Source organism: Oryctolagus cuniculus, chromosome 14 (genome assembly GCF_964237555.1).
Source record: "Oryctolagus cuniculus chromosome 14, mOryCun1.1, whole genome shotgun sequence".
NCBI classification, from domain to species: Eukaryota; Metazoa; Chordata; class Mammalia; order Lagomorpha; family Leporidae; genus Oryctolagus; species Oryctolagus cuniculus.
In genome coordinates this window covers 83932906-84004994 of record NC_091445.1, presented here as the reverse complement: position 1 = coordinate 84004994, position 72089 = coordinate 83932906, and the positions used below count along the sequence as shown (strand labels likewise).

Below are 72089 nucleotides of genomic sequence, written 5' to 3'. Positions count from 1 at the left end.
ATTGTGAACAGAAACTGATCACTTGGGCTAGTGAGATGGCATTGGTACATGCCACCTTGATGGGATTGAATAGGAATCCCCTGGCACATTTCTAACTCTACCATTAGGGGCAAGTCCAATTGAGCATGTGCCGAACTGTACATCTCTTCCCTCTCTTATTCCCACTTTTATATTTTGCAGGGATCACTTTTCAGTTAAAGTTAAACACCTAAGAATAATTGTGTATTAATTAAATAGTTCCACCAATAGTATTAAGTAGAACAAAAAAATACTAAAAGGATAACGTATTAAGTTGTTCATCAACAGTCAGGACAAGGGCTGATCAAGTCACTGTTTCTCATAGTGTCCATTTCACTTCAACAGGTTTCCTTTTTGGTGCTTGTTTAGTTGTCACTGATCAGGGAGAACATGTGATATTTGTCCCTTTGGGACTGGCTTATTTCACTCAGCATGATGTTTTCCAGATTCCTCTATTTTGTTACAAATGATTTCATAATTTTTTACTGCTGAATAGTATTCTATAGAGTATATATCCTATAATTTCTTTATCCAGTCTACTGTTGATGGGCATTTAGGTTGATTCCAGGTCTTAGCTATTGTGAATTGAGCTGCAATAAACATTGAGGTGCAGTCAGTTCATTTATTTGCCATTTTAATTACTTTTGGTATTCTACTTCATATGTAAGTATTATATATAAACATGATTTTTTAAAGTGGGAATATTAGCATCACATAACATGGACTCATGATGGAATTATATACTAGGTGCTGGCACTGTGTCATAGCAGGTAAAGCCGTTGCCTGAAGTACCAGCATCCCATATGGGCACCAGTTCAAGTCCCAACTGTTCCACTTCCAATCCATCTCTCTGCTATGGCCTGGGAAAACAGTAAAAGATGGCTCAAGTCCTTGGGTCCTTGTACCCTCGTGGGAGACCAGGAGGAAGCTCCAGGTCCTAGCTTTGAACTGGCCCAGCTCCAGCTTTTGTGGCCATTTAGGAAGTAAATATCTATATCAAATAAGATAACTTGCATTTTTTCTATACATATGAGAAATTGTGAAGTTTGTCTTTATCTTGGATTATTTCATTCAGCATAATGATCTTCAGTACAATCTATTTTGTTACAAATGTCAGGATTTAATGTTTTTATGTCTGAGTATTATTCCATCATGTATATATACCATATTTTCTTTATCCAGTCATCAGATGAGGGACAATCTAGGTCGATTCTGTATCATTCCTATTGTGAGGTGGAGTGCAATAAATGTGAGAGTGCAGGTATCTCTTTCGTAGGCTGACTTCATTTTCTTGGCTCTATTCCTGAAGTGGGAGGGCTGGGTCACAAGGTAGATCTACTTTTAGTTTTCTGAGGAATCTCCATATTGTTTTCATAACGGCTATACTGATCTGCATTCCTATCAACAACCTCATTAGCACTTGTCATTTTTTGACTTTCAGGAATGTATCAATTCTGACTGGAGACAAATGATACCTCATCCTGGCTTTTATTCACATATCCCTGATGGCTAGTAACTCTGAGAAGTTTTTCATGTGTCTGTTGACCATCTATTTTTCTTTACTTTTTTTTTTTTTTTTTTTGACAGCCAGAGTGGACAGTGAGAGAGAGAGAAACAGAGATAAAGGTCTTCCTTTAGTGTTGGTTTACCCCCCAATGGCCGCTGCGGCCAGCGCACCTTGCTGATCCGAAGCCAGGAGCCAGGTGCTTCTCCTGGTCTCCCATGCGGGTGCAGGGCCCAAGCACCTGGGCCATCCTCCACTGCACTCCCGGGCCACAGCAGAGAGCTGGCCTGGAAGAGGGGCAACCGGGACAGAATCCGGCGCCCCGACCGGGACTAGAACCCGGTGTGCTGGCACCGCAAAGTGGAGGATTAGCCTAGTGAGCCGTGGCGCCGGCCCTGTGTGCCGGCACCGCAAAGTGGAGGATTAGCCTAGTGAGCCGTGGCGCCGGCCCTGTATTTCTTTTCTTAAAAATGTCTATGCATATCATTTGCCCATATCTGAACAGGACTATTGTGTTGTTCTTGAATTTGAGATTTTCATATGTTCTGGATATTAATCCTTTGTCAGATGTACAGATTGGAAATGTTTTCTCCAGTCTGCTGGTTGTCTCTTCATTTTGTTAACTATTTCCTTTGCTAGTGAAGACGCTTCTATCTTTGACCTACTTTTCTGTTTTGCTTTCATTGTCTGTGTGAATGCCTTTGAGTGTGTCCCAATGTTTTCCTCTAGTAGTCTGATAGCTTCAGATCTTAGTTCTTTGATCTATTTTGAATTGATTTTTGTATAAAGTATAAGGTATAGGTCTTGTTTCAAACTTTTGTAAATGGAAGTATAATTTGTTCAATACCATTTATTGAAGAGACTGTCCTTTCTTCAAAAAAAAAAGATTTTAGCGCATTTGTTAAAGATAAATTGGTTGTGGAGGCACAGATTTTTTTTCTGGGGCATTTGCCCTATTCCATTGATCTATGTGACTAATTTTATGACACTACCATGCTGTTTTGGTTATAATAGCCCTGTAGTATATCTTGATACTTGATATTGTGATGCAAGTGTCTTTCTTTTTATTGTTCAAGATTGTTTGTGACATTTGGGGCCTTCCATGTATCCTTATGAATTTTAGGATTGTGCAATCAATCTAGTTTGTGAAGAATGTTATTGGTATTTTCATAAGAATTCCACTGGATCTCTTTATTGCTTTTAGTAATATAAACATCTTGGTAATATTAATTCTTTTAAACCATGAACATGAAACTTTAAAAAAAATTATATTCATCCATCAGTTCACTCCCCAAATGGCTCCAAGGGCCAGAGCTGGGTTGATGCAAAGCCAGGAGTCGAACTTCTTTCAGGTCTCCCACACGGATTCAGGGGCCCAAGAATTTGGACCACCTTCCACTGCTTTCCTAAGCCATAAGCAAAGAGCTAGATTCTGATGTGCCATCTTATATTCCTTTCACTGTTTTTTTTAATTTAAGATTTTTTTTTTAATTTATATAATTTCCAAAGTACAGCTTATGGTTTACAATGGCTTCCCCCCCTATAACTTCCCTCCCACCCCCTGCTCTCTCTCTCCCCTTCCATTCACATCAAGATTCATTTTCAATTATCTTTATATACAGATCAGTTTAGTATACATTAAGTAAAGCTTTCAACAGTTTACACCCACACAGAAACACAAAGTGAAAAATACTGTTTGAGTACTAGTTATAGCATTAAATCACAATGTACAGCACATTTAGGACAGAGATCCTACATGAGGAGTAAGTGCACAGTGACTCCTGTTGCTGACTTAACACCTTGACACTCTTGTTTATGGCGTCAGTAATCTCCCTAGGCTCTTGTCATGAGTTTTTTTTTTTTTTTTTTTTGTAATTTTCATTATAGAGATCTTTCACATTCTTGGTTACATGTATCCCAAGGTATTTCATTTTTTGTAGTTATTGTGAATGAGATTATTTCCAATATGTTCTTTCTCAGCAAGATCATTGTTGGTATATAAAAATGCTACTCATGGCTGGCACCGCGGCTCAACAGGCTAATCCTCCGCCTAGTGGCGCTGGCACACCGGGTTCCAGTACCAGTTGGGGAGCCGGATTCTGTCCCAGTTGCCCCTCTTCCAGGCCAGCTCTCTGCTATGGCCCGGGAGTGCAGTGGAGGATGGCCCAAGTCCCTGGGCCCTGCACCCGCATGGGAGACCAGGAGAAGCACCTGGCTCCTGCCTTCAGATCAGCGCGGTGCGCCAGCCGCAGTGCACTGGCCGCGGCAGCCATTGGAGGGTGAACCAACGGCAAAGGAAGACCTTTCTCTCTCTCTCTCTCTCTCTCACTGTCCACTCTGCCTGTCAAAAAAAAATGCTACTCATTATTGTATGCAATATTGTATCCTGAAACTGTTGAATTCTTTCATCAGTTCTAGTAGTCTCAGTGGAATTTTTTGGTTCCCATATATATGGAATCATGTCATCTGTAAACAGGGATAATTTGACTTCTTTTCTGATGTGTATATCATTTTTTTTCTCTTGCCTAATGGCTGTAAACCTTCTAGACTATAAGGAATAAAAGGAATACCAGTGGGGAGCCAGTGCTATGGCATAGAAGGTAAAATTGCCACCTGCAGAGCTGGCATCACATATAGGGGCCGGTTCAAGTCCTGGCTGCTTCACTTCCAATCCAGCTCTCTGATATGGACTATGGCCTGGAAAAGCAATAGAAGATGGCCCTACTCCTTGGGCCCCTGCACCCACCCCCATGAGAGACTGGGAAGAGGCTCCTGGCTCCTGCCTTCAGATCAGCAGAGCTCCAGCCATTGTGGCCAACTAGGGAGTGAACCAGAAGATGTAAGACCTCTTTCTCTCTCTGCCTCTCCTTCTCTCTGTGTGGAACTCTGACTTTCAAATAAATAAATAAAACTTAAAAAAGGTGGGGGGGGAAGACTGGGTATCCTTTTCTTGTTCCAGATTTTAATGGAAATACTCCCAACTTTTCCCCATTCAAGTTGATGTTGGCTGTAGGCTTGTCTTTATTGTGTCAGCTATATTCCTTCTATACCTATTTTGTTCATCATGAAACGATGCTGTATTTTATGAAATGCTTCCTTTCTTCTAATGAGATAATTAAATGATTTTTATCCTTCATTCTGTTGATGTGATGCATCACATTTATTGATTTCTGTATGCTGAGCCATGTCTTTAATCCTGGGATAAATCCCATTTGCCCAGGGTGGGTAAACTTCTTGGTAGTGTGATTTATATATGCTCTATTATCCAATGACTCTAACAGGGTCTGAAGCAGTATTTAATGATGAAATACATTGAAATTATGCAGTAAAATATGAATATTCACACTAAGTGGGACACTATTTTATTGTATGAATTGTGTTCAGGATAGGTTTTTGCTACCTAGTGAGTTGTGAAATATTTGTTTTTCAATGTTCATAGGGAGACATATGGTTAAGGGATTGTGAACCCATAACCAATACTATCATCACCTTGCTTCAGTCTTCCTTTGAGGCCAAATAACTCCAAAATCTTAAATATGTCTTTCAAATATTTGTTTGCCACTACCTTTAATTAGCCCCATGGTTATCTTTCTCAGACAATCTCATAAACAATGGAATCCAGAACACTGTATATTATTATGCAATTGAGGTCTGAATGGAAAATTACTTTTGGCTTTCCAGACCTGTGGTGAATGGAATCACAGTCAACTTTGCATAGCTTCAAGGATAACACATAATTTACTTCTGCATCACTCTTCCTAAACTTCATCATTAATGTCTGATCTTAACTCCAGTCTCTCTACAAAAATCATTTTGTTCTTACAACCCATGAAAATGGACCAATGATTCTTTTATTAGTACAACAAAATGAGTTGCCCCATAGAACAGGCTGCCTCAGTGTGTGATGAGTTTCCTTTTATTAAAAGTAGTGAGGCAGAAGCTAGACAATGTAATGAGTATGCTTATCATACTGAACAAATAGACCATAGAAGAAGTTCATGTAATTCTGTGTGAGTGTGTTCTACATTTTGTAAACCTACTCTCACAGAGCCCTAAATAATCCTTGTTTCACATGCTCAAAGGTATTAGTAACATTTGGGCAAGTGAAAACCTGTGGATCTGTAAGTTTCTAATGTCTCAGGACTGTTCTTCCCAGAGGGGTATACAAGCAGAAACCCTTTCAGTTTAAATCAGTTAAAATACTTGTTAGGGCCTTGATACATCTCTCATGAACTTCTTTACAGCACATTGGTGGAAAAACTCATGTGTATATAACTGCAGAACAAGAACAACGACAGAGGCATAAGATAATATGGTGAATTCCATAGACAGGAATATATAAAGACTTTCAATAAAGAACAGAAAATTAAGATGGGAGTCACTCTGATTTAGGATTCATGAGTGTTGGTATGACCTGGAATATCTAAGGGCAAAACTAAGAATTAAAAAGAGATTTTTACTGTAGGAAAAATCATTTTATATACCCTTTCCTCCATTGAATGTTCTTAGAACTCAGTCCACAATTCTTTTTTTGTAAAATTTTTAAAAACTTTTATATAGTAAATATAAATTTCCAAAGTGCAGTTTATGGGTTATGATGGCTTCCCCCCCATAACTTCCCTCGCACCCCCAACCCTCCCATCTACCACTCCCTCTCCCTTTCCATTCACATCAAGATTCATTCTCAACCATCTTTATATACAGAAGATTGATTTAGCATATCTTAAGTAAAGATTTAATCAGTTTGCATCCACACAGAACACAAAGTACAAAATACTGTTTCAGCATTAGTCATAGCATTAACTCACACTGAACAACACATTAAGGACATGAGGAGTAAGTACATAGTGACTCCTGTTGTTGACTTAACAATTTGACACTCTTGTTTCTGGTGTCAGTTATCTCTCTAGGCTCTTGTCATGAGTTTCCAAGGTTATGGAAGCCTTTTGAGTTCGCCGACTTCAATTTTATTTATTTCTTTTTTTTAACTTTTATTTAGTAAATATAATTTCCAAAGTACAGTTTATGGATTACAATGACTTCCCCCCCATAACTTCCCTCCCACCTACACCCCTCCCATCTCCTGCTCCCTCTCCCATTCCATTCACATCAAGATTCATTCTCAACCATCTTTATATACAGAAGATCAATTCAGTATATATTAAGTAAAGATTTCATCAGTATGCAAACACACAGATCATAAAGCATAAAATACTGTTTGAGTACTAGTTATAGCATTAATTCACATTGGACAACACATTAAGGACAGAGATCCCACATGAGGAGTAAGTACACAGTGACTCCTGTTGTTGACTTAACAATTAGACACTCTTGTTTATGGCGTCAGAAATCTCCCTAGGCTCTAGTCATGAGTTGCCAAGGCTATGGAAGCCTCTTGAGTTCGCTGACTTCGATCTTATTTAGATAAGGTCATAGTCAAAGTGGAAGTTCTCTCCTCCCTTCAGAGAAAGGTACCTCCTTCTTTGATGGCCCGTTCTTTCCACTGGGATCTCACTCGCAGAGATCTTTCATTCATTTAGGTCATTTTTTTTTTTTTTTTGCCAGAGTGTCTTGGCTTTCCATGCCTAAAATACTCTCATGGGCTCTTCAGCCAGATCGGAATGCCTTAAGGGCTGATTCTGAGGCCAGAGTGCTATTTAGGACATCTGCCATTCTAAGAGTCTGCTGTGTATCCCACTTCCCATGTTGGATAGTTCTCTCCCTTTTTGATTCTATCAGTTAGTATTAGCAGACACTAGTCTTGTTTATGTGATCCCTTTGACTCTTAGTCCTATCAGTGTGATCAATTGTGAACAGAAATTGATCACTTGCACTAGTGAGATGGCATTGGTACATGCCACCTTGATGGGATTCTATTGGAATCCCCTGGCACATTTCTAACTCCACCATTTTGGGCAAGTCCAATTCAGCATGTCCCAAATTGTACATCTCCTCCCTCTCTTATTCCCACTCATATTTAACAGGGATCACTTTTCAGTTAAATTTCTTATTAGATGTTAATTATTCTTCAAAACTTGATCCTAGGAAAAATTCTGACTACAGTATTTCATTTGCATTAGAATCTTCTAAGGATTAAAGAGACATTAGCACAGTAGCAGATTCATTAGAAAACTTTAAATAAATGGTAGTAGTTATTGTCAACAAATACTATGTTTCTGAGAGTATTTTCAAAAGATAAGAGTTATAATACAATAAGATATTTATATACTATCTATGTATTATAAATGCAAGCTTCACAAGAACATCTAAGAAATTTGTCTTTGAAACACACAAAATTCACTGTTGTGACATATATGGTGAAAATCTGTGAAGCTGCATAGGAAGAACACACTCCCAGTTATCAATATTAGTTTTCTCTGGTGAAAAGAAAGGTAAAACTAAACTTATAAAAATTTAAATTAAAATATAAGGGGAAGGCACTCTGATGCAGCTGGATACGCTGCTGCTGGAGACATGCTCATCCCTTCTCGGAGTGCTTGGATTCGTCCAGCTTCCACTCCCAGTGCAGCTTCCTGCTAAAGAACACTGAGGCAGTAAGCAATCGTTTCTGCACTTGGGTCCTTGTGTTCCATCTGGGAGACTGGATGGAGTTTCTGGCTCTTACTTTGTCCTGGCCCAACTGCATCCCAAATGGTGAACCAGCAGATGGAACTGATACCTTCTCGCTCTCTCTCTGTCACTGTCTCTCTCTTTCTCTCTCTGCCTTTCAAATAATGAAATAAACTTTAAAAATTAAATAAGATGCACCTAAAAAATGGCAGAAAATTTTCAATGTATAGAAAAGTATAAAGAATTAAAATAAATCCATAAGCTCCCTCTTACTTTTAAACAATTATTGCCAATACTTCAGTTACTTCTCTTTTAACCAGTTGGATTTTATCTTATAGAGTTGAATTCATTCTACCAAGAATTTAGTAACCTACCTTAAGCACATTTTTCATGTAATAAATGTATAAAGATCTTTTTCTTTTGGAATTATTTATCTATTTTCTTAAATTATAAAACTAGTATGTCCTTGTAGGAAAAGAAAAACTTGGAATACATAAAACAATAAATTTCATAATCTTCCCTCCCCTTCACCCTTGCAACATCACCCACCTGAATTAAACAATGTCAACCTACTCATATGTCTGTGTATATATACCACACACACACACACGCAAATATTCTTTGCATCTTTCTCTTTGCTCAATGAAATGTGAATGTATAGGGGTTGTTCTTTTTACAAAAACATATAATGTAATTTTTTATTTATTCAATTAATTAAGCATCATGATAATATGTGTATAAGACAGATAACAACTCTGTATTCATAGAGGGAGTGCTCCCTTCACACCAGGATAAGGTCAACACAATGCATATCTAACTCTTTGTTGTCAACAGCTACCTAGTATTCATTAGTGTTTGCATAGTATTTTCCAACACTAACAAGAGATGACCAATAGATAATAAATATTATATAGAAGTATAGAATAGATAATCTTTTAAGTTTAGACTACTTTGTACAAGAATCATGCTCCTGATAGTCATGTATTATTAAGACAATTTTGCTACACAATCACCAGTTCTAAAAATTGCAATATCACTTTTTCATTTTTAAAATTGTAAATCAAAAAAGTAAAACCTTATAGAGCTATTGTAATATAATTCATGTTTGCCAACTAATAAATTCGGTCATCTTTTAATGATTATTTAGCTATTTGGAAATCTGCTTCCATGTGAAGGACTTTTACCCATTTTTAATTATACCTTTTTAAAATTACATTAGGGATAGCTCTTCCATCTGACTACAAGCATCTTTCTTTATCTGTCATTTGCATTTTTACCTTCTTATGACATCTTCTACCACACATTTTTTAAAATATTATGGTTTTTGAAAGAGGTTTAATACATTATCCCTCTTAGTAGTTTTTTTTTGTCTGTTCTACTTAATATGACTGGTTTAATTCTGTAATTAATACACAGTTATTCTTAAGTGTTGAAATTTAACTGAAATGTGATCCCTGTTAAACATAAGAGTGGGGATAAGAGAGGGAAGAGATGTACAATTTGGGACATGCTCAAGCTGACTTGCCCGAGTTAGAAACATACCAGGGGACTCCAATTTAATCCCATCAAGGTGGCATGTACCAATGCCATCTCACTAGTCCAAGTGGTCAATTTCAGTTCACAATTGATCATAATGAAAGGACTAAGAGTCAAAGGGAGCACATAAACAAGTCTAGTACCTGCTAATACTAACCGATGGAATAAATAAAGGGGAGAGTGATCCAACATGGGAAGTGAGATACTCAGCAGACTCGTAGAATGGCGGATGTCCTAAACAGCACTCTGGCTTCTGAATCAGCCCTAAAGAAAATTCAAAGATAATTTTCTTTTAATGCAAAAAAACAAAATTCATGCATAATATTTATAAAAGAATTTCCATGAACTTATTTAATTATTCTCATGCTTATATTGTGAAATTTTTTCACCTCTGCTTTATGGCTTTTGAGTTTTTCCAATCAGAAAGTTAGAAAAATATACTCTTCAATTGTCTTCTATTTCCATTGTTTCAGATTTTTTTAATATTTGATCTGCCTCGAATATGTTTTTATAAATGATCTGCAATAAAAATTCAAATGTCTTTTCTTCTGAATGGATATCCAAGGATGTTACAACCAACTATTAAATAAATTTCTACTGTAGGAAGAGAAAACCATTATCTTATGTTAAGCTCCCAAATATTCTCTAGTCTGTTTCCAAACTCTTTTTTCCTCTCCAACAACCTATTATTCCAGTCTTATTATACAAAATTATACTATTTTAGTACAGTGGCTTCACCATGTATGTCAACATTCTGTAAAGCAAATCCAAATTGGCCATTCTGTTTATAAGTTGTTCTTGTCTTGTCTATTTGTTATCCAACTTAAAATTGTAAAACAGTTTTAATTCATTCCAAAAGTTAACTCTAATTTTATTTTGATTGTAATTGCACTAAATTGTATGTAAGTTTGGAAACACTGACGATTTTATAAAATGGCTTCATTCAATTTCATGTTTTCTGTTCTTGAGTGACATTTCATAATATATTTCATATAGAAATGTTGCCTTGTTTTTTACATTATTCCTAATGTATTTTTCCTCCTTGACTATTATTTTGCAGTTTTAAAGGAAATGGAGCATTATGTATTTGTCTTATATCCAGTTACCATCATTGATCTATTATTAATTACAATAATTTACGAGTGTCAAGTGTTTCTTTTTTTAATTGCATTTGAGTCATACAAGTTCCATGTATTTCAGATACACAGATTTAGGGACACAGGGATACTTCCCACTCTTCTGTCTCTCCCACCCATGCTCCAACCTTTCTTCCTCCTCTCTCTCCCATTCCTACTCTTACTTCTTACAAAGATCTACTTTCAGTTTACTTAACAAGCTTAAAGCTATCCCCACACCAAGTAAAAGAGTTAACGCATGTTATGAAGAAAACACTGTTCCCCAGCAGAAGCGACAAGGCTGCACACAATCATCCATCTCAATGTCCACGTGTTTCTAAGGCGCTACTAATCATGCCTTTCAGCATGATACATGAACTTGTGTGAGAACTTACTGCAATGATTATTATTTCAAAACAACATTCATGGTAAAAGCATTGTACTATTACTGATTTAGTGGAAATTAGTATTGTGTCTTTTTTTTTTTTTTTTTTTGGACAGGCAGAGAGAGAGACAGAGAGACAGAGAGAAAGGTCTTCCTTTGCCGTTGGTTCACCCTCCAATGGCCGCTACAGCCGGCGCACTGTGCTGATCCAAAGCCAGGAGGCAGGTGCTTCCTCCTGGTCTCCCATGCGGGTGCAGGGCCCAAGCACTTGGGCCATCCTCCACTGCACTCCCGGGCCACAGCAGAGAGCTGGCCTGGAAGAGGGGCAACTGGGACAGAATCCGGTGCCCTGACCAGGACTAGAACCCGGTGTGCCAGCGCCGCAGGCGGAGGATTAGCCTAGTGAGCCATGGAGCCGGCCAGTATTGTGTCTTTTAAATACAGTTTATTTTCAGTGTTGTGAAAAAAATATTAAACCATTTTATTTATTTTCCCTTATTGTTATTTAATCTAAGTTTAAATTTAAACCAAAAATCTTTCCCAAAGTTTATCACATCTCCTTTCTTCAAATATTTAAGTAAATTAGGTTTTCTTTTTAAAGTTATTAATGTAATGAATCATTTTTGGTTTTGTTAAACCACAAATTTATTCCTGGAATAATTCATGTATTATTCTTTCAATACTTTCTAGTATTCTACTCACACTCATAGAATTTTTCTGGGGACAGGCGTTTTATGTAGCAAGTTAAGTTGTCACCTGCCACACTGGCATCCCATATGCACACCGCTTTGTGTCCCTACTGCTCCACTTCTAATCCAGCTTCCTAGTAACACTTCTGGGAAAGCAGCAGAAGACAGTCCAAGTACCTGCGACCCTGCCACACAGTTGGAGTTCTAGACTACTGGCTTCAGCCTCGCCCAGCACTGGCCACTGTGGCCATTTGAAGAGTGAACTAGCAAAAAAAAGATTGACTGATCGATAGATTGATTGATCTGTCTCTAACTCTGTCTTTCAAATAAAAAATAAATCTTAAAAGTTTTACTGTATGTGTATCTGAAACTGATTTGCAGTTTTATTTTGCCATTATTTTTGTTAAGACTTTATACTATAATTATATTTGTTTGATAAAGCTAAAAGGGTAGATATTCACCTTTTTTATATTCTGAGTAATTGTTTAGTTAATTCATGCTATAAATACTTTACATTTTAAATTAAATGAGCTTAATGTCTGTGTAATGATAAATTTTGCTTTACCCCCTATTCTGATTAATTAAAACTAGACACCCTAAAATAGAGAAAAGTACTATAATAAGTACTATATAAGTGAAAAACACTAACCTGTCAATAGTACATTTTAAAGAGCATATAAAAGACAAATTTTAGGAGCCAGTGCTTTGGTGTAGTGAGTAAAACCACTGCTGTAGTGTTGTGAGTAAAGCCATATGGGCGCTGGTTTGAGTCCTGGCTGCTCCACTTCCCATCCAGCTCTGCGCTAATAACCTGGGAAGGTACAGAAAATGGTCCAAGTCCTTGGGCCGCTGCACCCACATGGGAGACCCAGATGAAGCTCCTGGCTCCTGACTTGGGATCAGCCCAGATCCAGCCATTGTAGCCATCTTGGGAGTGAACCAGCAGATGGGAAGATCAATCGATCTCTCTCTCTCTCTCTCTGTAACACTTTCACATAAATAATAAATAAATCTTTATTAAAAGTTTTAAAATGACAATTTTAAAGAAATTTCCACTAGCTTCTGAATTTGTTTTATAAGTTCTACAGTTTGCAGTGAGGAACCTCTATGGTGGCCCACTTGTTTAATTTGCCCCCTTTGAATGTTGGTTCATTTCTAACCAACAGAATACAACAAACTAATGAGATGAACCTTCTGAAAATCAGTTAAAGAGGCACTGTCTCAAAGGCTCTCTTCCTCCTTCTCCAGTGGAGGGCAGCAAGCTGCCCTACTGAGACCCAGAGAGAATTGACACCTGCCAGTCTCCATGTGAAGTGGATGCAGCAGGCTTTCCAGTGGTAAGTGAGCAGATTCCTCTGATACATACAGAATATTTATGTTCTGATTCCTCTGAGATTATAAAACTTTACATTTAATGCTGAGAACATTTTGATGAATTTCAAGTGATCAGTGGGTTGACTAATTGTTTTTTTTTATTCATAGTAGTATTACAACTACTTGTACCCAACAGGTTTTTTACTGTGTCATTTTCTGGGTATGACGCCTTAGAAGAACAATTCCTTTTCCTAACAGCTGAGAAGCCAAAAGTGAACCAAGTTGCAGGGAAGGACAGCACTAAGATGCCAACACCAGAGTTGCAGTCCAGTGGCCACCACTTGAGGAATACTCAGTCCACGAAGGAGTTTTGGAGAGAGGCTCAGAACAAAAGGCCCTTTCTTCTCTACCTCTTCTCCCAAACACCTTCCATCCATAGACAGACAACTACACGGCGCACTCACACTGTGTAACCCACCAGTGTACTGCAGAACCCGCGGTACATCTAAAGTATATCCTGACTACGACAAAAGCACTGCCTACGTGTTAACCCAAGGCAGTGTCAGTGGAACCACATTTCAATCGTTTTGTTCTTTAATGAGTAGGAGAATTTTAACAAGGTTGAGACACTACTTGATACTAGCCAGGATGTGATCTCTTATCAGAGCCTCAGTCTGATTTCAGTAAGCAAGACAATAAAAGGCTGAGAAATAGCCTGTCCTCTCAAAGTACACACAGTGCTTTTAAGAAAGCAGAGTCTATAGAAAACATAGCACCAGGAGTTAAATCACTCACCTCCCATCTTCATTGTTTAGTCCAGTCATTTCTTCTAAAACAACATGAAATACTAAAATTTGGATGTTTGAAACTTGAATGATAAAAATCCTGCATCTTTTTCAAGGGAATGGGAATTTTAGGCTACTACATATTAGAAATAAAAAAAATTTCATTTCCTTGGTCTAAATTGAAACCTAGCACTGCTTTCATTTTATCACATGCTAAACCCAATTTCTAATCTATCAAAGTAGCAATGAGTCACCTATATTAAGTGGGAGCAAATAAGCACAGGCCAAGAGAAAGAGGCAAGTATGAAGAAGGTTGTTTTTTTTTTTTTTTTCAAGTGTTACAAAAACTTTCAGTTGCACTATGGAGTGATTAGAGAACCTTCTGTGAGATTTCAGAGAAGATGTGTTGTACAATAGAAAGACCCTATTCTGGCTTTGCTATATTCTCTTGGAAAAGGTAACAGGAAAGAAATGCTTATTTTTAAAGATTTTATTTTATTTATTTGAGAGGTAGAGTTACAGACATCAAGAAGGAGAGACAGAAAGGTCTTCCACCCTCTGGTTCACTCCCCCAATGGCCGCAATGGCTGGAGCTGAGCCAATCTGAAGCCAGGAGGTTCCTCTGGGTCTTCCATGCAGGTGCAGGGGCCCAAGGACTTGGGCCATCTTCTACTGCTTTCCCAGGCCACAGCAGAGAGCTGGATCGGAAGTAGAGCAGCCAGGACATGAACAGGCACCCATATGTGATGCCAGCTCCACAGATTGAGGCTTAGCCTACTGTGCTACAGCACCGGCCCCAAGAAATGCACATTTAAAACTCAGTTCAGGGGTTGCCGCTGTGGCACAGGGGGTGAGGTTCAAGCCCCGGCTGCTCCACTTCTGATCCAGCTCTCTGCTATGGCTTGGGAAAGCAGTGGAAGATGGCCCAAGTCCTTGGGCCCCTGCACCCATGTGGGAGAGCTAGAAGAGACTTCTGGCTCCTGGCTTCAGATTGAAGCAGCTCCAACCATTGTGGTCATCTGGGGAGTGGACCAGCAGATATTAGACCTCTCTCCCCCTTCTCTCTCTGCTTCAGCCTCTCTGCAACTCTGCCTTTCAAATAAAATAAATAAATCATTAAAAAAAAACTCCTTTCCCCAGAATGTGCCCCCCACCAATGTTAGCAGTTTAATTAAATCTATCACAAAGCTGAATTTCTTGGCTTATACAGAGGGCAGACCAGAAGAGCGCAAGTTTAAGGCTCCAGGTCGAATTTGATGCTACTTAGACTTGCTCAAATCAGTTTTTGCTTACATTCATTCCAGTGTTTGAAGGACAATCTTACCACAAGTTGTGTGAAAGCAAAATCTGAAACTTAGGGCTTCCCTCCGAGTAGGAATAATTTCATTCTCCCAAATGTGAGGGTGTTTTTTTTTCCCTTTATCTTGTACAGAAACAAAATCCAGCCCTTACAATTTGGTGAACAGCAAATACGATGCCTCTTAGAAAACACAGTAATTGCAAAGGATGAGAATTTCCATGTGGGTCTAGGCCTGAGCAGACAGTTCCCGTACTGGCACAGACTTCCAGCTGGCTGCCTCTTCCTATCCCATTACTGCTGCTGGGGCCACTCTGTCTGCTGTCCAGACATTTCCAATGTCAGAAACAGATGCCAGCAAGCAGCCAATTAATAAATATGGGCTAAACACTCCCAGTATTCAGCACTTTACTAGGCACTAAAGAAAACAGAGAGAGCATTAAACATCAAGAACCTTCATCACTTGGTAAGAAGGGGAATGTTCTTAACAATGTGGAATAAATTAGGGCAGATGAAGTGATCAAAAACCTAGGACTACTGTTTGACTTTGTGATCTTGGACAAACAAGTCAACTCTGGGTCTACATCTCCGTAGGTAGAAATCACAGGACATGAGCTAAATTATTTCTCCAATAGATTTAATGACTCTAGGAATATGGTTGCAAATTATATGTTCCAGAAAGAGAACCATATAACATACTGTTTAATCATGCAAACTCTGTAGTTAAGACTAGCTCAAATCCTGGCCTTTTCATTCACTGTGAGAAGTTGAACAAGTACCTTGATCTTGCTAACCTTAAGGTTCTTCATCCATTAAATAGGGATATTAATACTGACACCACTATATAAAGAGGCTTTAATGAAGTAATGCATTAGTAATGCATTGTGTGAGTCAGTTATTGCTTTGAGACAAACCACCTAAATTCAAGTTGGCTCAAAACAGTAAGAATTTTATCATTGTTTGAGTCTGTTTGACACCTGGGTGCTTCTGTTGGTCTCACCCTTGCATATTCAATCAACTGGGGATGCAACTGCCTGCTTTTTTGCATGTTTAGAGGTCAGCCAATATACAACAGCCTTGGACAGTCTTAGCAGGAATAACTAGCTCCTCCCCAACATGGACTTCATCCTCCATCAGGAAGCCCAGGCTTAGTCACAAGGTGGATGGGTTCCAAGGAGAGAACATAAGCATAGATGCCCCCTTTAAGGCCTTACTGAGAAATGACACTCTATCAACTCCATTACATTTCATTGGCCAAAGCAAAACAGAAATTAGGCATAGGTTCAAGGGATGGGGAAATAAACCTCCCCTTGATGGTTGAAAAGGGGTAGAAACATGAGAAGAGCTAAGAAAAAAGCTGATCAAAAAATTGAGTTCATTTTTGCAACTAATCTACCACATTCAATCAAGAACTTCAAATGGTGCTTAAATAATCAGCAACAAGTATCACAGTGTCAGTAATAATTCAAAAGGCAAATCATAGAATATAAATTAAAAAGCGATGGAGTTGTCGTAAATGGAGTGGGAAGTGAACCACATGGTACACAAAGGATTGAGTGAGAAATACAGAAGACTAGACAGCATAGGGGAACTTAGGGGATGTTGGATGCATGTCAGAAAGGAAGGGTAGACCCTGATGGAATCTATTTGCTTGAGTGATCTTTAAACATCTCTATGAAATTAGAGTTTGAACTTTCTGTCCTTCCAACTACCTATGCTCACAAGGCAAAGCATTTGGAAAACAAGGCTGTAAACAGTCTGTTCCCTGATCAATCTAGGCCAAATCAGAGCGAATAATTAAGGATAACAGCCTGGACTGGACTTGTAGCTAAGCCAAGTGATGCTTGCTCTGATGAGATGGTGAAATAGCAGGCCTGGGTGAAGCAAGGTGGTCAGCTCCAGGACCTCCTGGAAGAGATGTCCATGACTTTAACCGGAGGTCTCCATGCCTCTCCTCCAGTCACAGGCTGGTCGTAGGAACCAACCAAGCTGTGCACACTTTTTTCTATAAAAGGTTAGCCATTGTTGGTGATATGAAGACAAAATGGCCAAGGACATAAAAATTTCTTCAACTAGATCTATTATGTAATCAATACTTCTTTTTTTTTTTAACTTTTATTTAATGAATATAAATTTCCAAAGTACAGCTTATGGAGTACAATGGCTCCCCCCCATAATGTCCCTCCAACCCGCAACCCTCCCATTTCCCACTCCCTCTCCCCTTCCATTCACATCAAGATTCATTTTCAATTCTCTTTATATACAGAAGATCAGTTTAGCATACATTAAGTAAAGATTTCAACAGTTTGCTCCCACACAGAAACATAAAGTGAAAAATACTGTTTGAGTACTAGTTATACCATTAAATCTCAATGTACAGCACACTAAGGACAAAGATCCTACATGAGTGCACATGCACAGTGACTCCTGTTGTTGACTTAACAAATTGACACTCTTGTTTATGGCATCAGTAATCACCCTAGGCTCTTGTCATGAGCTGCCAAGGCTATGGAAGCCCCCTGAGTTCACTGACTCTGATCATTTTTAGACAAGGCCATGGTCAAAGTGGAAGTTCTCTCCTCCCTTCAGAGAAAGGTACCTCCTTCTTTGATGACCCATTCTTTCCACTGGGATCTCATGGAGATCTATCATTTAGGGTTTTTTTTTTTCCCCTAGAGTGTCTTGTCTTTCCATGCCTGAAATACTCTCATGGGCATTTCAGCCGGATCCGCATGCCTTAAGGGCCGATTATGAGGCCAGAGTGCTGTTAGGACATCTGCCATTCTATGGGTCATTCCCTTAGAATGTTGGATCATTCTCTCCCTTTTTGATTCTATCAGCTAGTATTTGCAGACACTATTCTTGTTTATGTGATCCCTTTGGTTCTTAGTCCTATCATTATGATCAATTGTGAACAGAAATTGATCACTGGACTAGTGAGATGGCATTGGTACATGCCACCTTGATGGGATTGAATTCGAATCCCCTGGTATGTTTCTAACTCTACTATTTGAGTTAAGTCAGCTTGAGCATGTCCCGAATTGCGCATCTCTTCCCTCTCTTATTCCCACTCTTATATTTAACAGTGATCACTTTTCAGTTAAGTTTCAGCACTTAAGAAGAATTGTGTATTGATTACAGTATTCAATACTTCTTATATTGAACACACTGGTACAATAGTTGCTCCTAATGTGAACATGACATAATCTCAAAGAGTTTGTCTTCTTACTATAAGGTGTAGAAAAAGTGAAGAATCTTTTGGATATTAACAATCCTTTACTATGAACAACATATAACATGATTTTGTAGCCAAAAAAGCTTATTTCATCAAAATCAGTATGTATCAGGCCAAATTTCCAACATTACTTCTGTTTATGTGCAATCTCGCATAGTGGACTGAAAATCATGGCTTACAGTTGAGAATCCTGGGCTTACATCCTCACTCTAATATCAAATAGGTCATAGAAAATTCCTTTAACTTCTTTAGACCTCACTTTTTTCCATCTGTAATTTAGAGGTGAATAAGAACACCTAAAAGTTATTTTAAGTATTAAATATGATAACATTTGTTTTTAAAAAAGTTATTTTATTACCTAAATATTGTCATTAAAATGCTTTTTACTTAGGTACCCAGAGCATGCTAAGCACTAATAATTCAGAGATAAATAAAATACGGACTTTGTGCTCAAGGAACTTACATGCTATTTTGGGAAATGATAATAACTCACTCAAAAGCAGGGTAGAGCATGGTAATGAATTGCTATGAAAGTCCAAAAGAGGGAGAGGTTAATTAACAGAGCAGGCAGATGAATGACTCAAAATGGAAAACAAAACAAGTGGAACAGAAGAACAGGGCCTTAAAGAATGAATAGAATTTGCTAGACAAATGAGCTGAGATACAGGCATTCCAGCAAGAACTGAAGCTGAAACGGGAGCAAAGGCACCCGGGAGTTGGGAAGTTGGCCCCTCTAGCTAGTGGGGGCTGGTGGCAGGGGGTCCTCAGAAGGAGAATGTGCCCTGTCATGACAGATTTCCCTGCCATGAACTCGGGGTTGTGTGTGTGTGTGTGTGTGTGTGTGTGTGTGTGTTTTGGGTCATGTGAGTCCATCAAAACATTCTGAGTAGAGAGGAAGTCGTAAACCTCTATTTCAGGAAGAGCAATTATGAGACAAAATAAAGAGCAAATTGAAGAAGCATAATTGGAAATTTGAATAAAGAATTTTTTCTCACTAATCTGGATGGTGGATGTAATGACTGAATGGACTTAAGGATGGATTGGTGAAATATCCCGAAGGAAAGAAAGCAAACATCATTAACGGATTGAATGTGCAGTGAAAAGAATCAAAAACTTTTCAGAATGTCCTGTCCTGGGAAGACATAGATATGTAGTGCTCTTCGCAAGACACAGTCCCTGGAAACAAGGATGAGGTTTGGAAAAGGGTAGAGAAGGAGCTCAATCTGTGGCAAGTTGACTTCGACAAGCCAACAGGATATCCACGTGGCAATGTCTAGAAGTCTGGGGTTTGGATGCTAAGTGAACAATTTACTTTACCTTTGTTTCCTCCACTGGAAAGTGGTGGGGACATCACTTGCCACTCACTCCGAGGGCTGGGAAGAGGATTCATGAGGCAGCGTTCACATTTTTTCCATGCCAACATCCATGAGAGCTTGGCAAGGTGTTAGGATGAAGTCCCATTATGTTCAGCTGAGAACAGAGCCACTTTGATGTGAAAGTCAATCGAGGGAGGAAAACACAAACCTGCTGGGCCACTTTATGGAACATATTTGTACTTTAGGCAGCCGCCACATGCACAGCCTTTAAGTGGGTCGGCACTAACCTGTTTCAAGCTGAAAGCAATGAAAGTAAAGCTGCCTGGCCATTGTCTGCCTTTTATCTTTGTATTGCTCAGCCCAAATGTGAGCTTAGAAGTTGATAAAATAGATCCCTTGCAACACTTTCCACTGAAACCCATTACATAATTTCTCACTCCGTCAGTAACATTGATTGCTGAAATAAAGTGCTGTTAGCTATCTCTATCCTAAGAGTAACCAACACCACTTAATTGACAACGCTGAGGTCTAAGGGAACATTTTGGCCACATGCTTAAAACCAGTGCAAGCAAGCAATACACATCTGAGATAACCCTGCTAAAAACATAGGCTTAGGGACAGAATTATGTTTATTCATAAAATATAATAGTTCAAAGCTCTTTATTTACAACTTTTATTTCCTTTTCCTATATTTCACAAGAGGCAGAGAAACAAAGCATAGCAAGAAAGATATATGATATGACAGAACATGTTTCTTGACAAATCAGATGGACTTTGATCCTAATCGTCACCTACTTAACTGTGTACTCCTGGTTCTGGCCTTTCTGGGACTCGGTGCCTTATTCATAGTGTATAGTATTCTCAGCTTGAACTCTTGCCAGTCGCTACAGTTCTACCTGTGAAATGGGGATAATATCACTGACCATAAGCTATAAATTAGTTGGAAGAGAAAACATTTGTCTAAATCATTAGTCTTAAGTCTGATACATGTTTACTGCTAAATAAGAGGCAATTGTTATGCTGCTGCAGCTGCTAATGTGATAATTTGATGCAGATGGTCCATTGTAGAGCCTCAAGTATAAATTTAAATATGGAGAGTATGACTATGGATATCACCACAAGCAGCCCTTGTATAATACTGGTTCAGTATATTTGAGGAATTTTAAATAGGAAAATAAATCACCCCAAAGATAGCCATGAATGGCTAAAAGGACGATCTTATCTACTTCACCTTGATATTGCATGATGAAGCCTAATAAGTTGTTTAGACAAGAATTGGGGTATTTTAAAATACCTTATGATAGGTCAGATAATCCCACCTAAGCTATAGTTTTCCTGCTGCTAATGGTGTGGGCCCATAAGGCAGGCCCAGGGGCACTGACCACAGCTGGCTTTGTCATAAAAAAGTCAGGGTTGTCTTTAAGTCTCCCAGAAAAAACTGGCAAAAAATACGGGGTTTAAATACATGCCTTCCAACTCCCAGTCCAGTGGTTTCATGAACTGATACACCCTCAGTGAGAGAGTAACTTTGTTTATGAAATTTTCCTCTATTTCCATGAAAATCGCTTTGCCTTATTACTAGTTCATGAGTTGCCATGTTGGCACCTAACACCCCTAAGGACAAGGTCATTCAGGGATAGAGGGAGAAACTAAGCAAAATGTGAGACTACCGCTTTCCTTCCTTCCTGGGATTACCCAAACTCAGGGTTAACCAGGGACAGAATCAGGGCGAAAATACAGTTCCCAAATTATAGCCCATTTCCTTCCAATTAGTTTCTGCTTCTTAACTGTCAGTTCACCAGAAATAATCTGTGAAAAGAAATTGTCAGGAGTTGATAGTACCGTAAATTACGGAAGCCACGTCTCTGTCACAGGGGAAATAGGCAGAATGTGAAATTCCATTCTGCCTTTCTTCGGAGAGCTGATGTAAGTCTTGGAGTCTCCCAGTTCAGACCTCATTTTATTACACTGTCATTTAGGCTGCTTGACATAGCAGAAATTTGCAATCCTGTATATCATGCAAAGTAAGGCCATAATTAATTAAGAAAAAGATAAAGACTCCATCAAGAGATGGTTAGAACTGATAAATGAATTCAGTTGGTCATAAGATACAAAATCAGAGCACAAAACCAGTAGCATTTTTATATACCAACTTGCTAAGAAGGAAAATGTAAGAGCATTCCCATTAATATAGCTACAAAATTATAAATTTAACAAATTTATATATTTAACATAAATTTAATATATTTAACCAAGGATGTGAAAGACCTCTTCAATGAAAATTACAAAACACTTTTGAGAGAAATTTAACAAGACACACAAAAAATTGAAGACTTCACATGTTCATTAATTAGGACAATGTTAACATGTCAATATTACCCAGAGCTATCTAAGGATTCAATGTACTCTCCATCAAAATATCAATGACATTCTTCACAGAGCCAGAGAAAAGGATCTTAAAACTCTTATGTAAACACCAAAGATACCCAACAGCGAAAGCAATCTTGACAAAAAGAACACAGCTGGAGGCACCATAATACCAGATTTCAGACATACTGCAAAGCAATGATAACCAAAACACAATGATACTGGCACAAAAACAGTCACACAAATCAATGGACAAAACCAGAAATGAATACTCACAGCTGTGGCCAACCTGCCTTTGACAAAGGAGCTAAAAACATACCCTAGAGGAGAGGCTGTCTCTTCAATAAATGGTGCTGGGCAAACCACACATCTATGTGCAAAAGACTGAAGTTTGACAGATCTCTCTCCACTAAAAAAGTCAATTAGAAATCATTCAAATATCTAAAAGTACAACCAAAACTACGAAATTATTGCAAGGAAACAAAGTCACTGGCATAGTCAGTAAGTTTTTGGCTAAGCCCCCAAATGCACAAGCAACAAAAACAAAACAAAACAAAAGACAAATAGAATTAAATAAAGGAGCTCCTGCATAGGTTTATCAAGAGATAATGAACAGAAGGTGAGAAAATATTAGCAACATATTCATCTGACAAAAGATTAATATCCAGAATATATAAATAACTTATGCCACATGTTCTAATGTGGAAATTAAAAAATATATACATGCTTGATCCAGATATAAAATAGTTATTACTAGAGGAAGAGGAGAGGAAGGAGACTGGGTAATGAGTACCAAAACACCTTAGGATGGATGCAATGTATTTTTGTGTTTTACAGCACACAGGGGTGACTGTGCCTCACCATGATACAATATATTCTGTGTAAAGAACTAGAACAGAGAAATCATAAGGCTCCAACCACGAAGGAAAGACAAGGAAATGGAAAATCTGGTGCTTACTCTGGTTAACGTATTAATCCACAAAAACATGTATGGAAGTATGGATAGAAATGTGCCTGGATATGGGCACAGGACACATGAATATCCTGAAATGTTGTACGACACAGAGTAGTATGTGCAACTCTTCCATTTTCATTCAAAATTTAAAATTTAAATTAGAATTAAAAAGAAAATATCTGTTTTCTGACTACATTGATCCAGAATTGCCTGCTAACAATTAATCTAAAGTAATCACAGTCTACCATGGGTGTCCTGCTCAATAAATTTGACAGTCATACCTGTACTAATCAGGGACAAAGTTCTTAATGTTCTGATGTTTAAATGAGTGATTCCTTATTCAGGTCATTAATGATAAATTAGGTCAAAAGTGGGCAATAAATTCTACGTGTTCATTCGTCTGTCAACAAGTATTTTGCAACACTTGCTCTGTGGCATGTCATTTTATTTCTATATCCTTAGCAGAGCTCCTATCAAATTTTTGATGTCTCATGTTCCCAAATCAATTTACACAAATATCTGTAACTGACCTCAATCAAAATCATTTTAATGTGGTTCCCTTATAATATTAGGGAAGCATACAAACATCACAGGCTAAATCATTAGATTATGTGAATGTCACTGCCTACAGATGTTTCAGTGAGTAATTCTTGGTAACCATGCCAGCACAAAATGAAGTCAGAATTTCAGTCAAGTTTCAGAAAGGCTCTAGAAGGATTTTATATTTTATAGACAATGTGATTGTTGTGCCGAGCGAGTGCTGACAGAGGAGCGCCACACACTGAAAAAGTTTTAAAGTCCTTTATTGCCGGCGGCCAAGAGTGGGCTCATGCCCCAAAGAGCTCTCGACCCCAAGGCCCAAAGCTACAGGGTTTATAAAGGCAAAAACCGCAAAATCGAGAGGGGGGAATACATGGTTGCTAAGATCAAAAGAGAGTACATAGTTACTGGGGTCAAGATAACCTAAGACCTAAATGAAATTAATATCCATTATAATCTTGACAATCCCAGTTACAATCTTAACAATTATCAATTATGATCTTGACATTACTCCAATTATTAGTTTTAATTATATGTAAGACATAGACAAATCACATCTTTATCATTAACCCAGGTGCAACCTTTCTACTTTCAAGCTTGAGCGATCATGCTAGGGGGTTTCTGTGCTCTGCCAAGGGTGATGTAGTGCACTGCTATTGTCCGACTATTTGAGATCATGGTTTCAGACCAGAGTCTCACGGTGGGGGGGTGCTTTCCCAGAATGGAGTCTTAAGTGCTCCAAAATGGAGTCCCTACTGCCAAGGTGCTACTTCATGATGGCAAAGTTTGATTAATTCAGCATAAATTATAACTGCTCACTGAAATACCAAATTCCCAACTTTGATAAATTGCAATGAGGATTTTCTAATTTTATAAATTATAAAAATTATCAGAGTCAGTGAGTGTCAGTTGTACTAACAAGATGGTACCATAGGGGCTGGTGCTGTGGCACAGTGTGTTAAAGCCCTGGCCTGCAGCGCCTGCATCCCATATGGGCAGCAGTTCAAGTCCCAGATCCTCCACTTCAGATCCAGCTCCCTGTTAATGTGCCTGGGAAAGCAGTGGAGAATGGCCCAAGGGCTTGGGTCCCTGCAACTATGTCAGAGACCCAGAGGAAGCTCCTGGCTCCTGGCTTTGGCCTGGCTCAGCCCTGGCTATGGAGGCCATTTGGGGAGTGCACCAGCAGATGGAAAATGTCTTTGTCTAGTCTTCTCTAACTCTGCATTTCAAATAAATAAATAAATCTAAAAGAAAAAAAAAGAGGCTACCATACACAAGAATATCTGCTAATGAAACTCTGGGGACAAGTCTTTTTAAAAAATAAAGACAATTGAGTTTAAGTAAAACAGCAATCTTTATAAATCATTGAATGCCATAGACCCTGTGCCTCAGGCCCAGAAACTCTTATAAGAAAACCGGACATAACTGCACACACACCAACACATACACTTACAAGTAGAGAATAACAAATATAAGAAAAAACAGGAATTTTCTCACCTTTTCTTTACCTGAGCAGGTGCCTGTCCCAATCTCCTCGCATGAATCCTCCAGTTGTGTTTCTAGCAGTACGTAGAGATCATCTTACTGAGTCCTAGGCAATAGAATAAATGTCGATGGAAAATCTGTGCCACTGCTAAACCTGCCCCTAAAAGTACCAGACGTGTATTATCTCTGTGTTTATCCACTTTGGGCTGGCTTAACTAGAGATGACCCCGGCACCCATGTGGAGAGCCTGGAAGCTCCACACTAAGCAAGGCAGGGTCCATCACCCAGCTCTCTGGATTGCTACATAGAAAAAGGCTGCTGTACCCATTTTTGCCAAACACCCAGTGCTCGTAGTAAGAAATAAAATCCTTGCAGTTTGAACCAATATTTGAGTTTTACTTATGATAGTAATTAGCTTGGACCTAACTCAGACACTAACACAAAGATGATTAAATTTACCCATGCCCTTTTGCATCTGGTGTTACCGGGCATATTCCAAGAGCTAAAACAGCTCCAGCTACTTGAGATATTTTCCCCCAGGAGCTCTGCAAGTGGAGGATCTCATATTGAATTTAACTGAATTTTCCCATTGTTGCGAGCAAGCGCTCCCTCTGGATCTCCTCACCACTCTCTTCCCTACCTCTACCTGTCTAACCACAGATCAATTTTCTTTTAACCTCACTTCAAGATTAAGCCCTTCCCTTTTTATGCCTCAGGACTTACAGATACACTTTACACTTTTGACACTTTTGTCACAAATGCCATTATTATTAGCAATGTTCCACTGATGCAGTTCTCCTTATCTGGCAATCTGAAACGCATCTCATTTGCCTTATATAACCTGAATATCTGCTAATGTTATGTAAAATACTTTTCATCACTTGTGAGATTGTCTGAAAAGAAGAAAAAGAAGGTATTTCCTCCCGATCCTGAGTGTGTGCCTGGGTTACCCAGTAAGATAAAAAACGAAGGACCAGCATGTGGCTTAACAGGTTAAGCTGCCGCCTGCAATGCCAGCATCCCATATGGAGCTCGTTTCAAGCCCTGGTTGTTCCACTTCCTACCCAGGTCCCTGCTAATGCACCTGGGAAGGCAGCAGAAGATGGTCCAAGTCCTTGGGACCCTGAACCTACATTGGAGACCCAGATGAAGCCCCTGGCTTTGGCCTGACCCAGACCCAGCTGTTGTGGCCATTTGGAGAAGTGAAGCTGCGGATGGAAGATCTGTTTCACCCTCTCTCTCTGTAATTCTCCCTTTCAAATAAAAAATAAAACAAACCCTTAAAAAGGAAGCACAGTGTGCAATAACAGTGAGAGGAAGAAGGAAGTGAGGGAGAAAGAGGCGGCAGGAATTTGAGAGCGAATTCAACATCTCATAGGCATGGCCAGTTATTAGCATCCTCTGGTTAGCAATATCTCCACCATGGTGTTGCTCCCATGTATTCTTACAGATGATGAACTGACTAAACTAAGCTTAATCAAATAAAGATTGATACAATTCTACTACGCAGAAAACTCTATTGGGAGCTAGAGAAGATAAGAAGAGGTAGAGGGCAGAAGCTGAAATTTCCCTCCCAAGGCTGAAGGCTTAACTAGAGGGACAAGATATATACACTTAAAAAAATAGTGAACTGGGCAGGCGCCGCGGCTCACTAGGCTAATCCTCCACCTGCGGTGCCGGCACACCAGGTTCTAGTCCCGGTTGGGGCACCGGATTCTGTCCTGGTTGTTTCTCTTCCAGTCCAGCTCTCTGCTGTGGCCTGGGAGTGCAGTGGAGGATGGCCCAAGTGCTTGGGCCCTGCACTCACATGGGAGACCAGGAGAAGCACCTGACTCCTGGCTTCGGATCAGCACAGTGCGCCAGCCACGCCATTGAGGGGTGAACCAATGGAAAAGGAATACCTTTCTTTCTGTGTCTCTCTCTCACTGTCCACTCTGCCTGTCAAAAAAAAAAAAAAAATAGTGAACTGTTACAGTGCATGATGAAGTGCCCAAGTCAATCATGCAGACACTGTGGGCCACAGCTGTGTCAAAGACAGAGCTCCGTGTGGAAAGCACTTGTAGGAAATGTTTCAGGCAGCCATAGGAAAGGGACAACATTAACCAGACCCGATTTATCTCTTCTTGTAGCCTAAGCAGCTTATATTTGCCCCCATCCTGTATAATAGCATGCACAGTGATGTCAGGTCCAGGAAGTAAGTCTCCCCTCTGCTGAGCGATGTATTCTACCCGGAAAGGAGTGAGCTTGAGCCCCAAAGGGTGTGGGCTCCAACTGACGCTTGTCTTCATTATCACTCTCCCCTTGGGCAAAAGGTATCCAAGAGCACATCACTTACATATCTGAAGCATAATGAAAAGGCACGTTTTTAAAAGTCAGAATGCCAGAATGAAATGGAAATGTTGTGTGAATTTCACGTTTTAAAAAAACAGTAACCTTAAAAGTCTTTGCAGAAAATCATGATTAAAAGCTGGATAAAATGGCATTACTGAACCCCTAAAAATGGCATTTTAATGAAATCCAGCCCTCACCTAGAGGCTCATGAAGAGGTTTTTCAACTGTCAACGATTCCAAGGTAGCTATGCATCTGACTCAGCACAGTGTTTTACATCAACAGCAGTTCAAGGAGTCCAATCCAGGAATCTGGGAGGAATGATAAGAATTAGAGCCTTCAACTCACAGCCGCCCATCCATTCTGGCTCTACTGAAATGTCTGCCATCAACTTAGAGTGTACTTCACTTGATTGGCTGCTTTCTAACTCTCAGGTCTTGCCAATGAAGCCTGAAGTCCCAGCAGGAAACCTCAAGAGGGAAAAAGGCACCATTTGGAATACCAGGAAAACAGCCAATTTGTGAAATACTAACTGCCAAACCCAAGTCTCAGAGGTTGATAAGCTTATCAAAAAGAAGTGGATTATCAAAAAATATCTAGAATAAAAATCATGGAAAATTACAGATTCTCAGTTAATATTTATATTTTAGGTATCACTGAAATTGTCATATTCACAAGCAAAATTACTCATTTTACACATTTTTAATATACTGAGGACAATTTCATGATCTTAAGTTACCTAAGACTATGCCCTGTGCCTGTAAATATCTTGTCCTTTTGCTTGTATAACATTGGATGCTTATAATAAGATTGGAGTTGGCAAACTCAAGAGGCTTCCATAGCCTTGGGCAGCTCATGACAAGAGCCTCAGGTGATTACTGACACCATAAATAAGAGTGTCAATTGTTAAATCAACAACAGTAGTCACTGTGCACCTACTCCCCATGTAGGATCTCTGTCCTTAATGTGTTGCACTATGTGAATTAACAGCATAACTAGTACTCAAACAGTACTTTATACTTTGTGTTTCTGTGTGGGTGCAAACTGTTGAAATCTTTACTTAGTATATACTAAATGGATCTTCTGTGTATAAAGATAATTGAAAATAAATCTTGATGTGAATGGGATGGGAGAGGGAGTGGCAGATGGGATGGTTGCAGGTGGGTGGGAGGTTATGGGGGGAAAAAGTCACTGTAATCCAAAAGCTGTATTTTGGAAATTTAAATTTATTAAATAAAAGTTAAAAAAAGAAATGAATAAATAAAGCAAAGTACACCCATAAATTTCCTCTTTACCTTAGATATAATCAATATATTTAGCATGCTATCCAATCCACAGTTTGGAAGGAAAACTGAACAGAAAAGTCATTATTCATTAATTCAATCATTTATTTTTCTATTTATTCTTATAACAAATGTATCTTGGTGCCTGGCAGACAGTAGGCACTAAGATTTTTGTCTGCATACACAGTGGAGCTACAGCCCAGGAGAGAAACTCTGAGATCGATGGAGTCTGTTCTTTTACAGAGACTACTGGAAAATCCGCCCATTCTCTCCTTTGGAGAGAGGCAATATCCCTATGACCCTTCAATATGAGCAACTCTCTCTGGGGAAGGAAGGAGATGTCTCCGCCTTCAATGCTAGGATGCAAGCAAACATCCTCCAGTGGTAGTCACTTGCCTCCGTCTCTCCAAGGATATCATTTACATGAAGATTCCTGAAATGATCTTCTTGGAGCACACTGATGATGATGTATAGACATGTCGATCTATGAAAGACTTATGGAGAATGGTCTTCCCACAGTCACTTACAGTGTATTATAAATATATATTTTACACTTGTAAGATACTTATTTTTATTTTACATGAAAGGCAGAAAGATGACAGAAACAGAGAAGATGTATTCCCTCCACTGGTTCTCTCCCCCAAAGGCTCGTAACAACCAGAGCTGGTCCAGGCTGAAGCCAACAGCACAGAACTCTCTGAGGTTCCCCTAGGGGTGGCAGGGGCCCAAGAACTTGAGCCATAATCTCCTGCTTCCTAGGATGCTCAGTAGCAGGAAGCCGTATCGGAAGCAGAGGAGCCAGGACTCAAATCAGACACCTGATACAGGATATGGGCATCCCAAACAGCAATTTAAACACTGTGCTAATACTATTATAAGCCTATTTTAAAGATGTTATATACCTCTTTAAATATCACTGGTATAATCTAGTTAGCATCATAATTCAATACCGACTGTTTTCCATTAAAAATTATATGAGCAAGCTCCAATTACAGAGCCTTAGGTTTTACATTTTCTTCCTTGAATATTTGTTTCCATTCTACCTTCAACACAGAATTTAACCCTTATAACTTTATCGATTACAATATTTTATTAATGATTCTATCATGTTTATTTGGTTTTTTTTGTTTTTGTTTTATAGAAAACTTTTATTTAATAAATATAAATTTCAAAAGTACAACTTTTGGATTACAGTGGTTCTTCCCCTCATAACCACCCTCCCACCCACAAACCATCCCATCTCCTACTCCCTCTCCCACCCCATTCTTCATTAAGATTCATTTTTTTATTTGACAGTTATAGACAGTGAGAGATAGAGAGAAATTAAGATTCATTTTTAATTATCTTTATATACAGAAGATCAACTCTATACTAGGTAAAGATTTCAACAGTGTGCACCCACACAGACACACAAAGTATAAAGTACTGTTTGAAGACTAGTTGTTCCATTAATTTTCATAGTACAACATATTAAGGACAGAGGTCCTACATGAGGAGCAAGTGCACAGTGACTCCTGTTGATTTAAAATGCCAGTCTTTTGATATCTACTTCCAGTCTTTCCTCCATCCTAGCCAGCCCCTACCTCTGTAGAGCACCAAGCATGCCGTCTCTGCTGGTTGAGGGGTACGTCAAGGGAACCAACAAATCCCCTCTTTGTAGACCGAGATCCTTGCTTCGAACATCCATGAGCAGATATTGGTTCCTGAGACATCACTGACTCCTCCAGAAGCTGACCAGCATTCAGGGTTCCCTGCTACTCCTAACTCCCCTGGGATTCTCCGGAGCCTCCTGTCTTGCAGTTCTGGCCATGCTGAAAGCTCTGTTCTACAGAAAGGTCAGATCCAGTTTGTTGGGACATTCTTCGGATAAACAAACATCATATGTTCTCCCTGATCAGTGACAACTAACCAAGCACCAAAAAGGAAACCTGTTGAAGTGAAATGGACACTATGAGAAACAGTGACTTGATCAGCCCTTGTCCTGACTGTTGATGAACAACTTAATACTTTATCCCTTTTCGTATTTTTTGTCCTACTTAACACTATTGGTGGAACTATTTAATTAACACACAATTATTCTTAGGTGTTTAAATTTAACTGATAAGTGATCCCTGTTAAATATAAGAGTGGGAATAAGAGGGAGGAGATGTACAATTTGGGACATGCTCAATCGGACTTGCCCAAAATGGTAGTTAGAAATGTGCCAGGGGATTCCAATTCAATCCCATCAAGGTGGCTTGTAGCAATGCCATCTCACTAGTCCAAGTGATCAGTTTCAGATCACAATTGATCATACTGATAGGATTAAGAGTCAAAGGGATCACATAAACAAGACTAGTGTCTGCTAATACTGATAGAATTAAAAAGGAAAGAATGATCCAACAGGGGAAGCAGGATACAGAGCAGACTCATAGAATGGCAGATGTCCTAAACAGCACTCTGGCCTCAGAATCAGCCCTTAAGGCATTCGGGTCTGGCTGAAGAGCCCATGAGAGTATTTCAGGAATGGAAAGACAAGACACTGTGGAAATAAAAAAAAAAAAAAAAGACCTAAATGAAAGATCTCTGAGAGTTTGATTCCAGTGGAAAGAACAGGCCATCAAAGAAGGAGGCAACTTTCTCTGAAGGGAGGAGAGAACTTCCACTTTGACTATGACCTTGTCTAAATAAGAGCAGAGTTGGCAAACTCAAAAGGCTTCCTTAGCCTTGGCAGCTCATGACAAGAGCCTTGGGTGATAACTGACGCCATAAACAAGAGTGTCAATTGTTAAGTCAACAACAGGAGTCACTGTGCACTTACTCCTCATGTAGGATCTCTGTCCTTAATGTGTTGTACAATGTGAATTAATGCTATAACTAGTACCGAAACAGTACTTCACACTTTTTGTTTCTGTGTGGGTGCAAATTGTTGAAATCTTTACTTAATATATACTAAATTGATTGTCTTTCATGTTTATTTGTAATTGAAACTTATTTTTGTTATTTTCTAAGGGTTAAAAATACTCTGGACTTGTATTAATATTAAAATGTTAATAAGTGATTATGGCAAAATGTAATAAACATTAATATGGAAATGCATCTTTGATGGGATAAACAGTCTTTAAAGTCAGTTCATGTGGAGAACATCCCACCCATGGATGGCATAAGGCCTGCAAAGTGATTTGGTCTAGCCTTGCTAAGGCAACCACAAACAGGACTCCAAATTCAATAAATATATAAAGGATAATTTTAAATGATAATTTTGTATGGCTCACAAATGTTGCTATAAATATCCAACTGGCCATTGGCAAACAAAAATTTTCCTACCCTTAATTACTTTGGTAAGTAACAGCCATTGCAAGAATGAAGCAGGTGCAATATCTGTTCTATTCTGATTTTATGGTAGAAAAGTACTAAAAACTTTATGTACATGAAACTTAGAGTAGATCATCTGAATTTTATGCTGGAAGGGACTATCATATTTTTAGCACTGTATCTATGAACTACACAGAATCTGTCCTCTTTGTATTAACATAAAAATAAGGTATCAGACAAAAATTCTGTAAATTAAAAAATTACTCAAGGGATTTCTGTCAAGTTGAAAACACATGTAAATACTTTTGTGTCAAATTTAATTTTTCTAGATATCTCACATCGCCCTAAAAATGGGAAGGATGAACTGAGAAAATGATTCCTGAGAACTGGATATAACTATTGTTTAGGATTATAAAAAGCAAATGTCATAAATATTTACTTCACATATCAAGATAGCACATGGAGATTAAAGAGAAAGAAATCAACTAATCCTAAATAAACAAATTAATTCTCTTGAGTTCAGGACATTCCACATGGCTTTTAGAAACATTTTGTCTCATTTCTATCTACAGAGATGTCTCCATGATAAGTTATGGACAAGAAGGAAACACATCACTATGAAGTACATTTTATACAAACTGTTGTAGTAACCATTAAGTACAGCATCTCCAACACAACACAGGATTTAAATCCATCACACATCTGGTTAACTTAAATCACATAAGAAATGGAAGGATAAATGAGTGTGTAAGAAATAAATAAGAAAATCTATTGATTGGTAAATTTTTACATAAAATATATTAATGAGTATGCATTCATATTATCAAATAAAACTTTTAGAAATATTCAATGAAAATGTTTCTTCTATGAATCTAAGTAACTGCTCACAAAACTGCAACACACTAAACTCAGATGCAAAAGTTCCTTTTTAGCACCTGTTGGTAGTAAAGGACTCTTCCTGCTTGCTGAATTCATACTAACTATGCAAAGATGATGACAAGGAAGACCTGAGAACAGAACGGTGCTCAACAAGCTGTTGTCATTCTTGAGAATGGCCAAAGTGGCCAAGGCACACTGCGTTACACAGTGGTGTTTTCAGGATGTTACAGGTTTTAATATCCTATTCTTGAATTAGATAGATCAGTACATAAGATATGCAGCCTTGCCACGAGTTTGTCACTGAGATGAAATAAAAGGTTATGACTGTCACCAATTCTTTCTGATGCTCTTTCTGTTCTGCTGTCACGGTTCATTTCCTTAGGCACAATAGATATGGGGTAGCAATTTTTGGAAAAAAAAATTTACCATTTTTATCACCCTATAACACTATATACAATGTCTAAATTTATACTATCTCAACATGGATCAAAACATACATTTGTAAGCTCACATTTTTCCTTGAAAATTAAGATATGCCAAGACAGTAAACAGCCCTCGTTTATGGTGACCAGATGACAAAGAGCTGCTCAGCACCCCCCGTTCTGTCAAGACAGAGTGGATACCGTCCTTCCTAGTCTGCCCTCTTCTAGCAGCAATCCTGGATATAAAGCAGCGAGTTTGTATAAGAAGGTGGTGACAGCTCAAAAGAAGGCAGCATACTGCCGAGAGACTTCAGGGTCTAAGGAGCAGCATGGCAGTGAATTCCACAGGTCTGCTTAATACCTCCTATTTGTTTCAGACAGGGCACTGCAGAAGCCTCCAACTCACAACCACCAACAGACACAGATTGTAAAAGCTCTAAAAACAAAAGCACTTTTATATCATACTATCTTCTACAATATCTTTTTGATTCTAGAAGAGACATTCATGCATGTTTATATGAGAAGACTCGCTGACATTCCGAAGACAACAGCTATAACATGGAACGTCCACTGTAGAAACAATCAGAGCTTGTTTCCGGAGCAGTGGCTTCCAGACTTCCAGTCCCCAGCTTTAACCACATTCCCCGAGGGCTTGCTGACACAGACGGCAGAGACCTACCCCCAAAGTTTCAAATTCAGCAGAGATGGGACAGGGCCCAAGAATTTACATATTAAGATGTCAATATGCACATTAATTTTTTCAAAGATAACAGCAATGACACACTCTGAGAACTCTAGGCTTAAACCAACTGATTCTCACCCCAACTTCAATGCTGACAGCCTCGTATACAGTGTAGTTCAAATCAAAATTCCCAGACATAGTATACTAACAACAGTGAACCCTGTCCTAAGTATACCAGGCAGGGAGCGAAGATATGATCCTCTGAGTGGATAAAGCGCTTCACTACCATCCGGAGAAGAGCAAGAAATGCGCAAGCATAAGAAAGGCAAGCAGAACACTTCTTATTCTTGAGTTCTGTGGTCTCCAGAGATTGGATACAAGAATTAGGTAAGAACTCCTGAAGTAAGGCAGATAGTCTTTCTAGAAGGGTGAGCAGGCAGCACCATAGTCTGAGGAGAAGAGATGCTAGGCATCTGTAGTTAGAGTCCATCCCCAGGTAGGAAAATGGGACAGTGGTATGTGATCTGTAAAGTGCAACAGACCATGATGGATTTTCTCTCAGCACTTCTGAAACTACCTGGAAGCAGAAATACCTGGATACTAAAAACCAGATAACTGGGGGCACTCTTAGCCAGGCTTAGCACGAAGGGATTGTCCTACAGTAGCCTCTGTAGGATTCTGTGTTATATATGCTTCATGACATCAGTGATTCCATGTTAATTCTTTTTTTATTTTTTATTTTTTATTTTTGACAGGCAGAGTGGACAGTGAGAGAGACAGAGAGAAAGGTCTTCCTTTTGCCATTGGTTCACCCTCCAATGGCCGCCGCGGCTGGCGTGCTGCGGCCGGCGCATTGCGCCGATCCGAAGCCAGGAGCCAGGTGCTTTTCCTGGTCTCCCATGCGGGTGCAGGACCCAAGGACTTTGGCCATCCTCCACTGCACTCCCGGGCCATAACAGAGAGCTGGCCTGGAAGAGGGGCAACCAGGACAGAATCCGGTGCCCCGACCGGGACTAGAACCCAGTGTGCCAGTGCCACAAGGCAGAGGATTAGCCTATTGAGCCATGGTGCTGGCCTCCATGTTAATTCTGACACAGCAGGACTAAATCTGAAAGTTACACTTTGTGACCATACATGTCTTGGTGGTCAGCTGGTGAGACCCAGGAATCACTGTTGTTAGTGCAAAAATACAAACTACTTTGGGGCTGTATAAGATGCTGAAATTCTGGGACCAGCTAAGGGTAAGGGAAAGCCCAAGAGGGAGACTCTAGGCTTCCTGATAAATGAGGAGGTTGGGTGTGGAAGTGACTAAATGAAAAATTAAGGAGATGTGACCAAATTGGTCTTCTGAATGTGTGGAGCATTTCAAACTAATTACATGGTGGTTGTCAAAGTTTCTCTCTAGTTGGCTCATTGGTTAAATCATAATGCTAAGACAAAATGCAGAAGCTCAGTTTTGCACTTGAGGAAGCTGGTTTGTTCTTGATCACACTTTGGATTGTCCCCTAACAATGGCCAGTAATTTTACAAAAGGGCAATGATAATCTAAATGAAGAACTTGAAGAGATGATGGCTGATGACTGTAAATTCATTACCACAGATGGAATAAACAGCTCAGAACATGTCTCATGTCTGTGGGCAGTTTTTTCAAATTGGAATACCAATTACAGCACTATTTGAGAAAAAAAAAGAATCCCAAATTGACTGAAAAATGCCATTTTTACCCTCACAGAGGTCCCTGAAATTCATTCAACACAATTATTATGTGCCAGACATCACATTAAGTATGCTAAGTGCTTCACTACATTATCCATTTTAATCCTTCTAACAACCATATGAGATAAGTATTATCCCCCAATTACAGATGTAGAAACCATGGTTAGGAGACATTATGCAATTTAATTTGATTGCAATTTGAAAAGTACTCTAAAAGAAGGTTCTAAGTTAGGAGGGTGCTGCTATCAAAACAAGTTAAGCCTTGTCTATTTAATGTGGATTCCAGTGAGTCCAATCAGTACAAAGATATGAAATAACCAAGGTCAGAATCTTATCAAACTGGCCTGCACCCATGTAATTATAATTAACATTATGCCCAGTGGATTCCTCTGATTTTTCAAAGTAGTTTAATCCTGCAGCCCCAAACCTGTCTGTGTATGAAATTTGCCAGGAGAATTTATTTTTCAATTAGAGATTCCCCAGTTCCATATAAGATTTTATTTGTCAAAACATTCTAGTGTTTTTCTGATTCACAATCAAGCATAGAAACTACTAATTTATTCTGTTGTCACAAAGAGCTGGAATAAGCAATGCATGAAGACAGGGGGTCAAGGAGGGGCCACAGCTTTGGCTAATACAGCAAAGGAGGCAGGTTCAAAAGACCACTTGTTTCATATAATGCAGAAATCATATCAATTACTATGAAGGGTGTGTTTTTTAGAAGTTTCAATGGTGATAATATAATAAAGCATGCAAACTGAACTCATGTAAATAGCCCATATCATGGAACAAAAAACAGAATATTATACACAACCCAGAAACAATTCTTAAGCTCCCTGTCACTACCCTAATGCATTGAATCCCACAATCACCACCTGACTTAAAATAGCACACATTGGTTTCACTTGATTTTGTATCTACTTAACCAATCATATTCATTATCTAGCTTCTTTAATTATTATAAATGACTTAATCTCATTACTGTATAGAATTCCACAATTCATTCTTTCCATGCCATTATTTACTAATGCATTCTATTGTCTAAAGGCATTTATATAGTTACCACTTTTTACAAAGGTAGTGCCATCAAAGTTGTTATTCATGTATTTTGGAGAAAATATGCACATATTTCTATTGGGAATAAGTGTAGGAGTATAACAGCAGGATCCCAGGAATAAGCATGTCAGTTTCAGTAGACATTGCCATTTTGACAAACTGGTTACTGACTCATAATTCATCAACAGAATGGAAAAATTTCAGTTGCACCATATCCTAACCAACACTTGGTATTTTCTGTCTTTTTTATTTCAACAAGTTTTGGTGGTGATTTTCATTTCTCTAATGGCCAATGAATTGGATGATATTTTCCTACAATTATTGGTGTTTGGATGTCCTTTTTTGTGATGCCTCTGCTACAATTTTGTTGTATTATGCTGTCGCTTTTGTCCTTGCTGACTCGCAGTGTTCTTTACAAATTCTGGGCATGAGAAATCCTCCTTGAATCCATCAACTGAAAATATTTTCTCCCATTTTTCCAAATGACCAAACAACTACACAATATAAGATGAGGACAAGGAAAACCCTGTGAAACAGAAAAGACCAAGCCATTTAAGAAACCAAGATCAATGAACAAGAATTGCACTCAGAAATGCACCGTAAGCAAGAAAAGACATTAAAAAAGAGTGAACAAAAAGAAAAAAGTTTTTGTTTGTTTTTTTGTTTGTTTGTTTGTTTGTTTTAAGAAGCAAGCATTAACCTAGGTGTTAAGATGCCTGCTTTGTACCCTGGAGTACCTAGGTTGAATTCCAGCATCAGTCATTGTAAGCATTTGGGGAGTAAACCAATAGGGGAGAGCTGTGTTTCTTTCTCTGCTTTTCAAATAAACAGTAAGTTTATAAAGATCTTTTGAAAATTAGGAAAAATTCAAGTGGCAATCAAAAGAGATGTGACATGCAGATAGCTGGGGTCTTTGGAAAAAATGAAACAAAAGCTTAAGAAATATGATACAAGGCTGGCGCCTCTGCTCACTAGGCTAATCCTCCGCCTGTGGCGCCAGCACACTGGGTTCTAGTCCCGGTCGGGGCTCCAGATTCTATCCCAGTTGCTCCTCTTCCAGTCCAGCTCTCTGCTGTGGCCCGGGATGGCAGTGAAGGATGGCCCAGGTCCTCGGGCCCTGCACCCGCATGGGAGACCAGGAGGAAGCACCTGGCTCCTGGCTTCAGATCGGTGCAGGGCACCAGCTGCAACACACCAGCCATAGCGGCCGCTGGGGGGGTGAACCAATGGAAAAAGGAAAACTTTTCTCTTTGTCTCTCTCTCTCTCTCACTGTCTAACTCTGCCTGTCAAAAAATAACAAAAAAAGAAGAAAAAAGAAATATGATACAAAAAAAATTGACCCTGAGAAGGAAAAAGAGTAAAATACTACTACCTGGGCACTTGATTCATAGAAAAAATACTGATCCCAAATTATTAAAAACCTGGAAAAATGCTAATAAAAATTATTAGACTTAAAAGAAAGTATCCTTTTAGCATCCATACAATGAAAAAAAAAAGTGAAATCATTTATAAAAAAAAAGTTAAGATCATATCAGCATCAGATTACTTGACTACAGCAGGCAACTGCACAAGAGTATGACAACTATAAGGTATTCAAGGAAAAGATAAATAAAAATAAAAAAAGCAAAAACCAAGACCTTTACATCCATCAAAGCTGTTCAAACCCAGTTATAAAGATGTCAGTCAAAAATATGTTGAACTCTAAAGAGGGGGAAGTATTTTTCATGAATCTTGAGGAAAGAACTAAAGGGTAACTTCAGCTAACTTCACTGAAAAAAAAAAGAGTGGAGACTAGAAGAAAGAAAAGACTAGAGAATGACAGTGATGGGGAGGGTGGGAGGGAGGAAGGGGGGAAGGAAGGGAATATTCTCAGAGGTGTATCTATGAACAACATTGACTCTCTTCTCTTTGTATTAATATTATATTAACATGAAAAACTTAAGTGTCAGAAAGAGAACTAGTGAATACAAACTTCAATAAAATATTTTAAAAAATTATCAGAAAATAATCTGACTTGTGATTTTAAAGGGAATGTTTATATTTAACTTCATTATATAAATATCCTATAGACAAATGGTGGCATTTTCAATCAGGTAAAGAAATTGTTTTCTATTCTAATGCACTATGAATTTTTCCATCATCAGTTGTTGCTGACTTTGTAAAAGTTTTCTCTGTACTATCTGATATGAATTAGCAATATTTAGGATGAACTAAAGATCTCTTTATCTTTACATTTTAGTATTGAAGTGTTGTGTTCTTTTGAGGGTATAATGTTGTATTCCTTATTCTTGTATCTTGAATTGCTACATTAATTATTCAGCATTTTGGAGATACTTGTTGGTTTCTTTTTTGCTTTGTTTTTCCCTGTGATGGTTTATATCTTCAGAATATGCTCCTGTGGCTTAGTGGAGTGTCTGCTTTTTCAGTGAATACCCAGAGGTGTGTGGTGGATGTGGCCAAGGAACTCTGCTCAGTGCTCCAGGGTGAAGGGAGTTTCCAAGGTGACACAAAGGTTGAGTGTGGTAAATCTATTTTCTTTTACATCACAATGAGCTTTGTTTTATTCTATTGACATAGCCTCACACTCACCACCTCTCCTCAATGGAGAGCAGTGCTTGGGTGCTAGCCCTGATGGGTACATTATTCATCCATGCTGCTGCAAGAACCACACAAAGGATCTGTGCAGTCCTCAGTGTAAGCACAGATCGCACAGCCATGACCCTCATCAGGGAATCAGGGAGCCCTGAGCACGTGGAGCCACCCACAATGACTGCGAGATGTCCCAACCACATGCTGCAGTCTCCCATCTAGCCACAGTGTTTTCATGTTCAGGGTGCACAAGCCTCTTACAGTCATGAGCACCCAGCCTCCTATTAAATCTCCCAGTGAGACTCAGGCATCTCTGCTCAGCTGGTTGCTTAGTTCACAGACATGAGCTGGCACAGCTGTTACATGTGTCCAAAATGGCACCTGCACTCTCTTGGACTGTTATAGGATGCTGGTGTTTAAAGATGGCAGAAAAGGGAGGGAGCTTACTGCTCTAGTCTAGGGGAAGATAGTATAAAGAAAGTGGAAAGAATATAGTCTCAGTTGGGGGAAAACAGCATAGGAAACATCAGACAAATTAGAGGGAAAATGTGAACCTACATGGAGGGTGTGGATGCTCACAAATCAGGACCCTGGCAGCTGAGAGTCTCAGCACCAAATGTGGAGAGTAAAGTAAGACCAGACTGCAGCAACTCAATCCACTGGCAATAAAGCTGTGGGAAGAGCCTGGCACAAGTCCAGCTTGGAGCCCTGTAGGGAACAGAGTATCGACCAAACTAGAGAAAAAAAAAAAGAGGCACATTTCTCTCTCCCCAACCACCCAGAACCAAATTCATGAACTAAGGAAATCTATACCTGACATGAAAGAAAATTTCTCCCATGAAATTGAGAGATTAAAGAGAAATCAAACTGAAATCCTGGAAAAGAAGAATTCAAAAGAATAAAAATTTGGTGCAAAGCCTTAATAACATAGCTAGTGAGGCAGAAGAAAGAATATCCAAGTTAGAAGAGAAATTGCTGGAAATTTTACAGTCGAACAAAAAATAAGAAATTTAGAAACTTTAAAAAACAGTTTTGGAGATCTATGGGATACCATTAAATGACCCAACCTATTGGTCTTAGGATGAGAATGGATTAGAAGGCCTTTTTAGTTAAATAATTACAGAAAACTTTCCTAATTTGGAGAAAGGGACATCCAATTACAGGAAGCACATAGAACTGCTAATAGATATGACCAGAAAAGATTTACACCATGACACATTGTAGTCAAACTCTCCACAGTAAAACACAAAGAAAAGAACCAGAGGATCTCCAATTAGACTCACAGTTGACTTCTCATAAGAAACCCTACAGGCTAGGAGAGAATGGCAAGATATATTCTAATCCTTAAGAGAAAAAAACTGTCAACCCAGAATACTGTACTCTACAAAGCTATAATTTATGAATGAAGGAGAAATAAAGATATTCCATAACAAACAGAAGTTGAAAGAATTTGTCGCCACTCATCTAGCCTTACAAAAGATGCTTAAAGATGTGCTACACACAGAAACACAGAAGCATGATCATCACTATGCAAAAAGATGAACTCAGAGAATCTCCCAGTAAAAGTACAAAGGAAATCCAGAGTAAACTGTAGGACTATTTATGGGAAAATGGTAGGGCAAAGTCATTACTTATAAATAGTCACCTTGAATGTAAATGACCTCACCTCTCAGTTAAAAGACACAGATGGGCACAATGGATTAAAAAACAAAATACATCTATTTACTGCCTACAAGAAAGACATCACACCAACAAAAATACTTGCAGACTGAAAGTGAAAGGATGGAAAAAGATATTCTATGCTAACAAAAAAAAAAAAGAAAGAAAAAAAGATGGTGTAGCCATCCTATTATCAGGCAACAGACTTTAACACAAAAACTGTTAAAAGAGACAAAGAAGGACATTATGTGATGATTAAGGGGTGAATTCAACAGGAATATGTAACTATTATAAATATATACGCAGTGAATTACAGGGTATCTGGCTATTTAAAACAAATTGAAATGGATCTAAAGGGAGAGAAAGGTTCCAATACAATAGCAATGAGGGACTTTAGTACCCCACTTTCAGCAATGGACAGATCAACAAGACATAAAATCAGGAAGGAAACTACAGAGTTAAATGACACTATAAACCAAATGGACCTAATAGATATCTACAGAACTTTTCAGTCTACAGTCACAGAATATACATTCTTCTCAGCAGTGCATGGACTTTTCTCTAGTATTGACTAGTATTCTCTAGTATTGACATGCTAGGCCATAAAGCAAGTCTTAGCAAATTCAAAAAAATAGAAATCATACCATGCATCTTATCTGACCACAATGTTCAGCATCCTATTGAATGGAGAAAAGTTGGAAGCTTTCCCACTGAGATCCAGAACCAGATTAGGATGTCCACTTTCACCACTGCTATTCAATATAGTCCTGGAAATTTAGCCAGAGCCATTAGATAAGAAAAAGAAATCATGTACTCTATAGAATACTATACAGCAATCAAAAACAATGAAACCCAGTCATTTGCAACAAGATGGAGGAGTCTGGAAAACATTATGCTGAGTGAATTAAGCCAGTCCCAAAGGGACAAATATCATATGTTCTCCCTGATCGGTGACAACTAACTGAGCACCAAAGGGGAAACCTGTTGAAATGAAATGGACAATATGAGAAACAGTGACTTGATCAGCTCTTGTCCTGACTGTTGATGTACAATGTAATACTTTATCCATTTTAGTATTTTCTCTTTGTTTTGTTCTAGTACTATTGGTTGAACTCTGTGATTAACACACAATTATTCTTAGGTGTTTAAGTTTTAACTGAAAAGTGATCCCTGTTAAATATAAGAGTGGGAATAAGAAAGGGAGGAGATGTACAATTTGGGACATGCTCAATCAGACTTGCCCAAAATGGTGGAGTTAGAATCATGCCAGGGGATTCCAATACAATCCCATCAAGGTGGCATGAACCAATGCCATCTCACTAGTCCTGGTGATCAATTTCTGTTCACAACTGATCACATTGATAGGTCTAGGAGTCAAAGGGATCACACAAACAAGACTAGTGTCTGCTAATACTAACTGATAGAATTAAAAAGGGAGAGAATGATCCATCATGGCAAGCGGGATACACAGTAGACTCATAGAATGGCAGATGTCCTAAACAGCACTCTGGCCTCAGAATCAGCCCTTAAGGCATTCCGATCTGGCTGAAGAGCCCATGAGAGTATTTTAGGCATGGAAAGCCAAAACACCCTGGAAAAAAAAAAGGAAGACCTAAATGGAAGATCTCAGCAAGTGAGATCCCAGTGGAAAGAACGGGGCCATCAAAGAAGGAGGTACCTTTCTCTGAAGGGAGGAGAGAACTTCCACTTTGACTATGACCCTGTCGGAATAAGATTGAAGTCAGCGAACTCAAAACGCTTCCATAGCCTTGACAACTCATGTCTAGAGCCTAGGGAGATTACTGACACCATAAATAAGAGTGTCAAATTGTTAAGTCAACAACAAGAGTCACTGTGTACTTACTTCTCATGTGGGATCTGTCCTTAGTGTGTTGTCCAATGTGAAGTAATGCTATAACTAGTACTGAAACAGTATTTTACACTTTGTGTTTCTGTGTGGGTGCAAACTGATGAAATCTTTACTTAATATATACTAAATCGATCTTCTGTATATAAAGAGAATTGAAAATGAATCCTGATGTGAATGGAATGGGAGAGGGAGTGGAGATGGGAGGGGTGTGAGTGGGAGGGAAATTATGGGGGGGAAGCCATTGTAATCCATTAACTGCACTTTGAAAATTTATATTTACTAAATAAAAAATTAAAAAAAGAAAAATAAATCAAAGGGATACAAATTGGAAAGGAGGAAGTAAAAAAGAACCCTATTTGCTGATAACATGATTCTATATAGAGAGGGGATCCAAAAGACTACACATTAAGACTATTGGAATTCATGGAAGAGTTTGGTAAAGTGGCAGGATATAAAATCAAACACAAAAATCAACAGCCTTTGTATACACAGAAAATATGTTGGTTGGGAAAGAATGTCTATGATCAATCCCATTTACATTAGCTACAAAAAAATCAAATAACTTGGAGTAAATTTAACCAAGATGTCAAAGATCTCTATGATGAGAATTATAAAACATCAGAGAAAGAAAAGAAGATACAAAAAGTGAAAAAATCTTCCATGTTCTTGGATTGGAAGAATCAATATCATCAAAATGTCCATTCTTCTGAAAGCAATTTACAGATTCAATGTGATACTAATCAAAATACCAAGGACATTCCTCTCAGATACAGAAAAAATGATGCTGAAATTCATATGGAAATACAGGAGATGCCCCAAAAAGCTAAAGCAATCTTATACGACAAAAACAAAGCCGGAGGCATCACAATACCAGATTTCAAGATATTTTCCATGATAGTGATAATCAAAGCAACCTGGTACTGGTACCAAAACAGATGGATAGACTAATAGGACAGAATAAAAACTCCAGAAATCAATGCACACATGTATAACCAACTTATCTTTGAGAAAGGAGATAAAATAAATTCCTGGATCATGGACCACCTCTTCAACAAAAAGTGCTGAGAAAAGCAAGACCCCTACTTTATACCTGACACAAAAATCCACTCCTTCTATGACGGCCCGTTTTTTCCACTGGGATCTCACTTGCAGAGATCTTTCATTCAGGTTTTTTTTTTTTCTGCCACAGTGTCATAGCTTTCCATGCCTGAAACACTCTCATGGGCTCTTCAGCCAGATCTGAATGTCTTAAGGGCTGATTCTGAGGCCAGAGTGCTGTTTAGGACATCTGCCATTCTATGAGTCTGCTGTGTATCCCACTTCCCATGTTGGATCATTCTCTCCTTTTTCATTCTATCAGTTAGTATTAGCAGACACTAGTCTTGTTTATGTGATCCCTTTGACTCTTAATCATATCATTATGATCAATTATGAACTGAAACTGATCACTTTGACTAGTGAGATGGCATTGGTACATGCCACCTTGATGGGATTGAATTGGAATCCCCTGGCATGTTTCTAACTGTACCATTTGGGGCAAGTCCGATTGAGCATGTGCCAAACTGTACATCTTCTTCCTCTCTTATTCCCACTCTTATATTTAATAGGGATCACTTTTCATTAACTAGAATTTTAAACACTGTGCTAAATGCTTGCCCCTCATGTAATTATTTTTTTCCTTTGCCATAATTGAAATTATCGTGCATATGCTACTCCTGAAACATTCTTTCTGTTTCCATCACAAACTTATTGATGGTTTATTCTCTTTCTCCTTGAATTCTTCTTCTTTCTTCTCACATCATCCATCCAAGTATTCATGTGCTCTCCCATTCATCCCATTCTGGAATTCTCCTTATCAGATTTGCCCTTCTGTGACCTGACAGTCCTGTTTCCCTCCAGCTTGGGCCTCCTCCACAGCCTTTTGACCATAGTTTCTATTCTGTTGATTTCTCTTTGTAGCTATCCAATGGGTACCTCACGATCAACAAGTATACAGTGAAAGGTACATCATTCATTTCAAGAATATAAAAGCACGTTGGAAAATGTTTTTCAGAGGAAGTCAGACAAACAATACTACTTCATTTCTGAATGGACTTCAAATGCTCAGTTTGGTAGAAAAGAACCCAACCTAAAGCAAAATGGAAGGATAAAGTTGCCAAAAGTAGACAGTGGAAAAAGTGCCCAAGGGAGATTAATGCTGTCATTTAAAGCCACTTAAGAGCTAATTTCCAAGAACTTAATGAAGTGTGATGTTTTCTCTTCCTATTTCTCAGGGGGGAAAATGGAAACTCCAACATTGATAAAAATATAGAAAATAGATTCTATGTAATTGCTTCTGCAACTCTCAATTCCACCCCAAAATCAATTCTACTCCCCAGAAATGATGTTTTAAACTCTCTTGAGGTATAATTGGCATGCTATAAGCTACACATATTGCAAGCGCACTGTGCTATATTTGATGTATGTATACAACTATGAAGCTGTGACTACAGTCCCGATAATGAGCACATCTATCATTCCTCAACATTTCCTCATATTTCCTTCTAGATGTTTCCTCCTTCCTCACATCCACTTTTCCCAAATTTCCAGCAAGCCACTGAGTTAATTCCTGTTACTAGATGTTGGTTTTGCACTTTCTATAATTTAATGTAAATGAAACTGTACACTGTGTTCATTCTCTAAGGCTGTTTAACAAATTACCATAAGTCAGGTAGCTTGATAAAACAGGCGTTTGTTCTGTAACAGTTCTAGAGACCAGAATTCTGAAATCAAAATGTTGAAAGCTAGTTTTTCTCCAAAGGCTCTAGAAGAGACTCCCTACCTTATGATGATTTCCAACCATCATCGGCATTACCTGACTTCAGGTAGTGTAACTCAGCTCTCTGTCTCTAACTTCACATTGGCATCTTCCCTTTGTCTCCTCTATGTCTCTAAGCATCTTCAAATCTCTCTTGTTTTAGGAGGACACTAGCCACTGGATAACACAACATGACCTTTTCCTCATCGCATATTCAAAAACCGTATTTCCAAATAATGACACAAGCACAGGTACCAGGGTGGGGAATTCAACATGTCATTTTGGAGGGCACAATTCAAACCACAATTTTATGCCTCTCAACTACCCCTAAATCCATATCTTTCCCTCACAAAAAATACATTCATTCCATCCCAACATATCCAAAAATCTTAACCCATGAAGCATCAACTCTCAGTTCCAAATATCATCTAAATACCACCACCTAAAGAACTCTTCCAATTTCTCACCTCTAATTTTATAAATCATGTATGGTGGCCCTTGGGGTATGGACAATCATGGGGCAAAATCATTTAACACCTGTGGACCTAGAGAGCAAGTTATCTGCTTCCAAAAGTCAATGGTAGGACAGGCAAAACAGTCATTCTCATTCCAAAAGGGAAAGCATACAAATAATCAGGAGTCATTGTTCCCACACACCTCAAGGCCATGGAGGAAAATTGCATTAGGTTTCAAAGCATCATATAACACTTTGTGGCTTGATGCTCTTCTCTCTGTACCCATCATCAGTCCTGGATCCTGGTCCCACGGAAGCTCTGCAAAGATGCCAAGGGGCTTCTGTAAGACCCTTAGAAGCATTCTCACCTTTTTTTTGAAAGATAGTAAGTCTTCAGTCAAGCAGCTTTATAAGTCTATTTCCTATCTTGAAATTGTCTCATTTTAGTACACCTCTGACCCCTTTGATTCAAGTTGGCAATTTTTGTGATCATATAACATTCTTAAAACCCTTACAGTTCTTCTGTGTATGTCAAAAAGGGATAATTTTAACTAAATACATCTCTAAAGGCTCTACTTCCAAATAAAGCCACCCTCACAGGTTAGAACACAAACATTTCATTTGGAGACACACAAAGTCAACCTATAACAAATGGTATGTATTCTTTTTTTATTTTTTATTCACCATAATTATTTAATATTCATCCATATATTTATGTATTATTTATATAATATTATATGCATGTTCATATATTTATGTATTAATGTCATATTAGTTTACTATTTAGTATTAATATCCTATATCAACATGTTGCATATTTTATTATTCTATATGTTTTTTATATAAATATATCAATATATTTCTGCATAAGTCAATAATTCACTCAGTTCTATTACTGATAAGCACAACTTGTTTTTCCATTCATCCACCAATTATTCCCAGTTTAGGAAATTGCAAATAAGCTGCTATGAACATCAATGCACAAGTGTTCGTACAGACACATGCCTTCATTTCTCTACCATAGAACAATTGCATCATAAGGTTGGTGTATGTCTAATACTCAGATGGCTGCAAAAGTGTTTTCCAAAGTGGCTGACTGACTTTACATGCTATCAGTGGTGAAGAAAGCTCCAGTTACTCTATATCCTCACCCACACTTCAAACTTTAGACATGCTAACAGATATGTAGTGCCAGCAACTGTACGAAGAATGGTGTTACATTGTCTTTCCCAGATAAATTATGATGGTCAGTATCTTTTCATGTGTCTATTTGCTTTTTGTTTTTTATCTGTTTGGTAAAGTATTCAAATCCTGTGTACATTTTTATTGGTCAGTTTATACATTTATTGTTGAAACATTAAGAGTTCTTAATATATTCTAAAAATGTCTCATAAAATGTGAGCCTTACAAATCTATTCTCCCTTCGGTAATTTGACTACAATTCTTTAACTTGCCTCAGAAGGAGCAGAAGTTCTTCATTTTTTAAATATTTATTTATTCTGAAAGTCAGAGTTACAGGGAGAGGGAGAGGGAGATCTTTGATCTGCTGTCTCACTCCCCAGATGGCCACATAAATCTACTGCAACTGTTCTCCATTTGGCTAGGAAAAGGTTAAAAAAAAAAAAAAAAAAAGGAAAAAGGAAAGAAAACCACATGACAAAATAAGAGCAACCACATTCCCTAACAGAGATTTCCACCAAAAGTTCCACCACTCCAGGCGCAAATAGGTGATGGCATCTCCCTTGCCCTGACAAGTAGTCCTACTAACACACACCAGAGGCATAACAGCACCTCAGAATCAATCAGCAACCACATGAATATAAGAATACTCAAAGGGAGAGGGATGGTCAGTAAGCATCACACAGAGACCTGTATATGTGCAATAGTCATCTGCGTGCACACTGACATTGGGTGGTGCAGATGGCAGGTCACTGTCCCCTTGCCTCCTTCAGAGCATGTGCCCCAGAGGTGTCTGATGCGCTCAACAATACAGTGAAACTGAACAGTTTACGCTTCTTAAAAAAAGCTCAACTTCCCTGATTTTCAAGCACCCGCTGTTTGTGGCATTTGTTTAAAGGTTAGCTGTCTGGGATTTCTCCAGGGCTGATAACACCCTGGCACCACCAGGAACCTGGACTCCCACTTGTGCATTATTCTTACATGTTTTGATTGACATTGCTTTAGGCCTAGAGACTACTTAAAAGTGAAGAGTAAAATCACCTAAAATTACAATATTTCTTCATTTAGGTAAGTGTGTATGTGGAGTTTTAAGGAGAGTTCAGATGCTTGAAACTAGTTTATAGGGGAGTCTAAGTATTTGATGAATTTAACGACTCTTATGTTTCCAATAACTGAATCCCAGTTCTATTTGATAAGCTCCTTTTTCTTTTAGATATTGGGTCGTTAAGGACGCCTTGGCCAGATCCTTCAATTTTTTTCTGTTGCTTTTGGTAATGAAGCTTTATTTCAGTATGTTAGTACCTGATATCTGAAAAAGTTTGGTACAGCTTATTTCAGAAGTTAAAGTTCCCCAATCCTTTAAAAAGCTTGTCTTTCCCCTCCCTCAGAGATAACCAGACCCACCTACCGCAACAATTGCTTTATGAGAGGGTTCTAATTTTTTTTTAAGGGAAAGGCTTTATTGGGGAACACCCTACAGACTAGAGTGAAGGGGCAGCGAAGGAAAAAGAGAAAGAGACTATAAGAGAGAGACAGAGAGGAGAGGAGCTAGCAAGAAGAGGAGATAGAGCAGAGAAGAGGAGAGAGGAGAGCAGAGCCAAGAGAGAAGAACCAAGAGCCAAGAGAGCACGTGTTCAGGAACAGGCCCTTTTAAAACTTCACCTGAGGGTGGGCAGGGAAGCAGGAGCAGCGAATCCCAAGGGGGTGGAGCCTGGCTCAGGTAGCTGGGCCACGCGGCCACCTGGCTAAAACTGTGCCAGTTTCCTAACACTCCCCCCTTTTGTTTTTTATAAAGCAGGGTTTATATGGGATTACATTAGTCCAAAAAGTCCAGGAAGGGTAGAGGGACAATGATCTGTCTTTAGAGCTACTTCCTGTTGACACGGGGCAATGGGGTACTCTCCGCTGGCATGGGGCAATGTCTTAAGCCACCGTCTCCTGGTTGTGGAGTATATTCCCGTAGCAGCATTTAGTTGACCACCTGGTTGCTGAAGGCCTTCGTTTGTTGCACTATAACTTGCTGTAAACACTTAGACACTGTAGTATAAAAGACAGGGTGAGAATGGTAACCAATGATCCTAAGAGTAGCATTAACCAGGTAATGAAAGGATTTCATAGAGGAGAGGACGTGTAGGGGGGTCTCTGGACCCTTATGGGGACAGGATATGCATTAAGCTGATCCCAGCCAAGACTGGGAGAAAAGCACTTAACTTTTGCAGGTAGTGGGGTTGTCTGTAGAGAAATTCTGAACAATCATACGACATTAAGTGGGGAAGAGGACCATCAGTACACACAGGTTGGGAGTAGAGCCATTGGTGGTAGAGTAGAGGTTATGGTTACAAAGGAAAGAGGCTCAAGTGGGCTAGATACAGAGGACAGAGTTGTTATTAGAGAACCTAAGGTGCTGTCTAAGCTACAACTAAGTTTTCTCATTGAGAGACAAATAGAACCTGACAGAAGGGGCTTGGTAATAGTCAGGTGGGCTCTAAAGCCTTGTAAATTATGAGGCCCAGACTCATCTGTCTCTTCATATAGCCTACATCCTAAGGGAGGTGTGAACCTCCTTAGGGAAGGCACCCTGTTGACTTCCATTACCTAGCTGGCCTGGGAGGAGAGCTGGCCACGTAAAGGCAGGTGGCAACTCCAACAGGAAATATACAGTTCTGCCTGCAATGTTACTGACCCTATTTGGCCGTCTCCTCAGCAGCAGTGGTCACCTTGGAAGCTGGGCTGAGTGAAGGGCTTTTCAGCTTAGAGCCAATAAGATCTGTGACTCTATATAGTCTTGTGATTAAGAGAGTGTGTATGAAGTGACTCAGGTGATTTCTGAGACCGAGTAATAAATGGCAACATAGTTTGCCTTTATTTGCTGGGATATGTGCCACCCACACAAGAAGTCTGAGCACTGGAGGCTGCCATGCTTGGAGGAAGCCAAGCCACATGATAAGGCCATATGCAGGTATTCCAGCTGGCAGCCCTAGTCTGTGGGGCTTCCCGGATCAGGTACCACACAAGTGAATAGATTAGCCTGTAAATTATTTCAGCCTCCAGGTATTGAGTCACCCATATGTGTCAAGTACTCCCAACTCAGGATCCAGCTCTATAGAACCCTTTTGAATTTCTGTCCCAAAGAACACATCAGCATAATAAAGTGTAGGTGTTTTTGCTATTAATTTAAGATGATTTATTATGTAATAATAATCACTGATATAACTTGGGTTCCTGAATATGAGTCTATCTTCTTCGTCATCAATGCCACTTATATATTTTAAGTAAAAATAACTTTCTCTGAAACTAACTAAAGTTTTTTAGAATGCCTCCTGAGTCATCACTCTAAGTAAAGTAGATAATAAAATTCAAGAAGTCCCATGTCTTGATGTATATACAGGCATGATAACACAGTCACAGGGTGGACAGGGAAGCAGCCCACATTTATTTCTGTAGCACTGGTGTAAAGATTTCTACCTCTTGGCCAGCGCCATGGCTCATTAGGCTAATCCTCCACCTGTGGTGCCAGCACTCCGGGTTCTAGTCCTGGTTGGGGCGCCGGTTCTGTCCCGGTTGCTCCTCTCCCAGTCCAGCTCTCTGCTGTGGCCCGGGAAGGCAGTGGAGGATGGCCCAAGTGCTTGTGCCCTGCACCCGCATGGGAGACCAGGAGGAAGCACCTGGCTCCTGGCTTCCGATCAGCGCAGCATGCTGGCTGTAGTGGCTATTTGGGGGGTGAACCAAAAGAAAGAAGACCTTTCTCTCTGTCTCTCTATCATTGTCTAAATCTGCCTGTCAAAAAAAATTTTCTACCTCTTTACTTATTCTGGAATAGCATTTAAGTCATAAAGGAGTTCCTAACATGTCCCTAGTTATAACTTTGTAGTAAGGACACTGTGTCCTGTAATAGGGAGACTATGCCTTCTATACTTTTATTTTCTGTAACAAGAAACCTAGGTCTCATTTCTGAGGCATTCTTAACTTGCTGAGTCATGTTAATCAAAAGAGCGAGGCAGCTGCCGTATTTACCATAGCCTTTTCTTTACATCTTTCTTAATTTTTCCTGGGCTGTCAAGCTTTTTTTTTTATTCATGTAAAATTACATCAGGGTACTTAATTGATAACCCTTTGTAGGATAATTTCCTATTCTATGCAGTTCCTGTTCCCAGGACATCATTAACTACAATCTCTTTATGCTCTGAATGGCTTTGGTAGAGGCAAGAGAGGATTGAAACAAGCATTGTACAATCCCACATTGATCTGCCATGGCTCAAAATGTGAAACTGGGCTCTGGAGTGGCAGCTAATATTTATTGTTTAATCGATACTCTGATATATGATGACTGCACTTTGTGAATGTTTAGTAATTACAGCATTTACATGCGTATAAAAAGGGAAGCAATTAATGCCTACTTTCTACCCCTCCCCTCCTGAGGAACCAATAGAGTGCTTAGCTAGAGTCTTCCAGTGTCTCGGTTTCATGATGCGGAAGCTGTGACAGCAGGATGTGATCCTGTGCCCAACAAGCTGTCTTCCAGGTCTGGGCAGTACGTTATATGCAAAGCCAACAACTAAACCATTTGCATTTGCCTGCTTCAATGTAAATAATACTGGTATGATGTCACCCCCAGGAGGAGGAACCAAAATGCCACTTTTTGATTCTACATAGTGCAAAGTAAAATTTATGTAAGCATTCAGAGTATCTATATGATTTGAGACATATGATTTGGGAAGGTTGGTGAACAGAGGTGTTACCATAATAATTGCAGATTTATCATCATTAAATATCTGGATATCCAGACATAGAGTAGCAATTCTTTCTGATATTTGTGGCCAAGGTAGAACTTAGAATCTAAAGCAAGTAAATAGCATGTTCCTAATTGCATGACTGTTATAGAGCAGAAACCAAGAGAGTTTTAGGAAACAGGAAGCATTGACTGCACCAAATTCACATGCATAAAGTGACAAGTACAGAATAAAAACAATAACCATCTAATCTAACAGTTAGGAACAGTTTTTGGTAAAATGGTAGGAATTAATGCCAAGGTAAAATGTGTCCAGAACACACAAATTACACTAATTAGAACAGTTTTCTTCAAAAACTGTTTGAGAAAGGAAGGCAACTGGGTGGGAGCTAAAATTAGATGGTCTGATAATGAAGCCAGGAAAGAAAACTTGAAAATATTCAAAAAAGAAGAGGCGGAGCCAGGTTGAGATAATGGATGACAGATGAGGTAGATTAAGGTCTCTCAATTAGGTCTCAAAGAACATCCAGTAAGCTACGTACTATTATCAAAGAAGTGGCTTGTTCCAGTTTCTAATGGAAGCTCTCTAGCTAGTCAGTTCAAGGATCCAGGTGAAGTAAAATTTCCCACTTTGGGCTCCTATGTTCCCTGTCACTCAGACCTTTTATTCAGGTCATCATAGACTGAATATACAATTTCCTTAGCTATTATACTCATATTTCATAACATATTTATATAATGTACTGTATTAGGAATGTAATATAATTGCAGATAGTATCTTTTATACTACTGAGTTAAATATTTTCAAAAGCATATTAATTTCTAAGTTAGCAATTAAGCTTTAACATTTATGTCTAATGAAGATATCAAAAATGTGGACTTCCTCCAAAAATACCAGGAAATGTTACAAGAGGAGGTCTCATTTTAGTGCTAACACAGTTGACTTTCCCACACAGCAGTCATGTTCAGAGTTAACCTTATTTGGCCACAATTTATAACAAAATAATAAAATGTACTTTCAAAAAGACCAACTTCGGCATTTCTAGAAGACTCTAATTATCCCTATGTCCTCTGAGGCTTATAATTTGATAGCCTGCCACTCTTAATAAATAGTCCAATTTTGCAATTCTAACATAATCCCATCACATTGTATTATTAGATGATCATTAACACTTAAACCCAATGATTTGTTCTTGCCCTCTGTTAATAGATACTGTCATCACTTGTAAAAGATATTAAAAGAAACAAAGCATGTGTTCTCCCAGGGGAGAAAGATGTGGTTTGTGTTAAAGTAGCAAATAAACCTCATGAATAGCTCCTATACAACATCCTCTTTTTGACCCACACTTTTAACTTGGTTGGGTGTGGGGCACAGAAATACTACAGGGACATAATGAGTGCAAGCACAAGTTTCGCAGAAGGAGAATCCACCAGGGCAGAGTCCTCGTTCTGACAACTTAAGTGCCACATCCTGATTTTAACACCAATTCATAGCTACTTGAGATTTAAGGGGCCTGTGGAATAGTCAATTTGTCCAAATATTGGACAAAATACTAAGCACTGCATACGAATAGAGCACTTGGGATAACTACTCCAGCCCAGGATGGGTCTGGGTTTGATAGTCTAGTAATGGAGCTTCCACAGGTGCTACAGGAGACTTTCCTGCTGGGGATTGCGTACGTGATGAAAAGACAGAGTGTTCACTGTGTCGTGTTACCTCGTATTCAAATAAAAAATAACCAGGAAAAAACACACACACAAAGGAATTCCTAAGTCCCTCTGCGTCCATAGGAATGGACTAACAAGGGGAAGAAAATAATCAGCCAGTCACGGAGTGAAGCAAAAAGCACTAGGGGAGAAAACTCTTCAGCCCTTCTTTCCATCAGTCTGTATCCGAGACCGGACGGTGACCACTAGAAATGAAGTCTCCAACAACAGGGAACAGCAGCCTCAAGGACTACTGCTTAGTCACTTCAGTCCTTAAATAGTGATTTCCTCCCAGAGTCAAAACCAGACACTCGCGGTTCTGCCTGTGAGAGTTGTGTTTTATTTCGAGTCAAATTGAACTCTTTAACCCCTAAAAAAATCTGAATTTTTAAAACTACAGTTATCAGAATACTCAAGAGGAAATGGAACAGTATAAGGTCTCATGATAAGAAACAAAAACCTTTTTTATATTACCTCCCTAGGCTTCCAGATGTGAGTATTTGGAATCCTCCTTCTTGTGCCAACTAATGAGGTCTCTGAACTTAAAATGGACCTGAAGCAGATTTAGAATCTTCACAATAACTAAAAAGCATTCCACTGTGAGGAAATGACCATCGCAACACCAAAAGGCATTGGATAGAATGATCAGAAGACAATTAAGGCCAGAGCCCTAAAATATTAAGCAGATCATGACAGGCAATTCTCTTACTAACAGCTGGTCAGAGTTTTCATTATCTCTTTATAAAGGAAGAAGTAAAATGTTAATCTCCAACCCTCTCTCCATATTTTGGTTCATGCCTCCAAAGGTTACTATCTAGTAAATTCTACAAAGTTCTAAGTATATAACCTGTGTCTAGCCATTTGCAACAGATCTTGTTCCTCTCCTAAAACCCACTGGGAATGGATAAACATTTACCTGGCTTGTAGGGGCCTTGCTGAACCATGGGCATAGCTACATTTATCAAGAAGCCTTGTTGTATCAGGACAGTTTGTTAAGTTACTATATGCAAAGGTCTACATTGTGTCCCCCCACCAAAAACAATCATTCGTTAAAGTCCTAACCCCCGAGTATCTCAGAACGCAATTGCATTTGGAGATAGGGTCTTTAAAGAGCAACTAAATCAAAATGAATCCTTTAGACTAGCTCATAATCCATATGACTAGGTATGCTTACAAAACAAAGAAACTTGGGTGCAGACTCTGCTGTGGTTTGAAGATGTGCCCCTCAAAATTCCTGTGTTCAGAAACTTAAGCCCCAATGCAACAGTATGAAGAGGTGGGACTTTCATGAGGTAAGGAGAGCACTGAGGCTCTGTGCTCATGAATGGATTAGGGCTCTCTCCATTGATGTCTTCTGCCATAAACATCACAGGAATAAGGTCCTCATCAAACACGGCCCCTTGATCATGGACATCTGAGAACCATCAGGCTGGTAAACTCTTATAATTTCTAATTGACTCCAACTGTAGGCTTCTGACATAGCAGCAGAGCACTGACTGAGACCGACAGGAGCAGAGGGAAGGCAGTGTGAAGCCACTGGCAGCCAGACAGCCGGAAGCCAAGAGAGATTGAAAAAGATCTCATTTTTCCCGCCCTCAGAAGGAAAAAAGCACGTGGGCTTCTTAACATCAGACTTCAAGTTCCACAACCATGAGGAACTAAATTTCAGTTCCTTAAGCCACTTAGTATGCGGTACCTAACTCTAACAGCCCCTAGCAAACCAGCATATGGCACCCAAACTTCACAGCAATGGAGCCATGCTTGAATGGATATTTTCGGCATTCATTCCAGATCATTGGAAAAGTCTGCCCATTTCCGGTACTTGGATGAACCGACCCAAAGAGAGTAGAGGGTCTCCCACTTTGGGATGGAGTGCTATCATTGGTACACTCTAGGCCTCGGAGATAAGTGGTCCCTTAGGCTGACACAAAATGCAAAGTCATCCCAGACCAGAGAACTGTGACTGAGGGAAAGAAAATACCATTCTGTAACAAGGCAATGACCTCTACTGGAAGCTGCGCAGAATTACAAAGATCCCAGTAAGTCAAACCTTGGAGAGGGAGAGGAGAGAAAAGGGAGCAGGTGGAATGGAGCTGCAGGGGGGTATCTGAAGGACAACAGGGACCTGTGACTGCTGAAGACATCGCAATGGAAAGGGAGTGTAGTCAAACAGGAGGAGGGCAAGGACGTCTTGTTGTGTTTGCTGCTGAGGGCAAGGTGGGCACTGGCTGAGGAATCGAAGTCTGCACCAAGCTTCCTTTCTGCTGAACCCCCTCCTGTTTACCAAACCTACCCCCTCCACTGATGAAGGCAGAGCCCCGTGTCCTGTTTACCTCCTCAAGGTCCCACCTCTTACTACTGCTGCACTGGGGAGTAACTTTCCTCCTGCTTTCTAGCTCCTTTCTACCCAGTCTGCTGAGAAGGAGCAGCGCCCAGAACTACAACCTACATCTCAAGGAGTTCCCCAGGCAATGCATACACCCATTGCAGTTATAGCAGCCCTGCAGCCTGCCTCCCACAGACAGGGAGCGTTGTGCTGCCTCCTGTCTGCCCTAGGAGTCCCAAGCGGGGCAATGCCAATCAACCTAAAGATGGTCAGGGTCCTACCAGCTCTATGTTCTAAGTTCTTAAGCTGGCTTTTCTTCACCTTAAATACACAGAATACAACTACTCATATAATATGCAGGTTGAATTATCCTGCGTACAAATTCTTAGCTATTGTGATTTTCTTTTTCTTTTTAAAAACCTTAAAATTGAACTAATGACAGCTCAGGAACTCTCTGTTTTCCAGGGTTTTCCATGAAAACGCTGATCACTCTAGCCCTGTGATTAGTCATCCTGCTGTCGGGATAGCAGGGAGTTAGAGTTTGAGCTCCTCTTCATGAATCCATCTCACATACCACAATTACCCCAACAATTGCCTCAGCAGCCTGAGAAGTCATCACTGAAGTGAGGTTCAAATTTGCTTCATCTGCTTCCTAAACCGGCTCTACAGTTCATCTTCACAAACTATTCTAGAACATAGGATTAAGAGTCAGCTGTTTCTGTTCATCAGGAAGGATAATTGTTCTTTTAAATGTCCCCCAAATCTAAGTCCCACAGGCTGTCCGTATCTACAGGCTCTATCTTCCACTGATTCGATCAACATCAGATCGAAAGTGTTGAAAAAAACATACATCCGTATTGAACATGTACAGATTCTTCTTGCCGTTTTCCCTAAACAATACAACTATTTATGTGGCATTTACAACTTATCTCGTATTATATATTATCAGAGATAAGGATGTGCATAGGTGATGTACAGATATTATGCCATCTTATATATGGGATGTGGGCATCTAAGGACTTTTTTGATAGCTGTGGGGAGTCCTAGAAGCAAACCTCTGCAGATACTGAGGAAGAACTGAATATTAATTTGTTAACAATGGTAGTCAGATTCCAGGAGTTTTCTGGTTAATGAGTGACAACCAGCTCTCAAAAAGTAATAAATAAATAAGGGGAGCCATTTGGGCTGGCAGCTAAGATGCCTCTGTCCTACAGCAGATTTGACGGCCAGCTCCACTCCTGAACCCAGCTTCCTGCTCACACAGACCCTGACAGGAAGTCACGGTGCTGGCTGAAAGGACTGGGTTTCCGTGGCCCACGTGGGAGAGTTGGACTGAGTTCCTGGCTTCTGGCCTAGCCCAGGGCCGGTCACTGTAGTCCTCTAGAGAGAGAACAAATGCAGATCTCCTTTTTCCTTCTTTCTCCACCTCTCAAATAAATATCTAAAATTAAACTTTGTGTTTTTAAATCTACCAATCGCCATTGTATGAATTGTGTCACATTGACCACCTCAGAAAACCTGCCTGGTCATGGACGTGTACAACTCCTTCATAGCAGAAGCAGGTTTGAGAAGACTATCATTTATTTATAAAATACTCATCCTCCAGACTATTTTTATGTTAGTTTCAAAATACATGCCAGCACACAATATGTATACTATAAAGTTGTACAATAAAAAAAAAAACACATGAGATAAACTACTGGTTTGGTTAGTGGTGTAACTAGTATTTTCATTATAATAGTGAGAATGCTATTCATCAAAACTTTGAGGCTACTCTCTTCTTTATTATGAAGTGCTCAATATCATAGAGGCAATACAGAGGCTGACTCCACTTTATTCAAATAAATGTATTCTTCCTACACCTACTGGTAAGAGCACCACCCCATGAGGAAAGCTAAGTTTATGCTTCACATCCTTGCAGCTACTTTATAGAAGCAACCTTAGCTACAGCAACACTGCCCACAGTCATTCATTAACAATTCCTTCTTGTTGACAGTTCAAGGCCTTTCAGTGTGAACCCATTATGCCCTAGTAGTTACTACTCTACCTTCAAACTCTCCAGATCACACCCGAGAAACATGTCTATAAATTTAGTAACTACATAACATTACCACATTAAATCATTCATCGGTTTTTCATCATCAATGCTACAATAGAATGTCACTGTTACAGGTTGAATGTGTCTTCCTGTAACTCCCCCAAATAAGGATATCCAGGTATATCATTGAATGGAACCTTATTTGGGAATAAGGTCTTTGCCAACAATCGAGTTAAAATGAGGTCATTGGAGTGGCCCTACATGCAATATGATTGATGTCCTTACAAGAATGTGGAGTGAGGACACAAAGGCAGATATGTCAATAGAGAAGGCAATGAGAAGAAATTAAGGAAGAGGCCAGTCATCCATAAACCAAGGGTAGTAACCTGGAACAGGTGCTCAAACTTCAGGCTTTCTAGATTCCAGAACGGTGTTACAACAAATTTATGCTATTTTGGCCAACCAGCTGGTCAGATTTTGTTCCAACATCCCTAGACGAACAGTTACCATCAGAAAAGTATCCCTAAGTAAACTTTATACCCATATTGAACTGAAAGAATAGTTCTACATTTAATTTTATAAAACTTTAGTAGAGTCTAGGTTATTCTAGTAATAATTTTGCTCTTTCTATTTGCACTCTGAGATGCTTTCTGAGAAAAAGAGTAGAATTTCAACTAGGCTTTGTATGTAGCACTAACTGTATCAGGGAGAGTAAGACACATATGAACATGCCTGATCGTAAGTCTCATAAAGAAAAAGTGGCTATGAAGTCTTAATCAACTTGCTCATGCAGCTTAATAACCCCTATAAAGGGGATGTATGGATGTATGTGTCACTAAAGAGCCCTCACATTATTCCTTCCCTCTGGTAGCACAATTTCTGAAACTGAAAGCAGGTTGGTGTAAAAGAGTCTGGGGATGGGGGGGGAACCTCAGAATTCTTTGAATGAATTCCATGATCAACACAAACTACCTGCATGAATGGCGGACTCTAGGAATGACTTTGTAAACTCAAAGCCACAGAAACCTAAATATAACTTCTGAAACTATGTTGAAATTCTGATTAATCAAAACATAACATTTTAGAGCCTGGAAGGACCTAGGAGAATCATTTTATAAGAAGTGAAACCTAGGGGAACTTCTCCAAGGTTGCAATTATTGGAAGACTCATTTCTTAGTTTCTTTCATTCTGGCCCCAACTACCAGAAGTATAGTTTATGAACTTAATCATGTCTACTAGCCACTTGAAGAGCATTTCTAAAATGTAAATGGCCAAGACTCAATCTCAAAAATTCTGATTCAAATACCAGTTTGGGCTCATGTATCTATAAGTAAAGTTGGAAGGATTTGGCCGTGTAGCCAGGTTCAGAATCAGTGTCGGGAAATATCCTTTGGTCTGCTTCAAATTCCACTCAGGCCCAGGCCTGTGTGATGATTTTCCCACCTTCTCTTATCCAAGGGAAAATGCTACAGGTGTTTCAGACCAACTTCTAATTCCTGGCACACTCATACTTTCACTGTAAAAGCTGTTCTTCCTGGTTCCTGGACAAGTTCTAAGCATACAAAAATATTTTAGAGCAGGAGAAGGAGGAAGAAAACACCCTTTCATGAATACTCTCACTTCACACTAGTTGTTTTTCTGTTACTTAATATGTCCAAGCAGATTGAATTTGCAGCTTCACAAATAGCCATTTACCCATTCACCAAGGACATGATGATCTATGTACTGGGAGCTGCAATAAGCACAGGTTTCATTTATTTTCCATCATTGCTCTATCTCCTAGTGGGAGGAAGGGTTGATTTACAAGCCAAAGAGGAAACCAGAACAAAAAATCAATCAAACTATAGCTTAATGAGCTGCAATTCTTTACAAACTTAGTTCAAACTGGGACACTGGATTTCCTGGGGAATGTAGGAGACCAAAGAGAATATAAGAATTTTGAAGCCATGGATGACTTCACAATAGCGGTGGTAAGGGTTGCAACTCTAAACTGTGTTACTAGAATGAGGTTGTATCTTCCTCCAGGCATCTGTCCTGAGCTTCCTCATTCTCACACATGAAGATTTCATTCAGTATCAAAGAGGGAGATGGAAACTGAAAAATTTAAGAAGCATGGCTACAAGGAAGAGCTGCTGTTCATCAAATAATCCCGCTCTTTTCTAGGAGAGCCCCTCATCAACTCTCCTGTGAATGACTTTGGGATCCCCTAACTGCTTTCCTTGCCTCCAGGCTTTTCAATACCACTGCTCTTTCAACCACACAGTATTCCCTGCTCATCCAGAAGGCATGCATTCCAAAAATCCCATGGAGGCCTAAAACCACAGAGAGGACCAAATCCTACATGGTTTTCATACACATACACAAATCCAGTGCCTCTTCCATTTTAACTAAGCACTTACCAAGTCCTGCCTTTTAGAGGTACCTTTGAGAGCAAAACTTACACAAATTTCTTTTCCCTTCTTTATAACTTCATGGATAGAAGATTCCTTCTTACTATACATTTGAGCAACCTCAGTGTAAAATTATTTTTCTTTCCTCATTAAGTCACAAAAAATTGCCTTTTCAGAGTGCCAGCACCAGTATTCTCGCACTTTGGAACCACTAATAAATCAAATAAGGGTCACCTGCACAGAGAACCTTTGGTGAGAATTGGTGTGCTGACCTATGCTAGACTTCTCCCAATTTCCCAGAGGCAGCTCATTCATTTCAGCTGTTTAACCACAGGTCTTATCTCTAGAGATCCAGAGATGAAGTCCCTCTGAGTAATTCCAACTAAAAATTGAAATGCATACAATAACTAACAAAGCTAGATTCATGCATTTTTAAGGAAAAGAGAAATTTCAATCACTCTGCTTGTGCTTTGGAAAATCCATGAATAAATAAATGTGTTAATGCAAATAGCTTTCATCTCAGAGATGTGTTTGTAAGAGGATGTCCTTCCCTAAAACTAACCTGCATTTAAAAGCAACTCTCCATGTGACAGATCCGCCAGAATTAGTGAGTAACAGTGACCTTTACTTAGTCTGAAATCTGTACACACAATTGATGACAGTCTCCAGAAAGATACTAACATTCTGACCCAGTACTAGTAAATTTTCAAGGTAATTTGTGTCATAATGGTTCATTTATAAACATGTACAGGCAAGCTTGTGCCAAATTAAATATAATAACTTGTTCAATTTCTCAGGACCAAAAAAAAAAGTGAAATAGGCTTTTAAAATCAATACACAAGCCCCAACCTAATGGATTATTCATTGGAACTTGCTCTGCTGCACGGCAGATCCACAGTCCCTACATAGTTCTCAGCAGAGCTGGATCAGAGAAGAATCCATGCCACCTACCTCCCATTCAGAAGAAACTGCAGGTGTCAGGAGAAGAGATGGCTGCAAAACAGTCTCAGGGAATAAGAAATTCCTGTCCCAGGCAGTTTAAGGATGAATCAAGTGCTGCATTAGAAAGACTGCTTGAAAGGCCAGCCCTTTTGATCAATTTTTGTGGCCTCTTTACAGGATTGTTCATAAAAGCCTAGAGTTAGAATTCTAGGATCTTTGGTGCCTTGAAGAAAGAGCAGAAAAAGGTGCCATTGGCTAGGATTAGAAGCAGAGATCACCAGGGCGGAAACCAAGGGAACATTTGCAGATGGGATGTGTCCTGGCTTGTAGTAAAGGAAACCAGGGAAGTGCTGTCACTCGACCAATGATCTAGGCAAAGTGCTTCTTAGAGGTCTGTTCCTATGCGAATGAGCATGGGGAGGAGGGCTTTGTGGAAAAGGGGATCCTTGTCCTTTAATGACATGCACAATTAGCTTATTCAAGACAGGAAGAACTACCGGATCTGAGACAGTCACTACCCTGGACTGAGCTGGCCAAGGTGACAACAGGACCACACCAAGGCCAGCAGGACTGGCATCACCTGCATCCTGAGACTCCTTAGTAAGCATGGCTCAAGGGGTGCTTCAGAATGTTAAAAATCAAAGGGGAAAATGTGATGTATTTTTAAGCACTCATAGAGCCCATGTGACCACTGCAGGACATGGAGGTTTATCTGGAAAGAAGGGGAACACTGGGACAGGGAGAAAATTTATTCATGAACCCCTTATTCTTTTTTTTTTGACAGGCAGAGTGGACAGTGAGAGAGAGAGAGAGACAGAGAGAAAGGTCTTCCTTTTTGCCATTGGTTCACCCTCCAATGGCCGCCGCGGCCAGCGCGCTGCGACCAGCGCACTGCGCTGATCCGATGGCTGGAGCCAGGTGCTTCTCCTGGTCTCCCATGGGGTGCAGGGCCCAAGGACTTGAGCCATCCTCCACTGCCTCCCAGGCCACAGCAGAGAGCTGGCCTGGAAGAGGGGCAACCGGGACAGAATCCGGAGCCCCGACCGGGACGGACTAGAACCCGGTGTGCCGGCGCCGCAAGGCGGAGGATTAGCCTAGTGAGCCGCGGCCCCTGCCATGAACCATGAACCCCTTATTCTGATGAAAAGTATCAGGCAGGAGGAAAAACCATGCTTTCCAGTACAGCCAACTATTGAGTACTTCCACATTAACTAAACTTCAGCTAATGCCAGCATTCCACATTCAATCAGATGCAACAACACATTTAGAATATCTTTGTTTACTTTGCTATTGAAGATTGATTTCATAAGCCTGCTTTCCAGAGTTTTTAAAAATCTATTTTAAGAATTCTGTTATGTAAATGAGAAGCTCAGTGATTCAAACATCCTTTAATCATTAATGGCTTGCCTAAATATAATTTGAAATATGTACACACTACTTAACTGATTTTCAGTACCCAAAACATATAAATTCAGACCACACTTATTTACCAAAGTTAAAACTCATGCCTATATTAACAATAGTTGTCTGAAGAATGCAATCACAGCACCTATGAGAAAATAAACATATGAAAAAAAGGACCATGGGCAGATACTGTTTGCTGTCACAACTCATCATTTCCCCAAATCCTCTCCACATTAACACACACACACACAAAAGACACTATCACACCCAAATCCTCTCTACATTAACACACACAAAAAAAGACACTATCACATTTTGTTAATTTGGGGTTCATACCAAAATCCTGTTAAAGAAAGAGAATATCTCCTTTTTTTGGTAGGGAAAGGTGTACCCTGACATCATTTATAACTAGGCAATAGCATAGAAAAATTAACACTTCCCCAATCTGCACCTCAGTGCCAGAAATATGAGATCCAGGTGTCAGCTGTTACAGACTTGAGGCTCCACCTGGGATTGCTAGAAAATGATGGGCATAAAAGTACTTAGCACAGAACACAGCAGGCTCTCCATAACTATTAGTTTCTCTTCCCACCTTCCATCCACCCTTACTAACTCACCTGGTTGTAATTAAGTCTTATTCCCTTAAAAATTCAGAATGAAATATACACATGAACAGACTCTACATCTTAAAATACACACAAATATGTAGAGCCAACTCTTCACACTGTCTTTTCAGATTCCTACACCTATAAACTGTATTACTGTTAGCTCAAATACCTACCTGCCTGTGGGTCATTGTTGTGGGACTGTGTACTCTCTGTATATCATCATGTCCCCTTCATGGTTATCCCCCATATTAGCCTAGCAGACATGCACAAATCATTATAAGGACTCCAAGAGTTATAATTTGCAAAGAGATCATTTATCCTGAAGTACAATCAAGTGCTACTTCCAAAAGTGAGCAATACAAAAATGGAACGCCCTACAGGATGAATATATATGAGAGTAATTTTATGTGACTTTGCTATAACAGAAAAAGTATGTAACCTAACCTCTCAACCTCGTAGTCTTGTTATCCTGTTTATTTTTCTTACTACTTCTATCTCCTTAACCATGGATGATTGATTAAAACCACACATACATTCTACTTTATAAGTATTACCTTATTTGTCATTAACATTTTCAATGCATTTCATTGATAAAAAGAACCAAAATATTAAAACTTCACTGCTTAGGGAAACTACCAGTGTTCTTATTGAGTCTTCTTGTGGCCATTATACATCTCATATAAAATATCTCATTCATTCACTCAACAAATACTTATTGAATAGTTAACATGCACCAGGTACTACTACTGTACCCACCAAATATTGAAGTTACAAGAATTAATAAGAAATACATGGTCTCTGCTCTCATAGAAATTACACCCCAGTAAGGACAACTGAAGAACTAAGCAAGTTAAAATTATTCTTAAAGTCTCTAAAAAGATGAAGAGTGTATTATGGTGAAAATTGATAATATAAGCTAAGAAGACTATTAAAAGGAAGGCCTGAGGTAATCAAGACAGAACAACTCCTGAGGTGACCCAGGGACCAACACTTGAAGTTCAAAGAAAATCAATATGCAAAGGGTTTAAGAACACTTAGACAATGGGAAAAGCTGGTAAACTCTGCCTTAGAAAACATTATGGACTTGGGGCTGGCACTGTGGCATAGCCAGTGAAGAAATATGGGCGCTGGTTCAAGACCTGGCTGCTCCACTTCTGATCCAGCTCTCTGCTATGGCCTGGGAAAGCAGTGGAAGATGGCCCAAGTCCTTGGGCCCCTGAACTCACGTGGGAGACCCAGAGGAAGCTCCTGGTTTTGGATTGGCATAGATCTGGCGGTTGCAGCCAACTGTGGAGTGAATCAGCGGATGGAAGACCTCTCCCCCATCCCTTCTCTCTCTCTCTCTCTCTCTCTCTCTCTCTCTCTGTGTGTGTGTGTGTGTGTGTGTGTAACTCTGACTTTCAAATAAATAAATCTTTATTTAAAAAAAAAAACATTATGGACTGGGGCTGGTGCTATTGCACAGTGAGTTAAGCCACCATCTTGCAGCACCAGCATCCATAATGGGTGCCGGTTCAAGTCCCTGCTAATGCATCTGGGAAAGCAGCAGAATGGCCCAAATGCTTGGGCCTCTGTGCCCATGTGGAAGACCTGGATGAAGCTCCTGGTTTCACCTGGCACAGCCTTGGTCACTGAGACCATCTAAAGAGTGAACCAACAGATGAGAGATCTCTGTCTTCCCCTCTCTCTAATTATGACACTCAAATAACTAACTAAATAAATCTTTTTTGAAAAATAAAACATTACAGACCTTAACAATAGCCTTGAGGAAGAAAGGCTACATGGGTTCAGACATGATCACATTTCTGGTTCCCTAAGCTTCCCTTCTATCAGCCCTGATGTGCAGTGTGGGAACACACCTTGCTGTCTTGTCTCGGGTACATTCTCACACTATCTGAGTTGCCATCCCCAGTGCAGCAATGCTACGTCCATCAAGACTTATCCTTAGTGTTTAATTTCAGTGTAGGTAAAGAACTTGGCAATGGGTAAGAACCCAAAATAGTCATGTAGACGGTGCAATCTACAACAAAATCAGAATACATGTCAGCGTGGTGGTTGTCAAGCTGGGCAAAGACAGATTTCATTCAGAAGCTCTCTCGCGTGTGGCTTAGAGAGGAGGACTCTCTCCCACTTACCAAATTTCATTTTCTAACATGCTGAGTGAGACTGTTCAAGATTTTATTTAAAGAAAGGGTTTGGAGAACACAGATGACTTTAAAACTATGCTTCCCAGGCTCTTCTAGGACTCACCTAAATCAGATTCTGCCAAATATGGTGAACAGATGTTCGCACATTATCTTGAGTTCCTCCTGGCTACCTCCTGTTTTTCTATCCAATAATCCTAAATCTTTCTCAATACATACCATGATTTGACTTTATACCTTACATCTAACTCTCTGTTTAGCAAATAAATATACAGCTTTATATGAGTCAGCTTCTTAAAAGAAAAGGCTTTCAATTCAAATCTATAGATCATTATATGTTAAAGTTAGCCCAAGCCAGAACACACATTTGTCAACATGTTAATTCAAAGTAAATTATGGATTTTTCCCTTTATATAAATTTTAAAAAGTAAAAAAAAAAAAAAAAGACTGATCTTTGGAGGGGGAAAAACTTTTGAAAATATTTAAAAGTGAGTTTATCAATTTTCAAAATAAGTATTTGCAGACATTCACAGTAATCCAAAACACAAAGTAAATCAAAAGAAATAGTATAGTCTCTTATGGTGCCCCTCTCTTTTGATGGAATCTATCTCCCTTTCATCAAAAGATAAAAAAATTCCGGGAGAAAATAAAAAACATTTAGGGTTGAGAGAAAAAAGATACAAGAACTGAATGAAATTGAAAGACTAGGATAGTTGCAAGTAAGGTTTTTAAAAAACAAAAGCTCATCTTTCAAGCTTCCTGCTACCTCTAAAATTACTCATTCATATTCTCACACAGATATTGTTGCATTTCATGTCAGCAGTCTATGGAAAGAATATTCTATAAAAGGTATCCCTGGTTCTAATGAAGTTTCTGAATGGTTTCAGTGTATTCCAAGCCCAGATGGACTGCTCCCTACTTATTGGCAGGTGGCATTGTTCATTTTCAGGTCTTCCATTTCATGTAAAGCTAAAATTAGTTACTAGAACACCGAGTAAATAAAGGTCTCATTGTAACTGTCATGTATGCACAGGTACCCCAAGGAAGATACTCACGTTGCTTTAGACACATTGGAGATGCACACTTAATACTTTGGTCAAATTTATTTACCTGTTATGAGTTCATTTCTACTATGCAATTTCCAATAAGAAGCATGAAATTAAAATCACCCAAATAACATTCTAGCTTATAATCAGTGCAATAAAAGAGTAGAATTGAAGTGAGACAGGGTACCACCACTTCAAAAATTCGTGGAAACCTCAGAGTCACAAATCAAGAGGATTCACATATGCAGAAAACAAGAAAAGTATCTGTTATTTATTCCAAAATAGCACATTTCAGCACTAATAATCAAACCAATCCCTATTTGGGTTATGGAGAACAGAAATAATGTATTGACCTATTTGCATATGAGCAACTCAGGGAAGTCTTTATGTAAATCTTTGTGCTCCTGACATTTTTCTACACCTAAAATCATTAATTGGTTTTCCTTGGTCTCTTGATAGAGTAATTTATAAATGCAGGATACAAGAAGATGGTCTTTTGGATTTACCTGGAAAGAAAACATTCTATTGAAAAAAAAAAAACTGCAAATGCAAGATGGAAATTTTCCACTTACAATCATTCCTCAGAGCAGAAACAATGTTCACTTTACATTTTAGGACTTAATAATAAATTTCATTCTGACATTTCAAGTCAAATCTGCTGCTCCACTGGGGCTCCAAAGATATGAGTAGTGAGCTCTTCTGGGACCAGTTTGGAGAAGGAGATCCCAGGAGAATTAACAGAAGTTTACAATCACAAATTCCAGGGGTACATAATCACACCTTAGTTGAAGTCTGTAGGCATAATATTTTTGCAGGCCAGAAAGCAAACAACATTAAGAGACAAAAATGAACTCTTCTGAATCTACTTGAATCTTGGTTCCTATTCCAACCCCAGTAACAAGCCTTCAGCTTAGGTTGAGGTACAACTGGAAGGCCCCACACATTTTTACCTAGCCCCTCTTCCCTAGGGGGATAAGGTCATGGTGTCTCCTAACATAATATTTTTGTGTTTATAAAATCCTCTTTCCTGAGTTGTCCCTTGCAATTCTTCATCAAAAAAGCAAACTCACATTACTTATTCTTTAATAATTGTTCTAATTAGAATTCCATCTGTATTCATCTTCTGTAAAATCAAATATAAATGAGACCACATTTTGTAATCATTGTTTTGTAGATGCACAAAAGGTATTGTAAAATACTCGGAAGAAAAATAAACGCTGGTTCTTAAGAATTATTAAAACAGAAATAGGTCACAATGCACAAATGAGGATATTGAAATAAACGTGTATATCACCTTCATATCAATGTATGAATATATTACTTGAGAAGTCATATAAAGTAATCTTAAAGGATTAGAATTTTTAATCCTTCTCTGTCATTTCTATAATTAGAAGCTGAATGCAGTCATTTCTTTTTTTTTTTTTTTTGACTTCATTAATGTTACATTTAACTTTTTTTCCAGTTTTTTTTTTTTTATTTAATAAATGTGAATTTACAAAGTGCAACTTTGGTATTGTTGTGGCTTCCCCCCCCAACCTCCCTCCCTCCCGTGGCCCTCCCCTCCCCCACTCCCTCTCCCATCCCACCCTTCATAGAGTTTCATTTTCAATTACCTTCATATACAGAAGATCAACTTAGTATGTACTAAGCAAGGATTTCAACAGGCTGCCCTCACACAACCGCACAAGGTATAGGGCATTGTTCAACTAGTAGTGTTGTTTTTAAGTTTCATACTAAAACACATTAAGGACAGAGATCCTACACGGAGAGCATGTACCCAGTGACTCCCGTTGTTGATTTAACAATTGGCACTCTTATTTATGACATCAGCAATCACCCGAGACTCTTGCTATGAGCTGTCTAGGCTATGGAAGCCCCTTGAGTTCACTAACTCTGAACTTGTTTAGTCAAGGCCGTATCACAGTAGAGGTTCCTTCCTCCCTTCAGAAAAAGGCGCCTCCCTTCTTGATGGCCTGTTCCTTCTGCTGGGGTCTTGTTTACCAGGATCTTTCATTTAGGTTGTTTTTTGCCACCGTGTCATGGTTTTCCATGCCTGTGAGACTCTCATGGACCTTTTAGCCAGATCCGAATGTCCCAAGGGTTGATTCTGAGGCAGGAGTGCTGTTTTGGGCATTTGCCATTCTATGAGTCTGCTCTGTGTCCTGCATCCCCTGCAGGATCATTCTCTCCCTTTTAATTCTATCCTTCATTATTTGCTTACACTGGTCTTATTTGTGAAATCTCTTCGACACTTACCCTATCTTTTTGATCGGTTGTGTATTTATACTTATCACTTTACCAAGTGCACTGGCATTGGTACCTGCCTCCTTGGTAAGATTGAATTGAAATCCCCTAGCACATTTCTAGTTCCACCATTGGAGGTAAGTCCGAGTGAGCATGTGCCGACCTATATATCTCCTCCCTCTCTTATTCCCACTCCTATGTTTAACAGAGATCACTTTTCTGTTCATTTTAAACGCCTAAGAATAATTGTGCATTGATTACAGAGTGAATGCAGTCATTTGAAGTCAACAGTTTTTCTGGTGCAGTTTATTATAATAATATCTCACTCTATAATCAGTATAGGTGCAAATAGTCCTTTGCTTTTCCATTCATTTAAAAGAATGCCGATTCTTTTAAAGGCAATCTTAGACATTAAAATGCAAAATAGAAGACTGCAGTATAACAACAGGATGTTCGAGCCCATGGGAAAAAATAGGTAGTTAGTAAATAGAAGGGATACAAGCTGGTGACGGAATCATGAAGTTCGCACAGCGTAGCCTAGGAGTCCACCAGAGACTGCTCAGGTCCATGCCAAGGCAGCAAAGAGGAAGTAGACATGGTGGAGGCCCTTGCAGTGGGGACACCTAATGAGGAGATTGGCGCCACCCCACCCCCAACCCAATGAAACAGGTGAGGGTCACAAGCCCACAGAGCTGCCTATAGCAGCTGGCGGGGGAAGCTTGGTGAACTGCATTAGAAGCTCCAAGTGGGAAGAAGGAGAAATTATAGGGGAACAAACAGGGAAGTTGGGCACCCACGGTCCATCTATGTCCTCCCTCCCTTCCCCCACGTAGTCCTACAGCTATTGGGGAGAAGCCATATTGATTGTTTACATTTTCAAGTGTAAGCAGGGGGCTGCTGCATTTGCTTCCCACGAACACACCCATCAACTGCAGGGGTCACCTCACCACACCCCCTACCTGGGAATGGGGATCACATTGCAGAATGATTTTCTCTCCAGCACAAAGCTGTACAAGGAGTAGTCCTAAACAGTGAAAACCTGGGCTCCTTTCACACACCAGTGAGAAGAAGACCGGCCCCAGCAGGCGGGCCTTAGTGCCCTGGTAGCCGCCTCCATCATGATCTAGAAGTAGACAGGGCTCCGGGAGGCAGGGCTGCGTGCTTCCACTTGCAAGGCAGAGACACATAGCAACTCAGAGCAGAGGGAAATTGCATCACAGGCACCAAGTCACTATTTAATGATAAAATCACCCAGAAATGCCAAAGAACAAAGGAAAAATCCTGAATAAGAATAAGGAAGATTCTATGAACTCTCCAAAGGAACAATAAATTCTTCCATAATGGAGGCTGAACAAGAAGAGATTGAGGATACACTAGAAAAGGAATTCAGAAAATTAATAGTCAGGTAACTTAGAAGCAATCAAAAAAATTCATAATCTAAATGAAAAGTGCTCCCAAGAAATTGAGATTTTAAAGAGAAGTCAGAATGAAATACTGGAAATTGGTCAGCGCCACGGCTCACTAGGCTAATCCTCCACCTGTGGCGCTGGCACCCCGGGTTCTAGACCTGGTTGGCATGCCGGATTCTGTCCCGGTTGCTCCTCTTCCAGTCCAACTCTCTGCTGTGGCCTGGGAAGGCAGTGGAGGATGGCCCAAGTGCTTGGGCCCTGCACCTGATGGGAGACCAGGAGGAAGCACCTGGCTCCTGGCTTTGGATTGGTGCAGCACACCGGCCATAGCGGCCATTTGGGGAGTGAACCAGTGGAAGGAAGACCTTTCTCTCCGACTCTCTCTCTCTCACTGTCTAACTCTGCCTGTCAAAAAAAAAAAAAAAAAAAAAAAAAAAAAAAGAATGAAATACTGGAAATGAAGAATTCAATAGACCAAATAAAAAATGCAGTGGAAAGTGTTAGCAATAGAATAGATGAGACAGAAGAAAGAATATCAGAACTAGAAGACAAATTTCCAGATATAATGCAGTCAGACCAAATACAAAAAGAACAAATTAGAAAATTAAAAATCACAGTTGGAGTTTTACAAGATTCTATCAAATGTCCCAAATTACCTATCCTAGGAATTTCAGAAGGTGTGGAAAAAGAGAAAGGATTATAAGGCATTCTTAATGAAATAATAACAGAGAACTTCCCCAATCTGGAAAAACAAAGAGACATCCAAGTACAAGTAGTACACAGAACTCCCAATAGACAAGACAAGAAAAGAACTTCACATGACATATTGTAGCAAAACACCTCAGTGAAACACCAACAACAGATCTTAAAATGTGCAGGATAGAAACAACTAATCACATTCAAAGGAAACCCAATTAGACTCAGTCCAGACTTCTCATGGCAAACCCTACAGGAAAGGAGACAATGACAAGACATATTCCAAGTCCTAAGGAAAAAAAAAACTGTCACCCCAGAATACTGTATCCTGCAAAGCTCTCATTTATGAATGAAGGAGAAATAAGGATCTTCTACAACAAGCAGAAATTAAAAGAATTTGTAACTACTTGCCCATCCCTACAAAACATGCCCAAGGATGTACTACACACAGAAACAGGACCATCACTACAAAGGAAGATGAACACAGAAAATGACCCCAAAAAAGTAAAAATGAAATCCAAAATATATAAACAGGACTATTTAAGGAAACATGGCAGGGTCAAGAGAGTATTTAACAGTAGTCACACTGAATGTATACTCTCAACTTCCCAGTTATAACACACAGACTGGCTGAATAGATTAAAAAAGAAAACTCATCTATTTGCTGCCTACAAGAAACACATCTTACCAAAAGAGACACGTACAGATTGAAAGTGAAAGGATGGAAAAAGATAATCATGCTAACAGAAACCAAAAAGAGCTGGTGTGATCATCCTATTATCAGACAAAATAGACTTTAACACAAAAACTATAAAAAGAGACAAAGAAGGAAGCTATATAATGATTAAAAGATCAAGTCAACAGGAAGATGTGACTATTACAAATGTGTATGCACCTAATTACCGGGCCTCTGGCTATTTAAAAGAATTGTTAAGGGATTTAAAGGGAGATATAGACTCAAATACAATAGTTACAGGAGACAATAAAACCCCACTTTCAGCAATGTAAAGATCAACCAGCCAGAAAAATCAACAAGGAAACAACAGTTAATAGACACCATAGACCAAATAAACCTAGCAGATATC

The 72089-nt window shown here is 39.3% G+C and overlaps 1 long non-coding RNA gene across 2 annotated transcripts; it reads right to left on the bottom strand.

The window, feature by feature from the left end:
• Window positions 1-19307: 19307 nt before the first annotated feature.
• Window positions 19308-68485, bottom strand: LOC103349634 (uncharacterized). 2 transcript variants are annotated; one of them, XR_007922599.2, is made up of 6 exons: window positions 45713-46822; window positions 41666-41788; window positions 27640-27751; window positions 25124-25217; window positions 21607-21772; window positions 19308-20660 (listed from the first exon to the last, which is right to left on the bottom strand). It is a non-coding gene; the product is annotated as an uncharacterized lncRNA (long non-coding RNA). The 2 variants fall into 2 exon arrangements; XR_007922600.2 differs by lacking the exons at window positions 41666-41788; window positions 45713-46822 and adding an exon at window positions 68269-68485.
• Window positions 68486-72089: the final 3604 nt, after the last annotated feature.